Genomic DNA, 60,948 nt, shown 5'->3' with positions numbered 1-60,948 from the left:
TTTTGGTTATTCACTGCTATTTAACAAACCACCCTAAAGCTTAGTAACTTAAAAGAAGAACAAGTTGCTGGGGGTTTTTTTGGTTGGTTCTATTTTTTGTTTGTTTGTTTGTTTGTTTTCATGATTCTGTGGGTTGACTGGGTGGTGGTGTTTTGCTTTTGTTTTATTCTGACTTTATACCTGAATAATGTCTTTTACTATTTCCTCTTGATTTGTGTATTTCTAATACAGAATGTTCAAATGCGGGGACCCAAGCCTAATAAATCTTCAGATAAATATATATTTGTATTCTCCCCCCATGCACCATAAAATTATATGAGTAATGCTTAGGTACTCTTTTATTCACTCACTTTTTTAGTGCCTTGAAATGTTCTCTAATCTGGGGAGGTGGAAGAAGAAAGGGGAGATTAAGTCCAGAATGCAGAAAAGTCTTCATTTCTAGGTAAATTCTCCTGAACCAAACATAGCTCCCAGGATTTTTAAACTGCATTCAAATTTGCAGATACCTGTTTTGAAAATTGCCATGGCTGATGTGATGTGCAAGATCACCCATCAACAGAAAAGGGGAGATGATATATTTATGTTTTCCAGCTTGTACATCTAGTTACTATCAACTCCTATCACGTGACCCCTATAAACCGTGAGATTTATCTCTGTTAGAACTCAAAGTGGAGTGCTTCTGAATTGTTCTGACTCTGAGAAGAGATATTTCATCCACTGGGAGAAGTGCTATATATTTGATGTTTAAGTGTTTATAAAAAAGGTTGAAAGAGCATTCTCTGTCATTTGCATATCCACATTAGATTTTTCAGATATTGAGAGGTTAGGAAAATTGTTTCTGGTTTTTTGTTTTGTTTTGTTTTTGTTAATTTAAGAAAGATTACCATGGGATGTGAATAGAGAAAAGAAGGGAAAGGAGCATTGCCATGCCCATGTGAAAAATCGTTGATTATATAACATTTAAACTTGTCAAAAGGATACAAAAGGTTGTTTTGTGTGTGTATGGAGAGTGAGAGGGGATTCATGATTGTTCTTCAATTGATGTTACAAATCCACCTTTTCCTACACTCCTAAAGAGATTTTTATTCCAGTCACAGGTTTAAGTGTCATGTTTACCACTGGGTGGCGACAACACGCTGTACACATGCTGCTGTGCCCAAGTCCAGCCTTGGAAGGAGGAGCCTTTGGAAGGAGGAAATACTGTGGCCAGTTTCTTAAAGTAATAACCCCCTAGAAGGTAAAAATCAGTGAAGGCTTATGTAGAGCCCTTTCAATAAAATACTCCTTGTAAATTGGAACATCTGCAATAGATTGCTTCCACTACTGGCACTAACGTTCTACATGGCCATTTATGAGCAATGATCTTTACTTTCCATTGAAGTTGGGCTATAAAACTTATAATATTACATACCAGGATAATCAGAGTACACAATTAAAATAATTCTTACAAATATACCTTACAAACTCAAAAGTGCTCGAGAAATATGTGCTACCATTGACGCTTTTTGAATTTATTTTTCAGTTAGAGTTAACATACACTATTATATTAGTTTCAGGCATATGACATAGTGATTAGACATTTATATACCTTATGAAATGATCACCCCAATAAGTCTAGTACTCATCCAACACCATTCACAGTTCTTACAATATTATTGGCTTTATTCCCTATGCTGTACTTTACATCCCTGTGACTGTTTTTATAACTGGCAATTTGTACTTCTTAAACCCTTTCACTTTTTTCACCCATCGCCTTAAACTCCCTCCCATACTTGTTCTCTGTATCTATGAGTTTGTTTCTGCTTTGTTTGTTTATTTATTTTGTTTTTTAGATTTTACATACAAGTAAAATTGTATGGTATTTCTCTTTCACTGTCTGACTTATTTCACTTAGCATAATACCCTCTAGGTCTGTCCATGTTGTTGCAAATGGTAAGATTTCCTCCCTTTAGGGCTGAGTAATATTATGTTGTATATATGTACCACTTCTTCCTTAGTCAGTCATCTTCCTATGGACACTTAGGTAGCTTCCATATCTTGGTTATTATAAATAATGCTGCAATGAACATAGGGGTGAACAAATCTCTTCAAATTAGTGTTTTGGATTTCTTCAGATAAATACCCAGGAGAGGTCATATACTAGTTTTATTTTTAATTTTTTGAGGAATCTCCATATTGTTTTCCATAGTGGCTCTTTATCTCTCCTTTGATTCTAAATGATAGCCTTGCTGTGTAGAGTAATCTTGGTTGTTGGTCCCAGCTGTTCATCAGTTTGAATATTTCATGCTAACCCCTCTGGCCTGTAAAGTTTCTGTTGAGAAATCAGCTGATATTCTTATAGGAGCTCCCTTATATGTAACTAATTCCTTTTCACTTGCTGCTTTTTAGGTTGTCTGTTTGTCTTTAGCCTTTGTTATTTTAATTATGATGTGTCTTGGTGTGGGACTCTGAGTTCATCTTGTTTGGATGAACTGCGCTTCATCTGCGCTTCCTGGACTTGTATGTCTATTTCCCGCAGCAGGTTAGGGAAGTTTTCTGTCATTATCTCTTCAAACAGGTTTTCAATCCCTTGTGCTTTCTCTTTTCCTTCTGGTACCCCTATGATATGAATATTGTTACACTTGAAGTTGTCCCAGAGGTCCCTTAAATTATCCTTGTTTTTATTTTTTTTTCTTTCTGCTGTTCTGATTGTTTTCTGCTACCTGACTTTCTAAATCACTGATTTGATCCTGTGCTTCATCTAATCTACTGTTGATTCCCTCTAATGTGTTCTTCATATTCAGTTATTCTTCATTTCTGACTGGTTCTTTTTAATGCTTCTGTCTCCTTTTGCATGTTTCCTATCTCTCTCTTTTTTTAATTCTCACTTAGATCATCTATCCTTCCCCTAAGTTCACTGAGCATCCTTATAAACTGTGCTTTGAATTCTGCATGTGGTTAGATTGCTTGCCTCCATTTCATTTAGTTCTTTTTCTGGCATTTTCTCCTGTTCCTTCATTTGGGACATGTTTCTTTGGGTCCTCATTTTGGCTGACTCCCTGTGTTTGTTTCTGTATATCAAATAGATCTGTTATGTCTCCCAGTCTTGGCAGGGTGGCCTTATGTAGAAGGTGTCCTATGGGGCCCAGTGGCACAGATTCCATGGTCATCTGAGTCAGGTGCTCCTGGGGTGTCCCCTGTTTGGGTTGCATGTGCTTTCCTGTTGGAGTTGTGCCTTGACTGTTACTGGCACATACGTGGGTGGGGTTAACCCTCAGGCTGACCAGCTAAGAGGGCTGGCTGTGACTATAGTGGATGAGCTGTCGTGCAGGGGCTGGCCCCACAGAATGCGAGTTGCTTTAGTGGGGCTCTGGCGCCAGCTGTCTCTAGTCTTGAGTGTGTCATTTGTGGAGTTGGTTGGGTTGTGCTCTGGTGTGGTCTAAAGCCAGCCACCAGGCTTGTTCGTTCTGGAGACTTTGGGGAGGGGATACTATGTAGGCCAATGTTAGCTGCAGCTTGCGCATGGCGTGGGGCCTCTTGGTAATAGCTACAAAGTGATCTGTGTAGTTGATGGCTGCGTGTTCTGGAAGTGATTGGGAGAGGTTATGCTGTCTGGCTGTCACTTATGCTGCACTTGGGGCCACCTGATGAGAGTATTAATGCAAGTTGAGACAAGTCGCCCCTTGTCCTTGTCTTACGGCCACTTAGTAAGAGCTACAAGTCACACTGAACCTGGCCCTACTTGTTTGTGGTTTGGGGACTTTTGAGAAATTTTGCTAAAGTCTGCAGCTTGACCTGAGGCAGTCAACTTGTGCGGAAGAGCAACAAAGAGGCTTGGCCCAGCGGGTGAGTTGGATGGCATGGATTCTTGGGAAATCACGAAAGCTGGGCACATGGTGTTAGCCAGGTTAATGGAGAGTACAGATTTGGTGCCTGCCTACATTGGCTGGATGGATGGGGAGAGAACTCCACAAAGGAAAAATGGTGGCCGCCAGTGCTTTGATCCCCAAAGAGAGTTGCCCTGATGCCTAACCCTCCAGCCCTCAGCCTAAAGTTAATCAATTTAGTTCCTCCTATATGTCCCCGGCACTTTTCAAGCTGCAGTCCCTGCACTGGAGCTTAAAGAAAATGAGTTTATGAGTGAGTAACTCTGGGTGCAGGCCTTTTAAGAGAAGTACCTTGGTCTCTAGAAGCCCTTTGTCTTTCTTAGATGCAATCCCTGCTGTTTTTCACAGCCAGATGTTATGGGACTCCTTTTTCCAGCACTAATACCCCAGGTTGGACACGCAGTGTGGGGCTGGGACCCCTCACTCCTCAGGGGTACCTGCACACCCATGATATCCCGTCCAATTCTTAATCACTACACCATGGATGTGGGACATGCCCATTCTGCATCTTTACCCTTCCTACCAGTCTCTCCTGGACATGGCTTCTCCTTTATATCCTTAGTTATAGGAATTTTGTTCAGCTAGTCTTCAAATGGTTCTCATTGATGATTGTTCTATCATTTAGTTGTAATTTTGATATGATTGTGGAAGGAGGTGAGCACAGAGTTTACTTACTCCTCTATCTTGTCTGGATGTCTCTGCTGACTCTTAAGTTATAATTCCAGGATGACAGTATTTAGAAGCATGATCTTCAATCCTGGATGTGCCAAAGAATTACTTGCGGATTATTTTCTGGTAGGTGCTCAAGATATGTGGGTAGATTTCCCCCTCTGTGATAACTCAATAAATACTGACTGAATGAATGATTATGCAGACCAAGAATGGAGTTAGTGAGAATGAAGGGTACTGCCCAGAGACAGTCTCTTTTGGCTGGACCATACGCGGGCAGGGAGAAAATAGATGGAATCTTTCATCAGTGACAGCCACTGTGCTTCCAGATAAGTTGCAAGTTGGGCAGTTGCAGTAACCATGAAGGACTTGGACTCTACCAGACTATGTGCAGAAGTCGGCAGAGTGAGGGTTTCCCCTGGTGAATATTAAGTTAATTAATATCTGGCTCCAGGGCTCTATTTTCCAAGTTGAATAGGCAGCTCCTATCTCTAATCTAATCTACATCTAGGGTATATATTATCATCCTAGTTCCAGGATTTTCTAAGTATTTGCTTTCTTTGAAAGCTGATGTGATTATTCCCTGTGGTGTGGCTATGAACCAGAGGAGGGCCACAAGGCATAGCCCAGGGTGACCTCTGCCCAGGATGGTACCAGTGCCCCTTGGCCTAAAAGGGTAAGTGTTCATAGTCCAGGCTTACCATCAGAAGTGCTTCAGGAGCTTTGCAAAAATTATGGCGCTTTAAAACAGGGCTTGTAATTTGTTTTAAAAAGCCTTCCCTAGTAGGTTGATGCAGAGCCAGAATTGAGAAAAACAGCTATGCAGCCAGGCCTCCAGCAAAGACCTGCTCTATACTCAGAGTATGCCAACTGCTCTTCCAGCACCCAGCTGCCCTGCTCCTATTCATACTGGGTTTACACAATGCCTGATTTTTCAGTTCCACTTCCATGGCCTGAAATCCTGTAAGACTGAAGGCAAACTTGACAGCTCGGCTGCTCATTTATGGTCAGCTGGGCATCCTTTTCTTATGCTTGGCATAATAATATTAGCTAGCATTAACTGAATGATTACCATGTTCTAACTGTGCTAAGCAATGTATATGCATGTATTCCAATCAACCTAAGAACTATTATTATCCTTGTTTCACAGATGAGAAAATTGAGGCTTAGAGAGAAGTTTTGGATAGACCACATTGCTTAGAATTGGCAACCATGGCCAGAACCCAGTTGTTTGAAACTAAAGCTTCTTTTCAGCCAAACTTCTTCCAGAACACATATTTCTGTTAGCTGTGATGAAGGGCCTCATGGAAGAAGCTGATTCAATTAAATATAAATATAAGCTGCCATTGAAACAAAATCTAATGAAGTTGGGAAGCAATAATATTGGAAAGTGTAATAATTATTGTGTCATTTCTAGCTCTAGTAAGAAATAGATGGCATCTCCAAGCTGAGTTACTGAGAAGGGTTTCTTAGATTATTTATAAAGTTGTGGATAGAATTTTTAAAAATCAGTAAAAGTGGTTTAGTACCCTGAAGCTAGTATGTGGTGGGGAAGAGGGAGCATTTACTGGAACTTAGAAGGAGTTAGGGCTACACGGAGAGGCATCATGATGGTTGTAGTCTTTGGTAGAGGGACCGCACATGGGAAATAAATAGTCAGCCCGACTCTTTACTTCGTTCTTCTGCCCTCTGATCCCCAGCCTATAACCAGCTTCTCAACACCTGACCCCTTGGCCAAAACCCAGCCAGAGGGCAAGAGGGCCCATTGACTAATGCGGTTAGTCAGCCTCCTCTGGGGACAAATCAGGGTGTAGAGGGGAACTTTGAGAGTAAACAGCTGACATCCAGAAGACTAGTATGAACTTCAAATATGTCTTTAGACATTTGGGTTGAAAAATGAAAAGTATTACACTCCAAAATAATGATCAGCAATCACAGATAAATAAAACTATCCTAGTAAGTACTTATTACAATGTTTTTTAATTACATTATCTTATTTAACCTTTAAAACACATCTTCAAGACATGTCTCATTTACTGAGGCTCTGAAAAATGTAGAAGCTTGTTCAAGATACATGGCAAATACCTGGCCAAACCAGATTCTTTAAGTCCATTTTTTTTTCACTATAAAACACTAAAAATGCACCAAATTGAAAATGATTAAGCAAATCGTTTTATCCAGTAAGACATAGAAGTATGGGAAGAAAAAAATATGGTTAATAACTTTTAGATGAATCATTAATATTTAAGCTTTTATATCATGATCATTCAAATATATAAAACATTTCTGTTTCTCAGTCTTCTCTCGTTTTTCTTTTTAGAAGAAACTATTTCAACCTAATTGTGCACGTGAAAAAGTTAATCATTTGTTTATATGGATGAACTATTTTAGATTCTCCTGACTTTTTTGTTGGCATTCACTGGGGTGGATGGAGAGAAGAGGGGAACAGGATTTGCATTTACACAGTGGCTGTGATTTAGCGTGAAATCAGGTTGGTTTCTTTAAAGCCGGGATCTCAAAAGGAACAGAATAAGCAGAATATGGTGTGACCATGGTGTGACTCAGGCTGCCCCAAAATGACCTGATACCTTTCTAAAGTCCCAACAGTGGAATCAATCTGGAGCCCCACATTTCCTAGACACATTACCATTTTAATCCATGAGTCCAAATTAGTTTGTGAATGGGTTGGTGAGTTTTGTCCTCACATAGAGAAAAACCAGACTGCAAGGAAGGGGACAAGTACGTAGGAATGGTCCAAACCCCAAAACATTTCAAGAAGAGAGCTCTACTTTTGGGCCCCTCAGTTATATAGGGTAATGGGGAAACAAGGAAAAGACTGATGATACAGAGGAGATTCATGGCTAAAGACACAGTTATATCTGGGACTAGCCACAGGCAAGAGTCATTCTGTGTGATTGCTTGTCTCCAAGGCCATGCTGAACTCCAGTGCCATGGCCCTCTTGATTAATTCAACACTCCTATTTCATTTAACATTAGCTGCTTGTATTCTTACTAAACTTTTCATGTGACTGTGTCTTATGGTTTTTACCATACTGTACATGTGTGTTTTATTTTGCATGTAATCTGTTGCTGAGCTAGTGTTATAAGAATGAATATCGAAATGAATGAGTGAAGTGAAAGGATGATGATGAAGAGTCTTTTCAGACAAGGGCAGACATGGGAGAGGTGTGAAGAAGGGGCCGAGACAGTGATCATGTTTCAGTTCCTAGCTCCTTCAGGAATGATTGCTCATTCAGATAGCTCCAATTACTTGTTTTCTTCTTTTGGTTAAAATGCATAGAACTCTTCCTCAGAGACTACTCGCTGGAAGCACCTCATCTTCCTCCATCACTGTCCTTGACTCCCAGGTTGCCCTCTTCCCTAGTTCCTCTGCCATGCCAATATTCTCCAGGTCTCTGATGCTTCATTTTTCTATCTCTAGGGAAAACTATTCTTTATGAATAGTAATAAATAGAAACAAATGGGAAATGGGGGAATAACTGCTTAGGAAATTTCTCAGTGTGTTTATTATTCCCTCTTGCAATTATTTACCAGGTTAGAAACAAAGTAGAACGTATACTTTATTTTCAAGCAAAGGGTTTCACATTGAAATCGTCTAAGAGTAAGAGTCTGTATGGGATCGATGTCTAGATTTGTGACTATTATAGAAAAGAAAGTTACATTCATGGTTTTCAATATTTCTTTAAGCCATGGAATGCTTCCTTCTATACCCCCCGCCCCCCCCCCCCCACACACACACAAACACTTCTCTTTGGTTGTCCCTACGAGGACTTAATAGACAACATTTGAAATCTGTTTCTAGATTATTGGAAAAGGTCGAACTCCACACACAGTGCCATTTAGTGGGGTTGCTGGCTATCAGGCTGAAGGAGATATTTGGAATGACTGGCTGTTAGATTTAAGTAGATTTTATGGTGCACATTGGTGGGGATAATCCACAAACAGTAGAAGTGTTGGTCTGGAGGAAGTTTGCATTCAAATTCCACTGCTCCTAGCTGTGTGACGTCAGGTTACTTATTTAACCTATCAACACCTCAGTTTACTTATTTCTAATATGGAGATAATAATACCAACCACTTCATAAAGTTACTGTATTAGAATAAAATGTTAATGCATATGAAGCCCTTAACACTGTGTCTGGCATGTGATGAACATCCAGTAAATATTAGCTAATATTTTTATAATTATATCTATGAACAGCTTGAATTAATTCCCATGCCTGCCCAGTACAGGAAGTCTGCTGTCCAATACAACTTCAAACTATTGTTGACACTTTTAGTCTAAATCCACCAGGGAGAAACCTGAAATCAAAGTTTGGGTTTACTTGCCTGTTGCCAAAAGAGATAGTGTATCATGAGGAAGCATGAGCCATCTTCTCAATAAGAGGGTATTAGAAAAACTTACGAGTTTTGGGCTTGTGTTAAGTGAGTCTAGGGAGGATTAAAGGAAGTGAGGCTTTGCTCTGGATTGAACACTGTCAGGAAGCAGAGGCAATTCCGATTTTGCATCGTAATCCCATTTGTCAAGATAACATTTATCAAGAAGCCAAGAGAAACGAAACTGTAATTAGTAAAGGAGCAGTAGTTATTCATTTTAACCAGGTGTCTCAGTAATCTTTGCTGTGTAACAAATCATCTCAAAATTTAGCAGCTTAAAACAACAACGATTATTTATCTCACACTGTTTCTGAGGGTCAGGAATCCAGGAAAGGCTCAGGTGGGTGGTTCGGGCTCAGGGTCTCTCTTGAGATCTCATTCAAGCTGTCAGCTGGGGCCACAGTCCCTGAAGACTTGACTGGAACCAAAGTTCAACTTTCAATTTCACTCACATGGCCGTTAGCAGGAGGCTTCAGTTCTTCACCACAGCGCTGTTCATGACGTGGCTTACCTTCGTGTGAGTGATCCGAGAGACAGAGCGTGGAAGGCAGAAGTTCATTGACTTCTGTGTCTCAGAACTACACCTATCACCTCTACCTTATTCTCTTCATTAGAATCAAGTCACTAAATCCCGCCCACTCAAGGAGAGGGGATACTCCACCTCATCAAGGGAGAAGTATCCAAAAATTTATAGACATGGTTTTTTTAACTACCATATTAAGAAAGTAGGATATTTGGTCATTTTTGTGATTTGGACCATGTTCTTGGGGTGTGTGTGTGTGTATGTGTATGTGTGTTGTGTATATGTGTTGTGAGTGTGGGTGCATGCTCAGATGTGATTACGGAGTGGCCATGCTTTGTTGCCCCTATTCTACCTTTACTTTTCTTTAAAAAAAAAAAAACTTAGGGTTATTTGGCTGAGACAAAAGATCATTGCAAATCTGTTGTATTCTAAGATTTTTGTAACAGAAACTACCTCATAATCATTTTAGTACCTGACCTTACCACCAATATCCTAGCACCTACACACTTAGTAGAAACTAATAAAATCTTGTTGAATGAATGGAAGGAAGAATCATTGAGTAATTGAACAAATGAATGGACATTTACACTGGTGACATTTGTGACTTTTCGGAGATGCAATTGAAATGAGTTTCTCAGATTCCAATTTGATTGTTATTTCTTTTCTCATATGCCCAGTCAGGCTATCTTGATCACATTGTGACCTTTGATACTAGAAAACTAGTCAAGTAATTGTTCATATCTTTTGGCTTTTTCTAGCTGCCAGAAGAAAGTTTCATTTTCACCATGACTTAGCTCTTCTCCAATACTTGGCTGACGTGCTATTTATTAAATAGATCTCCTGTTTGGGTTTGGCAAGAAAGGTTTCTCAGGATATTGCCTAAAATGAAGGTGCTAAAATGAAGTCTCGGTATAGCATCTCAGGACAACCCCCATCCTAAGGCCTAGGACATCTAAATCAAAAAATCATCCCATAAAAATTTTTTTTAAGTTACTTAGTTAACAGGCTACCCCTGAATTAAAATTTGTAAGCATTAGATTTAAAACTGATTGATGTAACTTGCTTTAATATAGTAGTTTAACTTTAGGTCTCAGAGTTGTCTTTGCAGTATAAGAAGGTAGTCAGCTTTTGGCTATGTACTTAAAAGCATTGGTGAGTTAATGTTGTGTGGGGTGCCCTAGCCCCTGAATCTGTCTGGTGAGTCACCCTTGAAACACTTGAGCAGCCCAATCTCTGCATATATTGTCCCTTTCAATGTGGATAATGCTTTCTTGCCCATTCATGCCCAGCCACCCACTCCTGATGGTACAGTTGCCCAATGGGCCATGATAGAACATATACCTGCCCCCCTAGCTGAAGGCCCTGTGTTTGTCTAGGTACATATAGGGCTCCATACATGTATCTCCTTCACCCTTCCTTGCTGTCTCTGCGTGGAGAAGAGACATGCTGTAACATTTACTCCCTCTTTTGACTAGAGATCCTTCATGTATTGTTTCCTAGGTCTACCCTAACAAATTACACTAACATGGTGTTTTAAAACAACAGATGTTTGTTCTCTACTAGTTTCTGGAGGCCAGAAGTTTAAAATCAAAGTACTGGTAGGGTTGGGTCCTTCTTGGAGTCTCTGAGGCCAAATCTTTCCCATGCTTCTCCCCTGGCTTTGGTGGCTGCCAGCAATCCCTGGCATTGCTTGGCTGGTAGTTGCATCACTCCAATTTCTGCCTCTGTGGTCACATGGCATTTTCCTCTGTGTGTCTGTCTTCACATGGCCTTCTTATAAGGATGCTAATCATTAGATTTAGGACTCATTCTAATCCTCATATTAACTACTTACATTACATCTGAAAAGACCCTGTTTTCAAATAAGGTCACATTCCAAGGTTGTGTTGGTCATGAATTTTGAGGGGCAATATTCAACCCAATCTTTTCTTCCCAGTTAAATCTTATAAGAGCTTGAGGCAGCATTCAAGCTTGCTTGAGATTTTACCCACACCTTGAACCTATACCTCTGCTTGAAGTCTTATTTATCTAAAGAATATCGAACTAGAAAGCTAGCCTTTCATCATTAAATACACATTTGAATGGCAGCTCAGAGAATGTAATGTGCATATAAATTATTCAAAGTTTGCCTATATCCTAGTAGTTACCATGCATTGGGCAGCTACACTGCCCAGACTTATCACTGATCTTCAGTCATGATAATAAAAGCTAACACTTGTTGATCTGTCATCATTCATCAGGGAATATGTCGAATGTTTAATATATAGTGTCTCATTCAATTCTCATAACAATTCTGTAAAACAAGTGCTATTAGTGTGACCCTTCTGAAACAGATGAAGAAATTAAGGCTCGCGGACATTAATTATTTATCAAAGGTAAAAGCATTCTCAAACGGATGTCGGAGTCCAGAGATTGAACTCTTAAACCTTGTTCAATGTAGTCCCCCTAGAAGAAAGACATTCTCGTCTCCATTTTGCAGATAGAAACATGTGGGTACAAGAAATTAAGTCATCTGCCTGAAGTCTCCTACCTAGTAAATCTGAAATGCAAATCCTAGTCCATTTTCCCTCAATCTAAATTCTTTTTTACAGCACATGACTGCAGTTTGGGCGCTATGGGGACCCAAGTGATGATGGCAATGGGAAAAAGAGCATGGTTGGCTCTTTGAAGATTCAGCTGATCAAAAAAAAGAGGAGGTAGAATCGTGGCTAACAAGCTGGTGTGTTTACCCAAGAGTTTGTTCAATCCATTCTAATAGTGGTTTGTGTTTATCTTCCCTTTCCTCCTCCTTGAGGCTGATTTCACTGTGTTTGCAGGGGAGTGGGGAATGAGGGGGGGAAGGGGTGAGATTAAGATAATTTAAGGTCTCATACTATCTGAGTTCAGGGCCATGGGGACTATCATATAGGCTGCTTCATGCTGTGAGTGATGGCTGCACATACAAGTTTGTTTCAGGACTCAGACCACTTGCTTTGTTTCTAGCTCATTCCCCCTCCCCCTCTTTTTTCTCTTCTTCGCCTTCTTCCTCTTTGTTCAGCCATTTTACAAACACACAACCCACCCATAGGTCTCCTGTCACTCCAGTGACATGTCATTGCCACTTTGGGATTACCTTTGAGGTTAATTTAAATTGTGCCTTAGTCCCTCATCTCTAAAGTGGACTTAATGTCATTTACTTTGTAGGGGCTTTATGAACATCAAATTAGATAATGATTGAATGAGTTAATAATAAATATAGCTACTATTAATTGAAAGAACATTCAGTTATGAAGTGAAAGATTCAGAGCATGATTTGACCAAGGTAATTTCTACCGTGTTTCCCCCAAAATAAGACCGAGTCTTATATTAATTTTTTCTCCAAAAGATACATTAAGGCTTATGTTCAGGGGATGTCATCCTGAAAAATCATGCAACGGCTTATTTTCCGGTTAGGTCTTATTTTCGGGGAAACAAGGTAGCAAATTGAAGTCCATAATTCCAGATGGAAGGAGGCCATCCAGTCTTCTTTCACAGTAGCATAAATTTGGCCATGTCGCTGATTTTCAAGCATATTCTGATATACAATATTCTGTTCCAATTTTTCCATAAAGCATTGAAATATTTCAGAAATATTTGAATGTCCAAATTACATATCCAAGATGAGACCTCAAATGTGAAAGGAAATGACATCAACAATATCAAACCAAACCCTTTATTCAACTATGTGTTGATTTTTAATTAGGAAAATAAATTCACTATATTTTAGACATAATTCAAGCTTTTTTTTAAATTAGAAGTTGTTTGTTTGGAGATAATCCAGGACAAGTAACAGACTTGTTTTCAGTTTAGTCATCTCCTACAGGATTATAGCTCAGACCTCAATTTAGCCACTAGTTTTCCCTCATTATGCCTTCCCAGGTCTTGTCCTCAGTGAGAACTGCCATACAGCTCGATGTTATCACATAACTTCACTCCTAGGACCAGAAAAGAAAAGCAAGTCCACAATTCTGCCTGACCACTGACCTTCAAAATGCCCAGGGCTCTTCCCTCTCAAAGTGTGTTTGGCTGAAGAGCCTCCTATTTACTACGAGTCAGTCACCCACTTCTTCATCTCAAGGTGTAATAGAGCTCTTCCTTTTCCTGTTAATCACTTAGAGATAATTTGTGTTTTATACTCACACATTTCCATTCTCCCCAGATACATTATAGAAGAAGTGAGAGAGTGCTGTAACTATGTCCTCTGAGAAGAACTGGCAAAGATAAGTCAAACCCTTGAAGATGCTATACTTGACCCTGATAATAAAACAAAACAAAACAAAAAATGGTAAAGGATCCAGTGGCAGTCATGGGAGGGCAACACGTATGTGGCATTTCCCACAAAGTGGGATGAAGCAAGGTGATCCCAATCCTGGTGTTGAACTGTGTTTCCCAAACCATCTGTGAAAAAGAGTCCTTCCTCCCCTCCCCTTCTCCATCATGGTCTGATCCTTTTGTAAAATAGAAATGAATTACTAGAAAAATAAAATAAAGAACAAAACCATATAAAATGCTAAACCATATTTTTTTATGTTAGATACAATTGTATCTAACATAAAAAATTGAGCATAGACATATGCTCAACTTGTCAAATTGCTGTAAAAGATTCTTCTCTTTTTTTTTAATGATATGAATAAGTTTATTTTCATTTTCTTTGACATCTGCTGAAGTGTGGAGCCAGGCTCCATTGGTAGGGCTGTGTGGTGCCTTGTATCTGTCTGCCTCCTGAAGTTCTGTTTACCATCTCCAGAAGGCTCAGCTTCTCAAGAAACGGAAAGTATATTTAGAAGGGTATGTTCCCAGGATGAGAGATTTGAAGTCCAGGCTGATGACATCAAACTTATCTCTTGGTCCATTTTGTTCTTACTTCACAGAAATAAGACAGGTGCTAGTGAAATTTGGTGCCATTTGGTGTAATTTGTGTCCCTTAAACTCCCTTGTCTCAGAGATTTTGTTCCTGGTCTTATTTCTGTTCTAAGGGCTCATCAAGTTCTCCTTTTTTTCTGCACATGGAATCTAGATCTTCTATTCTGAAACCAAATTTGGAGTCTAGACTCTTCAGTGTTGATTTCTAAAGCAAGCTTTTCTTTGATAGCATAACCTGGGTAAGGTGTTTGATTGAATGCTTTGATGAGGATATTCAACTGGTCTTCTGTGAATTTGGTGTGGCTTTGTCTGTGATTCCTTGCTGTGGTCTTGTCTGGAGAGTTGTTTTGGGCCATGTTGGAATAGAGTCCTGAAGCTTTCAACCGGGACTGTAAAAGATTCTAAACACAGTCAGTATTAGTACTTAATTCATCATACACCAGTAATTGATGGAGAATTGACATGGGAATGTGTGGACTGCACTTTGAGTGGCACCACTAGACTGGTAGAGTAGTGCTTCCCACAGGCTCCTCACCAGAATCACCTGGCAAGATGTCCCCAAATTGTTTTTAACTGAAGGAGGGAAGCATGGCAATTGGTCTGGTATTGTGTGTTTTAAAAGCTCCTCAGGTCTTCCTAACATGCAACCAAAGTAGAGAAACATTGCTCTGGGATAAAACTCCTCACTTTTATTTCAGCTTCATTCCTGCCAAGCACTGACCAACAGCCCGCTTTACTGTGTGCAAAATAACCCTGAAGGTCCAGAGAACTTAGACATTTAAGCCTAGTCTTGCCAAAATAAAATAAATGTCTAGCTCTTATTTTTTAGTGACAGTCTTGGTATTCATAAGGAAAACTTTAAAAGTTTAAAGAATTCTTTTAGGAAACCATGGCATCCTTTGCTTTTATCATGTTAACACTAGCTGACCATCTGATCTAAATTTGTTTCCTATGTGAATTTACCAGGGTGAATTTACCTTTGCAGTATTGTGCACATGGGCCTGTGTGTAAAACCAGACTCTACATTTTACTACCTATGGGACCAAGAGCAAGTTCTCTGAAGTTTCTAAGGCCTAGTTTCTTAAATGCCTTCCTCATAGGGTCCTTGTATGTTTTCAATGAACAAAATCTACATACATTTATCATATGTCAGTATCTGTCAGGTTTTAGGGTTCCTCAAATATTAACCCTTGCCCCCATTTCCAGGGCTGACATCTCCCTAATATGTCCTGAAATAGCAAACAAGCTGACATTTATTATAAGAGATCATGGATCCGTTCTGATTAACGGGTGCCCATGTCTTTCAACTTGATCAATATTTTGAATATTACATCTGTCCATCATGTTCCAGGTGCAGAATGTGTTCAAAGTTATAGTGCTGGGTATTTACATTAATAAACTATAAATTAACAAATTGGTATCTAGTTTATCAGTTTTCATGTGTGTGATTCATGTGAATCAGAATCTATCAAACTTAGACATACTAATAAAATCAAGTCCTCGAAACTGGGAAGCTGAGGTTTTTAGACTCAAGATAACGTCATCATACCACAGAATCCCATGTAGGTGGGATTGACCATTGTCCTGGATCGACTTTCTAACCATCTTAAAGATAATACAAAATACAAGGAGCGGCAGGGTGGAGTAGCAAATGCAGAAATAGCTGATTCACTATGAGAGCAGCATTTCCTTTGTGCTTTGAAGGCCTGGATGGCACGAAGATTTTGCTGACTGGAAGAAAACAGTTCAGAAGTGGATGAGTGTTGTGTTTTTTAACAATGTGTTTGTTTGCACCTCCTCTTCCTCTCTTTCACCTTCCTCACCCATTCTTGCAAAAGCTCTATGTTTCAAGGTTAATGTTATGCAATTATTTTAGAAGACTTAGACCCCAAGGACTGTGCAGTTTACCTGCTCAGATGTGTTGCTCCAAGCTTGGCTTCCCATTTCCAGCAACAGAAACAGCAGTGCACCTGAGCAAAGGAAGAAAGTCACAGTGACCTCTGTGGGTTCTAGCCTCGCTGTGTAGTGTCTTGATGTCCTTGCATTTCCAACGACCGTCCTTATGCTCCCGTCTTAGCTGATACTAGAGCTAGTCTAACCTCCCCAGCAGTGTAGGAGCTTCTTCCGTATTGTTACTTGCAGGTGGTTCTGCCCGTTTAATGATGAGCAGCTCACAAACTTCAAAAGCTAACCCATTTAATACTGGAATTGTTTTACGTACTGACACCAAATAGCCTCAAGAGTTTCACTTGTTTTTACCTCTATGCTCTTGGAAACACCGGACATTTCTTTACCTCTCCCACATAGGAAACTCCTCTTTTTTCCAAAGTCTTGCGGCTATAAAACAGGTTAAAGCCTTTCTAATAGGTGGGAGGTGGTATCCCATGCCATAAGAAAGAATAGAATACTGCCATTTGCAACAACATGGATGGATTTTGAGAGTATCATGTTGGACGAAATAAGTCAGATGGAAAAGGACCAGACCATATGACTTCATTCATATGTGGCATATAAAACAAAAAGCAACAAAAGAAAACAAACTCATGAACACAGACAACAGAATGGTGGTTACCAAAGGGAAAAGGGAGTTGGAAGAGGGTAAAGAGGATCAGATATATGATGACAGAAGGAGAATAGACTGGATGGTGAGCATACAGATGATGTATTACAGAATTGTACACTTGAAACTTATATAATGTTATTAACCAATGTCACCCCAACAAATTTAATTAAAAAAACAACAGTTTAAAGCAAAACTGCGGGAGTTTAGATGGGGTGGGGGCCAAAGAGCCCACTCACAGGCCCGTCCTGACCCACCACAACTGCTGCAGCCCAGGGGACATCTGAGTTCTGCTGAATATGCAGCAGACCTCTGCAGTGGAGAAGTGGTCTGCAGCACTTGAGGTGCTCACGTTCTGGAACCCTACTCCATGTTTACAAGACAAGCCCGGAGGGGAACTCTGGAGATAGATGCAAAGAGAGAAAAATCACTGAACTTGACTCATGACATGCAGTACCACCCAGAGCCAAGTCTGCCTTCTTCCCAAGGCCTCTGTCTTCCATTTCTTAGCCATGTTTCCTCCACTTCCTGTGAAAGTTTGTGGTCTGTCTTTCTCTGCAAGAAACAGCCTCGTGGCTCCTCTCTGTAATGAAGAATGGCCAGGCCTTGGTGCCTTGAGTTATTTTCCACTTGTCCTCAGCCAGACACATAGCAAAAACGATTTCCTGAGAGTCTTTCTTTTTCTTTTTTTTTCTTTTTTAAAGAGAGACCCTGAGCGGAACAAAACATCTGGGATTTATATTTTCCCACAATTCCTGATCTCCTCGAATGGAGACTCTTATCAGCCCACATACCCAGTTGCTGAGCTGAATGCCATGCAGAGTTCACTTGGAAAAGACATGAAACCCTTGCCTTAGGAAAAATCTGCTTTGGATTCTTTTCGTAGGCAGGGTGTGCGTGCAGAAGAAAAATTTCTGAAACTGCCAAGCACAGTATCACACAGCAAGCAGTTCAGAAAGCTGGCACAGTGTGCCTGGAAAGGATTGGCAACATGTTCACCTGTCAGGACAGAGCTGCAGAAACCCCACCCCCCCCTGCGATCCAGCAGGGCCACATCCCCGTGGGCCTTGGCAGAACTCAAGGATCCAAGAGTGGGGTTCAGCTCGCATCTGGCTGTCCGACTTACCACCCGAGTTGGTGTTGGAGAGAGAAAATTGAAACCTCACTCACCCTCAAGGTTTGGCATTGCCTACGGCAGAACAACAGGCTTCAGTGTTCTTGCTGATTCTGGAGGACTAACAGTTGTAGCCATTCCGTATTAGAATTGTATAACTACTTCTCCTATTAAGAATGGTTCAGAAATAAGCTGCAGTCCATTTTCCTGTGCACACAAAGGCTCCTTCCTTTCTCAACTTTAGGGGTATCACTTACTGTAGTTTTATTTACTGAGTGTAAATAAACAGCTATTTACTGTTTAAGCACTTCCACACACATTATCTCACTTAGGCTTCACAACAAGCCTTGAGGTAGGTACAATTTCCTCTTGTGAAGTTCAGAGCATCCGTGTGTGGTCACGAGCACGTACCAGTCACTGCTGGAGCTGATATTTCCCCGAGTTCTCCCGAGTCCAGGGACTGCTTTCACTTGCCAGCTGTTACTGTGAGACTGGGGCGCTCAGAGTCCTCGGCAGTGTCCACGACCGAAGGCAGCTGGTGCAGGGGAAGGATCAGGGCTGTGAGAGACGAGCGCTGACAGCGAAGCTGACCCGACCCTGTAGACCACACACACTGGTGAACAAGAGGTGACGCAGACTATGCGTAGGGTGACCGACCTGTCCCCATTTGCCTGGGACTCTCCTGGGTGTAGGACTGACACTCGTGCGTCCTGGGATCCGCCTCAATCCAGCACAAACCAGGGCGGTTGGTCACCCCGGGGGATCACATTCTACCTCTTCGATTCCACCTGAATGTCTGGCGGCACTTCCAGGTGCAGAAGATTCTTAGCTCCAAAGTCTTAGGAAATTCTGGAGGCTTCTGGGATCCTACGGTTGATTTCTGCAAGACAGTGTTTACTGAGCCTGGACTCCAGCTCATTTTATTCCATGTGGTTACATTGAAAATACTTAAAAAATCCAAAGTCTTGGTTATCAATGGTGTCACACGGGGGACCCTGCTCACTGCACCATGTGTCGTGTGGGGTGACAGGTGGAGTGTCTGGTCCCGCTCCCCACATAAGAATGCAGGATATGGTGAGGCCAAAAAGGAACACCCACGGAGCCATAAGTAGGGGAGTCACATCACTATATTCTCGCTGGCGGCATCTGCCTCTCTGCAATCTGCTCTTGCCAGCTCAGCTACCATCTTCTTGCTAGCCCCCATTTTCTGCTAGCGTAGCCACAGCAGTTATATTAGTGGCCCATGGCTCACTGGTTACAGCTGACGGCCAACTAGCCACAGCTGATGGCCATCCAATCACAGTTGACGGCCATTTACTACCTGAGCCAGCACCTTTCTATGTGAGGCCGAGAGCCTAGAAACTGCTTTCTGGGGCTTTGTCCCCACAAATGGGAACCAAGTTACTAATAATGATCTTTGCTCCTGATTATGATCCAGGCTGTATGGGAAGTGCTTTATAGTCCTCACCACTGACCTCAGGATATCCATGCAACATGCTAATTATTTTTCCCATTTTACGACTGTGGTAGCTGAGGTCGTGCATGTTCCAGCAAGTCTCCAGGTCCTGAGCCAGTGTGTGTGACTGCAAAGCCTTACTCCTGCAGCACACTTCTCAAAGTCCTTCCAGGTCCCTGTGTCCTGTCCCTAGCAAATTAGAGTGGTTTGGGTGCTCTGATGTTCTCACATTTCTTTAGAGGCTTTTGTAAACTTTTGGAGTGGCACTGGGCTCACAGCACTTAGGAAGTGCAGTACCCAGAGCGATTTGGCCCCAGAATTTCATAGATACACTGAGAAAGGCTTTACGAGAGATTCAGCTGGCTTCTCTGAACCTAAAATTAGTACATATGTGCTATATTATCCAGTGTGACTGTGAACTTTTTTGCTCAATTTTTTTTTTTAGTAGGTTACCTTCCAAGTTGCAGTTTTTAACATTTTATCATCCAATCAAGTCTCCTGGAGAACGGATTAAGATTATAAAGATTTATACAGATACTAAACCTCACTCGATAACACTATGTTTCGCCCAAGTTTGTTTTTTAGGTTAATGTGCTCTAAGGTTGTGCCAAGGCCTTAAGAGTTTACCAAATGAATATTTCTGTATTTGTACTGGCACCACCCACGTTTGTACTCTTTTTCCTGTTCATAGACAAATAACTTTTTGTTGCTGGGATAAAGTTTGGTTTCTTTGGTTTGAGGGTTGAGGCTCACAAAACCTGTTTTGTCCACACCTGCTTGACTTTTGTCTCATAATACCTGCACAGCATGCCTGGTTTCTTCAGTGTTTGCTGCTGAAACAGTGGCGCTCCCTCTCAAGCCTGAGCTGGTAGAACTTTTACCTGGTGGATTTAATTTGGCTAGTGGGTTGAGATTACTAATTCTGAATTAGGAGTAAATATATTTTAAATTGGACCAACAACGCTTACTATATTTCATTGAGAGAGATCTCTGTGGCAAAGCTTATAGCAGTTTTTCAAAAGCAAGTTTTGTTCATAACTGTTGTCTGAAGAATTCTTCACAGTCTGAATAGCTTTGTCTGAACAGTTAGAAAACCTGCCTCATTCATTCATCCCACGAGAAGAAAATCTCCTTCGTGTAGAATGAATTTACTTGGAGGTAATGTGCCAGTGTGCCCCAAATACTGTAATAAATGAAATCTCTCTTGGACGCTCTCCGATCAATACAGTCAGTAAGTTCAGGCGATGGCAGCATCATTGCAGCTTATATAAGAAATACTGGCGTGAAGTGGTGAAACAGCTACTTCAGAAGAGCTAAGCACTTGCTCAAGTCAATGAAGCCCTTGACCTATGAGGGCCAGTACTAGGCTGCCTTTCAGTCCCCTCTGCCCTGCACTGAGCACCCTTGTGCGATGCACAACGCATATGAGACAACTCTGTGCGTATCAGTGATTTGGGTCCAGATCATAATCTGTCCACCGGCAGGAGCAACAGTTTTGGTTTTCTTTCTATTTCCCCAAACTCCTAGAAACCACAGCTGTCTATGATCTAGGTACCCCTGACTCCCCTTTCCCAACCTCGACCTTCTGTTCTATTTTGTTTACGTTTCCTTGGCCCTATTGACACTTATGTTTAATTATATATTTTCCACAAAGTGCATGAAGTCTTTGTGGAATGAAGTAGAGCATAAATACACATGTACACGCACATCCTTACAATCAGCTGCACCGAGCAGAGCAGCTGAAGAAGCACACAATGTATTTTTAATGAATTGTGTTCAATCAACTAACCTGCCCTGTTTCTATATTCCCAAATACAAGGAGGATAAGAATGCATTCAGGCCTTTTCAATAGGATTCATTATCCTGTCTTTGTTAGGTCTCTACCGTTGGTTTGACGGTAATTTGCTGCTTTGCTTCTCATGACTTGACCTGCAAAGGGTGGGGCACATGGACCATTGGAAAGTCTTGAAGGCTGTGACTCATTTCTGAAGGCGGACTTTTGAGCCAGGGTATTTATCTGACAGTACAAGATGCTGTTATTTACAGCAGGGTGAGCTGAACATCACTGAGAAAAAGTTGGTTTACTGAAATTACAGAACCAAAAGAAAGGTGCGATGGGCACTGCTGGAAAAGTAAGCAGAATATTTTTATATCTTCATGACCATTATCTAATAATGTGGGGTTTTAGAGCTTTGAATACATTAAAGTAATCAGGTACTTGGGGATGTTTCTTACGGAATTAAGTGCCTGGGGAGCAAGCATACACGGGGGAGGAGCATTGCAGAAAGTAAAGTGGGGTAAAAAGCATATGGAAGGATTTTTAGTAAGACATTGGAGGAACATGGAGAAATGTGGTTTATACTGACATTATTGATAGTTTAATTTCAGGATAGCTGGGCATTTGCTTTGGCAAGCAAAATGCTTCCGTAAGGAGACTTTCAATAGTCTCATATGCACACGTTGCGTTCACCATTAGTTCAGTGGGAGACCAGGGTCTTATTCTCAGCTATTGGAAAAGATTTATTGCTGTTAGTGGAAAAATACTAATTCTGGAATGCAAAGCAGACAACAAAGTATCATGCTTTTAAGGTTTCTTAAGGATGTAGTTTCCATGAAAATATGTTTTAAAAATCTTAAAAATAAGAATACATTCTAGTGAAATATTTCTATCCTATAAAAACAGAGTTGGCATTAACTTTAGAGAAAGGTTTAGCATTTTTTTCATTTGCAAGTTGGTCAGTATTGTTCCTTTCTTTAAATGGTACCCAATTGTTTATACGGTTAGGTGCTTTTGTTTGTTTTATTTGTTTTTGTTTAAACAACTTTGCATTTAGCTTACTTTAAGGTTTGGAAAAATGAAGACGACATTTAAAGTCTGGGTAATGTGACAAGTGAGGAGGCCCTATAATGTTAGAATGAGAAACGTTGCTCCTGGAATTGAATAGAAGTAGAATAAAAGCATTCTAGTTTGGTCAGGAATCCATCAACACAGATTAATTGGAAATTACTTTTGTAGTATAGAAGCTAGCAACTCTACCTACTGAAGGTAATGAATCTTAGGGTTGGAAGGAATCTTAAAAATGTGCAACCCTATCCAACCAATAGATGCTTGAATTCTAATATTAACACCTCTATACCTTGGATATCTAGCCAGTGTTAGAATATTTCCAATGATGGGCTCAGGATGCTCAAGTCAGCACTTTCCAGTTATAATTAATAATATAGTATATAATTTAAGACTGTGGGAACAAAACCCCAGAGAGCAGTTTCCAGGCTCTCCGCCTCATGTGGAGGGGTACTGGCTCAGGTAGTAGATGGCCTTCAGGTGTAACCGGTGAGCCATTGGCCACTTGTATAACTGCCATGGCTTTGCTAGCAGAAGAATGGGGGCTAGCAAGAAGATGGTGGCTGAGCTAGCAAGCTCGGATTGCAGTTAACACGGCGGAGTGTGGGTTGCGGATTGCAGAGAAGTGGACGGCAGATTGCAGATAGTGTGGCTCCTACTTCCTGTGTCTCCAACCCAGCCGCCAGCGAGACTATAGTGGTATGACTCCCCTGTCTATGGCTCCGTGGGTGTTCCTTTTTGGCCTCACCATATCCTGCGTTCTTGTGTGGGGAGCGGGACCAGAGACCCCGCGTGACTCCCTGCACGACAAAGACATAGCATAAAAGCTATGTTATTTTGATAGAGTGATAGTGATGCAATAGTATGAGTTGCATAAAGGTTATATATATATGTATATATATATATATATATATATCCCAAGTTGCTCTATTGTTTCAGTGTAGCTCATGAAAGGAGGGGCTCACTTTACATTGGGGATTACTTTTTTCACTTTTTATAATAAATATTTTCGTTTTCATTAAAAAGGTTTAGTTTGCTCGGGTTGCCTTAGCAAAGACCCACAGGGTGGGTAGCTTAAACAGCAGAAATTTATTTTCTCACAGTTCTGTAAGCTAGAAGCCTGAGATCAAGCTTTCAGCTGTTTGTTTCTTTTGAGGTCTCTCTCCTTGGCTTCTTTCTGTTTCCAGGTGATCTCCTCTCTCCTCTGCTTACACAGACACCAATCATACTGCATTAAGGCCTACCCTAATGACCTCAGTTTAACTTAATTACCTCTTAAAAAACTCTCCAAATACAGAAACATTCTGAAGTACTGGGGTTTAGGACTTCAATGTATGAATTTGGGGGAACACAATCCAGCCCATAACCGTGATCATTTTAGAAAATTTGAATAATCAGAAAATATGAGGAAAAAATATAGTCTTACATCCTAAAGACTACCATTGATTTCATTTTTGTTTGTACTTCCTTTCTTACATTTTTTCACCCATATTTTATGTTGATGTACTCACTATTTATAAATATTTTATCTTGTTTTTCCTACTTACATTTATAAATGTTTTAAATATATAACTAATTTCTAGATTTACCATAATTTATTTTATAATTTCTCTATGATTGTTTACATATTTATTTACACATATTGGTTTTATATTTCTCTTTATAAGTAGTGTTGTGATGACCTCTAATATATATGATTTTTCTGAATTTAGCATTGTTAAGGTAGATTTTTAAAACGAAATTATAGGGTGAAAGGGTCAAAATACTCTTTATTAGTGTACAAAGTTTCAGTAATGCAAGATGAATGAATGAGTTCTGGAGATCTCAATGTACGGCATGTGATGATAGTTAACAATATTGTGTTGTATACTTGAAATTTGCTAAAAAAGATAGGTCTTAAATCTTTTCCACACACACACACACACACACACACACACACACACACACACCATAGTAACTCTAGAGGTGATCGATAAATTATTTAGCTTGATTGTAGTGATCTTTCACAATGTATACATATAGCATCACATTTTATTTCTTAAATATATTCAATTTTATGTTAAAAATATCTCAGTAAAGTTGCTAAACAATAAAATGGGACCATCTACCAGAAAAAACATTCTTAAGTATCCTGATATATACTGAAAATTATTTTCCAAAGGTGATGACAAATGAATCACCCCTTTGACAATACTTTGTATTCTCATTAACTAAATAGTTATTATGGACTTAAAACAGAATTATAAACAACTTTTTCATAATTGAGGAGAACAAATACTTCACGATATATTTATTAACTTGTTGTATTTTTGTCCTTATGTCCTTTGGATGCACCTCCAGCTGTAAGTACAGTATATGGGAGAGCAGGAGTGGAAGGAGTGGATGTCCTCATGCTTTCCTTATAAATTTGATTAAGCTTTGTATGTATCAAAAATGTTGACTTTTGTCATTTTTGCCTTCAGCATTTAAGACCCAAAGAGACGCAAAAACTAGTCTAGGTGCAAAAAGGGATACAGAGATGCGAAGTCTCAGGTTGAGTCATCTCAACTCAGTCTAAGTACTTCATAACCTTTATGGTTCCCTTCATCTTTAGCCATGCTAATTTTCTAATTTCTTCTCCATTGCTACGTGATTATACAGCAATTAAATACTGGCTGACATTCTTGCAGAAATATAAGCAGCATTTTCTGTTTTATAAATTTGCCCTTGTGGACAAGTGATACTAAGATGACAGTTTTGTTAATTTGAAATTGTAGTACAAGAACCTAGTTTAGTGCAATGTTATGTGACCACAAGCAAAGAGAGCAAAGGGCTGGAAAACATTTAGTACCTGAGATCTAGTCCAGCCCTGCTTCTCATGTGTTATGTGACCATGGGTCAATCATTAGGGCTGCATTTCTCATATATCAAACACGAGTGCACACAAGATGATCTCTAAGGATTACAATTTTAGTTTTTGATGAAAATCATCACGGTTGAATTAGAATGTTATATGAAATCTTCTGTCCATATTTTTATTATTTGGGGAATCCGTATTTGTAATGACACAATATGACCCATTATAACTCTCACATAGGTTATTAAATGCAAAGCAGCTGTGTTATGGGAGCCGAAGAAACCTTTTTCCATTGAAGAAATAGAAGTTGCTCCACCAAAGGCTAAAGAAGTTCGTATTAAGGTAACAAGCCTTAGAATACATAAGCCTAAAATGTTATCATACCTGTATTGAGTATATCATTGTTGGGAGGTTGGGTTCTTAAATAAGGAGATGCTTCCCAAAGTTTTGATATTAATTCTCTTACTGGTCTTGTTGATTGTTGAGAATCCTGTCATAATGGATATGTAATTAATGACTTAGTTATCCATTAAAAACAATGCTACTAATCTATGCTGTTAAAACTTTTATTTGTTGAATTTTTTATTGACATGGTTCTGATTGTTTTTTAAATGGCTAGTAATTATGACTATGACTTCTTTTAAAATCTTCTGGGAGTCAGATAGTATTGCAACTACTTTTCACAAAGAATGAGGAACTCATTTGTGCCTGGAGAAATGACAAATTCCTGGAGTGTTTTGTCCCATTCCTTTGGATAGAGCCTAACTGTTGGTTTGGACACCAGGTTGTTGAGTAGGCGTTGCTGCCAGTATGTCTTTGACCTTCTCCTGTTACCTGAGCACTGTAGTAACAGTAAGATTTTGCTCCTCAGTTACCTTCTTGCACGCCATTCCCTTTACTTTCATTACAAGAGTCCTAGGAGGGCCTGGCTGTAAAAAGTCTACTTTTGTGCCAGCCACATGGTAACATCTGCATTCTGGTACCCTCCCAAGAGCAACAATTTACTCTAGAAAGGCACTGAGATTCAAAGTAGGGCCAGAGGTAGTAATACTGTAAATCTCATGATGAGAGGGATCTTGTCTCATGGTTAATATTAGACTTGGAATCTTCTATGAGTCAACACTATTAGGCAATCATACTGAATAAATAATTATCTTTTCGATATTGAGTTAAATATCCTTCCACTGTGACCAGTATGTTGGTTGGTGCAATGTTCTTGTCTTTGAACACAGGTTTTGGCCACAGGAATCTGTCGCACAGATGACCATGTGATAAAAGGAACAATGGTGGCTAAGTACCCAGTGATTGTGGGACATGAAGCAACTGGGATTGTGGAAAGCATTGGAGAAGGTGTCACTACGGTGAAACCAGGTATGCAGATCTCAAGTCACTAGTTTGAGATAAGTAGGGTTTGATTTTCCTATCAAAGGAAACAGCACAACTAGCATTTGTTGGAGCCTTAATATAATTTAGGAGGATAAAAGGGTACGAGGAGAATGGATGATATAGAGTGAAGTTTAATTTAGCAGTCTCGACCTTTTTCACAAGCAAACCTTATGCTGCTTATAAAATTTAGAATACTTTTAAAAAATTCTTGCATTGGCATGGGCTCAAATCACATTTGGTTTTTTTCATATTTTAATGTTAATGACCAGCATCTTATATCATGATGTTTTCTCTCTAGGTGACAAAGTCATCCCCCTCTTTCTCCCTCAATGTAGAGAATGCAATGCTTGCCGCAACCCAGATGGAAACTTTTGCATTAAGAGCGAGTAGGTTTCAGTCATTTTTACTCTAATGCCATTTAAACTGTTTTTACGTCTAATGCTGATGTTTGAATTGACTTAACTAATATGCGTATTTGATGTATCAAATAGCATTACTGGTCGTGGAGTACTGGCTGAAGGCACTACCAGGTTTGCATGCAAGGGCAAACCAGTCTATCACTTCATGGGCACCAGTACATTTACTGAATACACAGTGGTGGATGAATTTGCCCTTGCTAAGATTGATGCCGCCGCTCCTCCTGAGAAAGTTTGTTTAATTGGATGTGGGTTCTCCACTGGATATGGAGCTGCTATTAAAACTGGCAAGGTAAGAAGCAGGACATGCTAGTTTCTTCCTTTTTTATTTTTCAATGACTTTCTTAGAATCCTAGAGGTTTTTGTAAAACAAAAAAAAATTTGAAAACAAATCTCACATGCATTTCCTCACAATGCCAAATTAACTGGAGGAAACATGAACACTTTTTTTTAGAAACTTTGTTTCTAAATAAGTGAAAATAAAATGTCTACATTTAATTTTGCTTCCTCAACATTTCCTTCAGGTTCATTTCTCAATTTTAGGTTCTAAAATTTAGATCTGAAATTCACCATTTCTCTTTCACAAAATAAGTATCAGTGCTGCCGTGTTAGTTTGCTAGGGCTGTCATAGCAAAGTACCACAAACTGGGTGGCTCAAACAGAAATATATTGTCTCACATTCTGGAGAGTAAAAGCCCCAAATCAAGGTGCTGGCCAAGTTGGTTCCTTCTAGGGCTGTAAGCGAGGGATCTGTTCAGGCATCTCTCCTTGGCTGTCTTCTTCCTGTGTCTCTTTGCATTGTCTTTCATCTATTGCAGTCTTTGTGTCCAAAAGTCCCCTTTTTATAAGGACACCAGTCATACTGTATTAGGGCCCACCTTAATGACCTTAGTTTAACTTCATTACTTCTGCCAAGACACTATTTCCAAATAAAGTCACATTCTGAGATACTGGGGTATAAGACTTCAATGTATGAATTTGGAGGGGACACAATTCAACCCATAATAGCTGACATATAAAACAAAAACACGAATGAGCTTTTAATAATGGTTATTAAAACTCAATTTATGTTATTCTTAATGAGTCAAAGAAGTAAGTAGAATAACATACAATTCATAACAGTATAGCCATCCCTCCAAGCAACTTACTGTGGTGGTCTCATCAACTCCAAAGTTTTTAGTAAAAAGCTATATATTAATTGATTCAAAATTTATAACTCAAACTCTCTTCAAATTCTTTTATCCAACTCCTGCATTTGGATGTCTCACAGGTATTTCAAACTAAATATGTATAAAATTAAGTTCATACAATTAATTTTAGTTTATACAATTGAGTTTATAAAATTAATTTTCTTAATCCCTACCCATCAAACATATTTTACCCACTCTAATTTCCTTCATCTTTGATCTTCCCTCTCCAATACCTTGTATGCAATCCAGCAGCAAGCCCTCTTAACTATACATACAAGGGATATTTTAAATCTCTCAATGTTCTTCAACTTACTACCATCATTATATCTTGGTAGATGCAGTGACCTCCCTTCTGTCATCCTCATTGTTCTTCTTGACCATCTTTAATAATTCTCATTTACAAGCCAAAGTAATTTTATAAAACATATAAGTTGGACTACATTACATTTTCGACCAAAAATCCTTCAATAGTTTTCATCCTTGGAACAGTCTACTGTCTCCCACTCTGATCCAGCCACACCTGCCTCTTTTAGGATCCCCAGACCTCAAGCTGTTCCTGCATAAAGGCATTTTACACATGCTATTCTGATTATCTAGAAACTCATCACCTAAGCCCTTGTGTGATTGGTTCCTTAACGTAGCTCTTAGTTTAAAATCACCTGCTTGCTTAGAGAAGTTATTGTTTTTCTGTCTACTCCATCTAAGCAGAAACTTTTCCCCATTATTCAAGGGAACATGATTGCTTCATGGATAGTGGTGTGTGCCCCAAATTTCAAACTCTCATTATATCTTTAGTCTTCCTCATTAGACTATAAGCTCCAGGGAGGTATATTTATCACAGACATGAATTCAAAACAGGTCTGAGGTTTATGAATGTATAATATTAGCGTGTATACACATGTCAGTGGCATATCTTAGTTATTACTATCTTCTAGATTTCTTTGGAAAGTCTTCGCAATGGAACATCCCTTGCCAAAGGTCTCTCTGAGATTTTCCTTAAGAATTTTCCTCAAGAACTTTCTCAAGAATTTACCAAGATAGAGGTGGAAGAAGGGACATAGGACATAGTTTTACATTAATATCTGTACCTCTTTTTTTCTACTTGATTTGTTAGCATTATATTAGAACTTGGCTAATACACTATTCACGAAAACATTCTCCACTTTTAGGTATAATTTTTTCCTGGAAGTTAAATCTTAAGGAAAATTACTTAAAGGAAACATGCACTCTTTCCTTTGCCTATTTTAAAATAAGTCAAACTTATTACATGAGGGTATGTTGGGAGTCTCTAAAACCCCTTTGGTCCAATGATTCACTAGAAAAAGCACAGAAAGTTATTGTACTCATGGTTACAGGTTATTATAGCAAAAGGATACAGATTAAAACCAGCAAAAAGTTTTTTTTTTAAAGCATGTAGTGTGGAATCCAGGAAAGTCCAGGTACAAACTGCCAGTTGTCCTCTCCCGGTGGTGTCCCATAGACAGAATTTAATTCTCCTAAGAACAATGTGTAACAGCACATGTGTGTCAACCAGGGACATTCACTCAAGTCTTGGTGTCCAGGGTTTCTACTAGGGAACCTACACATACGAAACTTACATGGCTGACCTCAGCTACTTAGACCCCAGCACCACCAGCAGTTAAGCTGATGGCTCAAAGCTCCAGGCATTCAAAAATAGGCATCCACCATAAACCACATTGTTAATATAAATGATTTGACATAACACAAGGTCTCAGGTTTACAAAGACACTCATATCAGGCAGGAAATGCCAAAGATTCCAAAGTTATCTCCCAGGAGCTGATAAAGGGCCAGTGCTGAAGACCTATGGAATGGTGAAACAGATTTTTATTAAAGAACACTAAGGGGGTCAGAACAGTGAAGAAAAACAATAGTAAAAAGTGGAAACTTATTACATTTTAAATTAATAAAATGTTTTTAAATAACCTATATTTGATAGTTTTACTTTAGATTATGGTTTCCTTCCACAATAATGATATGGATAATTCACTATGGATATTAACCTCCAGTTCCCATTCCCTAGAACACGAAGGTTGGGAAAGGGAGAGAAGTTGTTGGTTTGTTGTGGTTGTTGTTGTTGGGTTTTGTTTGTTTGTTTCTTCAGTTAGAGGAAATACCTGAAATTAACAGAGACAGGGACCATGTTCCACTTAAAGATTCAAAGGCAGGGTGACTATCACTATACAGATGGGTGACTGAGACCTGCGGAAAAGTGTTTAGAGGTATAATCCTTGGTGGTTAGAATGACCACACTTCAGGGCCACCAGAGTCTAAGGCTTGCTAGAGATTAAATAAGGAAGGCTGAATGAGGTCCCAGAAGACAGAGCTAGAATCATAAACTTTTGTACCTAAATATAGAACCTGAAATGGAACAATCAACAAAAAGTGCCATCTCACATCTAGACAATGAAGCTGGCAGATAAACTGGAAGAAGAGACAGAGAATGCCCAGTTTAGTTTCTGGTATAAAACTATAAGATGTTAACCACCAAGGAATCCATCAATAAAGTTTATTGAATGGATGAATGAATAACTGAAGGATACTTGAGAGAATGACTGCATTGATTTCAAAGCTCCAGATTCAGGAATGGAACTGAGAGATTAGGATGCCATAGCTGAAATTATAACTCATGGAGAGTGGGTACAATTCTCTGTAGATCTGTGATTACAAGTTGGGACATTTCAAAACACATGCATATGTACACAAACTATTTTTTCAGGTAATTCCCACAAGAGAGAACAAAGTCAGAGAACCAGGAGGTCTGGAAAAAAAAAGAAAGAGAGATAAAGACACACAAAAGAGGGAGGGAGGGAGGGAAGGAGAAAAAGAAAGGGGGAAAGAGGGATGGGGGCAGTGAGAAAGAAGGAGAATGAAAGAGAGAAAGAAAGGGAAGGAAGGAAGGAAAGGAGTGCCATATCCATTTTGTAGGTTTCCCTCAGTTCGGGTGTCCCTGCAACCTGATGGGAAACATGATTAGGGTTCTTCCAGCAAGAAAATCTTTTGGCTAGAACATCCTTTAATATAGAATAGTACATGGTACAAGTCCCAAAATTGATTTAACTACACTTATTTCCTGGAGCTACACATGAATCATTTAATTGCAACATGGAAGTTTGACTCTTGATTTTTTTAAAAATTATTTACAAATGATGCAGAGTTATGGTTACTAAGAAAATGCCAATCGGGCCAAACCTAAAACAGTATAGCTTTGTGGAGAAAAGATAATACAGATCTGCGTGTTTATCTAATCTTGCTTTGGGGTTAGATGAGGTTCTGAGTGGTAGCCAAGAAAGCTGCAAAAACTTCCACAACAAAGGCCTGAATGATCTAACTTTTCAGTAAAGGTTTCATTTATCTGGCAAATACTGTATTTGTTTGTTTTTTCTATTCTCAGACTTTCTGCTGTTTTCAGTCCTCTTTGGAGCATTATCATCAGAACAAGTGATCCGATCCTGAGATCACAGTTGTCCTCTGAATTCTGTATTCCCAATACTGAAGGTACATTACAGGTTTAAATTTTTGACCCTTCCTCTAGATTTTACTGGAACTTCTCTCTCCACAGGTCACCCCTGGTTCCACTTGCGCTGTCTTTGGCCTGGGAGGCGTTGGCCTCTCAGTCATTATGGGCTGTAAATCAGCGGGTGCATCCAGAATCATTGGAATTGACCTCAACAAAAACAAATTTGAGAAGGCCATGGCTGTAGGAGCCACCGAGTGCATCAGCCCCAAGGACTTTCCCAAGCCCATCAGTGAGGTGCTGTCGGAAATGACAGGCAACAATGTGGGCTACAGTTTTGAAGTTATTGGGCGTCTTGACACGATGGTAAGAGCCAAGATTAGGGGAGCCACACGATCCCAAACCTGTTTGGTCGCACAAGGTAAACTCATTCTCCATCGCTCAGTTAACAACCAACTATGGGAATACCCGTTAGGCAAAAACTGGTCACCACAAAGAAATTGTGCCTAAAAAGTCAAAAGCTAATGGTCAGGTCTGCGGGACCAAAGTGAAGTATCACATCACATCACACCTCTCTCAGATGACCGGAGTGCAAGGTAGTCAACCATCTAAACAAGTTTCTGGGTTCTCTTCTTTGTGTATGTGGATTTCTTGGCAAAGGTGATTCCATCTCTTATACCTTACCAAGCCAAACAGCACAAAATGACTCCATGAGGAGAGATGAGAGGACCCATGTAGAAAAGGGACTATTCCAAATTTGGCAGTCTTTTCCCCCAAATCCATGATATATCCAGCTTCTCACTCTTGACACCCGAGCTTTGTTTTCTCTCAGAATTTCCTTAGACTAGGCGCCTTCAGCTTTCTCAAACATGCCTCCATTTTGGCAGCCAGCAGCACCAGACCTCCATGGAGATCTGAGCAACAGGTCCCGAGCTCGGGGGTAAGAAAACCCCGCCTGGGCTAGGGTCAGGAGACTTGGAAGTATGGGACAAAGTCAACCATGCTCATGAGAATAATAGATTCGATTCACTTTAATAGTTTTGGTAATTTATGAATAATTAGTCTTCCATTTACCGTTGTTGTCATACTCCTTTCCTAGTGCCAGTAAGAATTATTCTACACAAACAAATAGCATTCCACGTTGTATGTTTATACAGTCAGCGTGCAATATTTGATATATTTTTACGGCCTGTTGATTTCCAGATGATACATTGATAAATGATCAATGAAAAATGCCAACATTTATTGCTACAACCTAGCAACTATTCAAAAACTATTAATGAAACAATGGATGGGTGAATGACTAGAAAATGTGAGGTTAGCCTCTGAGATGCAACCAAAAAAGAGAGATCCCTGTATCTCAAATATTAGTATTTTATTTAATTTTCAAACTAAACTTGAAAAAAACTAGCTTAAATGATTTAGCATAGTTAATTTAATTTAGTTCAAATGACCTTCGTAAGCTTATCTTTTCAGATATTAATTTGAAAATAACACAGGAATTTCCCCCTGCATTTTGATCCACGGCACACTGAAAATGCCATGAACACTTACTATAGTAATTTCTGTTTTCTGCCTAAAGCGCAAAGGTATCAAAGAGTTAAACTCAGACAAGAGTTGTGTTGAGAATTTTTAAATACAAGTAGAAAACAAAAGGACTAATTTAGTGTCATGAATTAGAAATGTCAAATAACTACTGGAGCTCTGATAGTAATGTAGAGCATTTATAAGCCCAACAAATATTATGAGACCTAAACGAATAGTCACCTTCACTTTAAACTCAGGTTGATGCCCTCTCATCCTGCCATATGAACTATGGGACCAGCGTGGTGGTGGGCGCTCCTCCATCCGCCGATATGCTCACCTACAACCCTATGCTGCTCTTCACTGGACGCACGTGGAAAGGATGCATTTTTGGAGGTAAGGAAGGCAAAGCCCAGGGCTGGTGGCTTTAACTCTGTTCCTTTGACAAGTAAGAGAAGCCTATCGTCTCATACCTCCCTTACGGGTCTTTCTTCCAAGGATGGGTTTGAAGTGATCTAACATGAGACTGAGCGCAATGACACAAAAGATGATTGCCCACTCCTCACCTTGATTTTGGGTCAATAAGTGTGGGCACACATTTAATATCAGCATTTGCAACTCAAGTTCCTCCAAGGCCTGACTGAGAAGTGTCAGCAGTATCTCTGTGGGGATGATTTTATGTTGATTTAATCCATTCTCAATATATGCAAGAACATGTATGAAAAATAGAATTTATTCAACTCACAATAGCATCAGCAGAAGAGTTCTGGACCCAAAGCCAAAATAAACAAACAAAAAGGGATTGTTGCGTTTTATAGGGACAACTGAGACTCACACAAGAATAACTGACGCAGACGATGGTCAATTCTCAGTCCTGGTCTATGTGAAGTATCAGCAGGATTTGATACAGCTGGTGGCTCACTTTTTGTCAAACACTTGTCTTCAGTTGAAGAAAATCGCAAAACATGCAATGGCAGAAGGTCCCATGTGATCCGGCTCTCTGACCCTCGTTACTGCTCTTCTGTTTCACTTCGCCCCAGCCATGCTGGCCTTGCTGGTCTCACTTGCAAACACTCCACCTCAATGCCATCTCAGTTACTCATCCCGTTCCCTGAAATATTCTTTCTCAAGATTCCCGGCTAGTTCATTTCCTTTGTTTTTGCCGAAATGTCACCTTCTCTGGAGGCCTTGCCCTGAGCTTTATAAAATAGCTTCCCTGCCCCTCTCCCCAACGGTCCCCTGGCTCTGCCCTTCGCCCTCAGTCTGCTTTACTTTTTCTCCCTTGTAATGTCACTGGGTGATGTGCTCTACATTTATTTGTTTAGTGTCAGTTTCTCGGCACTAAAATGAGATGTTCATGCTTCCTGAGAGCAGGGAGTTCCTCTGTTTTGCCTCTGCTATATTCCCAGCCTCTTACATGGTGCCTGGTACTGATATATACCCGATAGATATTTACTGAATAATTGAATTTTATTTCTAATATTCCCATATAATCCCCTCACATCACATGAGTATTCTAACGGAGGAGACTCGGTTTATATCTCTTACTGTTCCTCAGTTCAAGTCTTACTTCCTCTGAGGAGCCTGCTCTAAAGAACTGTATTTGGATCCAACCACCTCTTGCTCTTGTGCCCCAGATAATGTTGTAGACGGAGAACAAGCTTTGGCCTTGCATGGAGCATTACCTGTGTCATGGGTGACCTTGACAAGAGCTGTAGCAGCAGAGTCCTGAGTGCGCTCAGGAGAGATTGGCAGGAGAGGAAGTGAAACGGGAAAGAGTAAATTGGAGATGATTTTTTCTGTAAAGAAGTTATTCTGTAAAAGGAAAACAGATACGGGGCAGCTCAATGGACATGTAGAGGTCAAGAAATGCTTTCATAGGGTTTTTTGTTTTTGCCTTTGCTTCTTAAAGTGGGAGAAATATAGCTTATTTGTGTGCTGTTGAGAATAGTCCCACATGGGGCAAAGATAAAAATGCAGGGAGAGAAGGAGCAAATATAACATAAAGATCATTAAGTGAAATCTGAAAAGAAATATATGCTTATTTACAGGTTGGAAAAGCAGAGATGATGTTCCAAAGCTAGTAACTGATTTCCTGGCAAAGAAATTTGACCTGGACCTGTTGATCACCCATGTTTTACCTTTTAGAAATATCCAAGAAGGATTTGAACTGCTCTATTCAGGGCAAAGGTACCTGGTTTTTGTTTTCGTTTTTTATGGTGATGTTGTCTCTTCCCCACAGGTCACTTTTAAAATTTAATATTGATAAATGCACCCACATCTTCTACTTTTATTTCTGATTCTTTAACCTAGTAAGATTGAAATAGCTGATTTCTTTTTCATAGACGTACTATATCACGGTCTTACAGTAACCGACTGTTATAAATCCTTTGTGCTTTGGTTCTCTACACAGGACTGATTTCATTTTGGCTGTTTTTATGTCATCTTAAAGATGCTAGCTAGCTTCCTCATGAAACACCATAAAGTTTCCTTACTTTACAGTTTTCAAAGTGGTTTTTTAAAAGTGCTTTCTTCTGATTCTTGCAGGTCAGGTATTATTATTTTTAGCATTTCCAGTTGAACTCAGATTGTGAAACACAAATAACTTGCCAGGCCCTGTAGGGGCAGCACTGGGATGTTAATTCAGTGCAAAGCCTGAGCTCTTTTCACCACGCCCCAAACTCCTCTGACGGAGCTGCAGGCTCCAGGCAAACATGGGCATTCTTGTTACTATACTCATTGCTGCTGAGGGTTAGGAAAAGTAGAGGTAGAGTATGAAGACTGCACGCAAATGTCAACTTCAACATCTGCCCATGGACGTCTGGAACAGCATCAGAAAGCCTGGTAGAAGACAAAATGAGGTTTCACTCACTATGTGTCAAGGATTTAGGTTTCATTAGCAAAACGACCTAACAGTGTATTAGCCTGACATCCAAATTCCCACAAAGTTTTCCCCTGAGTGCTATTGCAATGTTGTCTCTTGTCTCTACATCTGGTCTAGACTACTGGGTCATTGTATTATGACCATACATTCAAACTCTTTTTAAACGAGAAAACAATGGGTTAAACTGTCAGAACCTCCCATATACCTTCACTTAACTAAGCAGAACTAATAATTTAATGTGGTCAGTTTGAAACATAGTTCCTAATTATTGTCCAAAGAAACATAAATTCTGCTCTCAGGAATTTTCTTTCAAATATCACCTTAATGCAGTGACTTCCAAACTGATCTTTATAAACCTAAGCTCTTCAATTACCATCAACTTCCTGCATAGGTCCATTTGCGTGATTTGCCCTAAATAACTCTTCCATCAGTACATCTTATCTCAGCGAATAATGCATGGGTTCTGCTTTTATAGAGTAGAAAGCAGAGCGTCACGTTTGACTTCGCTCTTGCCCACCACATGCAAACTGATGCTGAGTCCCGATGACGCAGTCTCCAGTGTCTCCACCAGTTTGCCTCCACCTCATTGCCCATGAGCATCACCTACTTCAGTCCGATCGTCTCCCCTGGACACGTTAACACAGTAGTGTGGGAACAGGCCTCCCGCCTTCTGCATTTTACCGTAGGAGTCAGGCCTTCACTACACTGCTAAAGCTCAAGTTGCCCCAAGCGTCAATGCTTTAGCATGGTTTTGAAAGACTTACTGTTCATTTATTAAGGTAGCTAGTCATTCCACAGCTAAGAACTCAGCACCCACTCTACTGCAGCTCCGTGCCAGGCTCTGAGGATAAAGGGATGGTGCAGGTCTCCCCTACTTCTACAATCTCCTAGGCCTCCAGAAGCCTACGCACCCTGGATTACACTCTCCGTGCACACCTTCCTAGCCTTATTCATGCTTTCTCTTCAGCCAGAAAATTCCTTCCCCCTTGTCAATCTGTTGCAACTGTGCTGAGGCTTCAGGAATCAGCTGTGATACCCCTCTCAGAGACCCCAAAGAAAGAAAATGAATTAGTGAGGACCTCAGGTCCAGGAGGATTTCCAACAGCAGAATGTACCTAAGTCTCCTGTAACAGGCAGGAGGGATAATTGCTTAAACTGTTCTTGTTTGGAATGTACGGACAGAAATCCGTAAAACGATCATGTTTACCTTTCAGCATTCGAACTGTCCTGACATTTTGAGATTCTCAGTGGCAGGAGGTCGTGTTGTGTGATGGTGACTTGGAGCTTCCTTTTCCACACTCACCTCTGCTGAGATCCTGGATCTATTTCATAAATACAAGCAGAAGTAGAAGATTTGGTGAAGATATCTAATCTTTATGAAATAAATTCTTAGTCATATGAGTACCTGGGAATTAGCAGGGGGCTTGGGTCAAATATACTAAAATTTTAAATTTACATATACTAAGGCTATAATTATACATTTTGAAAATATGTACTTGAATTTTTATGTTAAAATGGAGATTGATTTAAAAAGAGTTTTAACCAGCTGCCACCACTTAGAGCAGATTTAGCATTAAAGATGTGGTATATGTATTTCCTAAAGTAATATTAATTTGGTGGAAGGTCTTTAACATATTGTATACATGCTTTTTTAGATTCAAATGTGTTTTTTTTTAATTTGTTGTAAATTAAATTCAGTTTTGAAATCAGCTCGTTGCATGGTACAAGTTGATTAGATTAGGAAAGAAATGGGGAAATTTGTGGGAAATTTTATAATGATTAACTTTAAGAATCATCATTATGTAAATAGGTGGACCTCAAAAAGCATACTATCAGGGTTCATGAGATATTGGCCAGTGTGTATTAATATTTCAGTAAATAAGCCTTTTATAATAATACTTAAATATCAAAGTGCAGCTAGTATCACATTGTAATACATATCCTATTAGTCAGTTCAGTAAAGTAGGATTACAAGTCCGTAAGTACATGTTTACTTAGTAATGACTCGATTTTCCAAAAAATGTTTTGAATTTGGTACAATTGCACTGACACATCTACCTAAATAAAATTTAAATATTTTACAAAATGTTTTTGTGGTGATATATTTTGTTTGAAGAGGGAGTTTCATTTTGTTATTGAATTTTTACTGGCTATGGATAAAGTGTTAAAGCACCTGAAAAACACATGAAATACTTTATAAAAACATGAAAAATTGGAGCAGCCGGATGGCTCAGTTGGTTAGAGCTCAAGCTCTCAACAAGGTTGCTGGTTCAATTCCGCATGGGACCGTGGGCTGCACCCCTTGCCACTAAAGATTGAAAATGGCAACTAAACTTGGAGCTGAGCTGTGCCCTCCACAAATAGATTGAAGGACAACAACTTGGAGCTGATAGGCCCTGAAGAAACACACTGTTCCCCTATATTCCCCAATAAAATATTTAAAAAAAAAAAGAAAGAAAGAAGGAAAAGAAAAACAAGTAAGGTGAGCAGAGCCGAAAATGGTGGTTTCAATATAAGAATGTAAAAGAGCTTGGATAGTCCTGCTTCGGTAATTGCAAACTGTCCAGGTATTACAAGTCAATTTTGCACAATTAATATTTCCCAGTGAAAAGTGGCTGGAACCCAAGGGATAAAAGATTTCCCTCTTACCAGTTTGTTGATCTAGGCTCAATGTAAGTTTGGGGGGGTGGGGATTCAAATACCTAAAAAGTACATGGAATTCCTTTGTGAAGTACTTTCAAACAACAGCTAAGTTTAGTTATAGCAATCCTTAAAGCACTTTTAAATAGTAACAGTGTGATAGGAAAGTCATAGGCAATTAGAAACAAGACCCAGACAAACAGTCTCAAAGTGAGATGGAAAAATCGTGGGCAGTCAGGGATGGGTGGCGGAGGGCCTCAAGGCCAAAGATAACAGCAGCTGACAGGAAAAAAAACAAAAATGTAAAAGAGGGAGCTGGACGGGCAGGGCTACCACATCAGACTGCAGAGTCAGCCAAGATACCAGCCCAGGTGCAGAAAGGGGAGAGGGTGGGGCCAAACGACTCCTGGTAAACAGCTTAAAGAATATGGATCCAAGGACACAGTCTCCCGCTCAGTTTAGCCTGTGGGGTATTCTGTTCAGATCCCTGGTCTCCTCGGAGACCTGTAGTCTTTTGCTTTTCGCTTTTACAATAAAACTGTATCCTGCTTCAATTTACCTCTCAGAGTTCACGTTCTCATTCTTCGAGTGCAGGAGGCCATGAACACCTGGCACCAGACGTCAGAATTCTACATCAACAGTTTATAAAAATGTATATTATATATACATAAGAATGCATAATATATATATGTATAATCACCACCTGAGAATTATTTGGAGACATTTCCGTCATCCATTTACAATGCATATAGTTAGAACCCTAGGACCTAATTAATGAAGGAAAAACCTCCCTACAAAAACATTTTTTAATGTTTATGTTTTCTATCTCAAATTTCAAAAAACATGTTACATAAGGATATCTAAACTCATATACAAATATAGTTGCATCAAAAGAAATAAATCCAAGAAAGAATAAACATGTATTTCTCAGATCACAGTTTTTCAAATGAACTCCACTTTTTGCATAGCGTTTCCTATAAATTCTATTTTTATAAATGTTACACATGTCACAATTTTATATATTTAATATTTATTATGAAGCTTCGTGGAATCATTACTCAGTTCAGAGCTTGTCATGGTCAAATAATGAGCAGAAGACCTACCATTTTACCGGAAAACCTGCCTATGAACAGTTTTTCGAATCATCTGAAAACACTGATTCCAAGAGGAGATCGAACATTGATAGTTTTTGTATAGTTTTCATTTCTAGTCCTTGAAGCCAGGAAGTAATGTCAGCTGAGTTCTTGGATGTTAAATCAAAGGATAAATGAGCAAGAAAGAGCTAGAGGAATATTAAACAAGATACCCAACTTTTTGTGTAAAAAGTAACCTAGAATTTCATCACTAAAATGATGCTTGAAGGGTATTCATTCATTTGGCATCCCCGCCCCCCCCATTTCAACCTTGTACCAAACACTGAATCAGGTAAACACCTAGCTCACAGTGGTCAATAAAACAGACGTAGTCTCTGCCCTTATATAGCATATGGTGTGTGGCAAGAGACCAATTATAAGACAGTAATAAACCTATAAATATATCACTTAAATTTGCAATGTGTTAAATAGGGCAGGGACCAGGGTGAGCTGGAGCAGGCCTCGAGAAGAGAGGGGCAAAATCCTCCCAGTTGAAGGAACCAAGTGCCCAGCGGCTAGTATTTTGAAGAAGCTGACCTCCTCTTACTGGGAATTGTAATAAGGGCAGCATAGCTGGCTTTTGCTTCAAAATGTTAATAAAATTGTTCAGGTTCATGAAGCTGAAAATGCTACTTCCCTATGAACATGTATATGATTAATTTATCTCAAAAGTCAGCTTCCTCACACACTTATCCAGGAAAGAACAGGCTTTAGCTGTTACCAAGATTGACATGAAATGATTTTTACTTAGAGGAAGAAAAGGGACGTACAGCACCTTGCCAGGAATGCTCTTGCCCCTATGACATCAGCTCCAGGCATCAAACATTCTTTCTACCAGCATTCCCTTTCTCATTTCTCACTCCTCCTTATAGCTAATTTTTTTTTATAGTCTTCTGTAATAATTAGCTAACTGAGGCCTCATAAAATAGCTTATAGTATTTATCATCTTCATGCACATATATTTGTCCCTCTTTTTGTTTCTCACTCCCTCACACAGTTGAATTCCCTTCATGAAGGAAAGTGAAAATCCCTGGTACCCAAAGCAGGTCCCAGGAGTTCTTTCCAACACTCTCTGACATTACCAGTCGCCCATGAGCTGCAGAGAAGTGACTGATGCCTTCCCTGAGAGTTGAAGCCATTCTACCTGTAAAGTTTTAGAACATTGGGTCTGTGCTCCAAGTTCTTTCTTAAAACAGTACCACATAGGACATCGTGTGCCCAGTAAATACTATACAAACACTTTCGGCTAATTTCGTGATTGAATTAGAGGATTATACTCAGCCACCAAAAGGGTAAGACCCAGGACACTTATACCCTGAAAAGATGGTAACTTATAAACTTTAAAAGCAAATGTGTTGTGGGGTAACACTAACCTTTGACAACCTGATGTCTCAAATGTAGAAAGATTATCTAAAAATCAGAACTTGAATACCTTGTAATTTTTCTCTTCAAAAAAGTCACGTGTAACTCTCTGTATCAATGCCAATAAACGTGTTACTTAATGATTTCAAAAAAAAGGAGGATTATATATTTCTGGCTGTGTCAGGATTCCAGCACGCAAAATACATCATCGTAGTAGCCAACAAATCAAATGAGGCAGTGAGACATGTTCTTAGCAACTGCTCTTTCTGGTTGTCAAACATTTCATTTCAAATTTGTGTTTATTTTTCTCTACAGAGAGTGAATGACTCTCACTTAAAATTCAAGTCAACATTTTAATTAAAAATAATGTTTACTTGAATTTGCAATCACACATTTGGGAAAAAACTGTTTTAAACTTCGAGCATTTTATAACTTTCATTGCAAGTTTTGGCAAAGAATCATATGCTTACAGAACAATCTGACACACCCCAAATGTAGTATTATTCATTCAGCAAAGCCATTGGCAAAACAAATATGTCTACAAAATAATAAAACCAAACATAAAATGTAAATATTGTACTCTGTCTGTGGATTACAACATCAGTCAAAAGCCTGATGTGGTAGATTGATTCGGCACTCCTGGGGTCCTGCTGAAACTCTCAGCACCTGTTTCCTGAAGTCCCGCCTAGCTCTAACTTCCAATGGCTCAAATTAGAAAGAAGACTCTTGAGATACTCATCAACTTGCTTTGTCTTTACTTTGGGAAAGGAGATTGTGGAGTGCCTCCCTAGCAATAAAAGGTGCTAAAACATTTACAATTTATTTTTGCACAATAGAGGACCCATGCTAGTGCTTTCATTCTGGCAAATAAAAATCATGGAAATAGACTCTCCCCAGGAAGCCACCAAGGTTCTGGGAAACACTTGGCTGAATTCATGAGAAACTCTCAAGATAGTCAGCTTGACCAAAGACTAACTCAGAAAAAGAGAGAGAGGACTGACTGGGTTCTAGGACCTTCGCCCTAGCACTATCAGGGGGCCCTATTTCATACCTACATGCTTCTAGGATGCGTGATATGGCAGAATTGAAACGGAATTAGGGCTGTTGTCCATCTGAAACACAAAAAATTATAACATTTGTCATTTTTTAAAAGCTAACTTTCCCATATTTTGAGGTTTACCTTACTTAAAGGATGTGAAGTCTCACATCTTTCCTCCAGTTCCTTTATTAAATGATTAAACCATGGGAAATAGCTCATGTTATCCAAATTGTTTACTCTAATTGCAGTAAATGCAAATTGAAGAAACTGGGCTACTCCCCTACCCTGGAGGTCTATTGCAGAGGCTCAATAACCCCTGGCTTCCACACTAAGGGCTTTCATAGAAAAGGTCAGCCATGGTCCTTTGATGGTGGTACATTAGGCAATGTTTGTGGGAATAGTAAGAGTCCCTAAAGGGGAAACACCTAATCGTTGCCTGACATCTCCCCACCTCACTTAGGAGACATCTAACATGAGGTCTCTCTGCCTTTACCCAAGAATATTTTTTCATTTTCAAAAAGTACACAGTGGAAATCCCCAAGAGTCCATGCCATACTAGTTTGCCCTAAGAATTGCTTGGCATTGGGACCTTACCTTATAGATTAAAGCCCAGCTAGGGGAATAACCACCTGGATGTGCCATGGGTAACTCAAGCTAACATGACCAAACTTAAACCCTTCGTTTTCTTCAAAGTTGTTTCCTTCCTCGCTTCTCCACTTTAGTTTGTGGCAGCACCATCCACTCAAACTGGAGAGCTGAGCATCACGCTGGATTCCTCCCTCTGCACCAGTCCCCACATCCTGTAAATCATAAAGAGCTCTTGATTTTACCTCCTAAATATAAATCAGTCATTTCCTCTCCCTCTTTCCTGCTAGCATGTTCTCCTTGGTCTGTTCCCTCACCTCCTGTCTAAATTCCAGCAATAACCATGGACCACATGTCTCAGCATAGAATGGCTTCGGACAGACCTATCCTAATCCTCCAAGCACAGCCACGGGAATGCCCAAATTCAGAACTCTCAGTTTCTGTTATTGAAATACAAAAATATTTTAAAGAGCCAAAGTGGAAGTGCCACAGACCTTCCTGTACCCCATTCTCTCACTTCAGGCCTGAGAGCAGGATATCTCACGATCCCAGGGCGGATAGGATGTGTAGGATGGAGAGGGATTGAATGCCCTGTGCACTCTGGACCAGCTCTGCTTGGGCCCCTGCTCATGTGGGAGTGAGAGGATGAGCCAGCACCTGAAAGGATGGATTAAGTCCAAGCACAGATGACTCTGGGCCAGGACTCAGGTCTCACCAAGGTGGTCTCGTCATTCCCATTGAATCAGAAACTCTTTCTTAATGTCGCCTTTCCCTCAAGAAGAAGGGGATTTATCTACTGGCTTACTTCCCCTAAAAACCAAGACAGAGGTTGCAGGTCTAAATACCATGGACTTTAGTCCGTTATCTTTCACTAGAGGCAAACTCAGTAAGACTTGGGGAATCACAACATTCTTAGAGTTAGATTTACTGCATTTGTAAAGTTAAGTTGACTTCAGTACTCACCAAACTCATAGTCTGTGTGACTGTCTTAATTTTCCTGTTTTTGGAAAATTTTCAGTACTAAAAGAGAAGTTTTGCTATCCTATTATCTTCCCCCGAGTACTTACAAGAGAATTTTGGCATATTCGATGCACCCTGCTGTTGTCCAATTCCCCTCAGACTTATTTTCCCCACAGTCCCCAGGTGAGGCATCTTGATGGTTAATCTGACCACGTCGCTCCTTTACTAAAAAGTCATTCAAGGGCTGCACTTGACCTTCAGGATATGAACACGAATCAAAGGCCCTTTGTGACCAGCTAGCTGACTTCCCATGGCCTCTGAACCCCACATCCCACTCAGGCAAACTTAAATGCTTGAGTACCCTTGTACCCACTATGCTCAGATTTCTTTTGCTTCCTGGATTTCTCTTGCTATTTGTCTTCCTAGAATATTCTTCCATCATGTCCTCTTGTCCTAGCAAACATCTGCTCATCCTTTCGGTTTCAGTTTAGCCTTTACTCCCCCGAATGTCTCCTTTGAGCTCAGTGCCTCTCTGATCTCTCAGGAACCTGGGTATGATTGTCACTGTGTGCACCACGTTATATTGTAGTGCTCTGCTGAGGTGCTTCTTCCTGCAACAGTTATTCATCTCTATCCAACTGCTGACAAAGAGCCTACGAAGAATAGACGCCCAATAGTGTTTCTGAAATAAATACATATGTGAAAGGTTCTTGATACCATGAGGGTTGGTTTCTTCTGCAGGACTGAGAAAGGGGCTGCAGGTGGCAGTATCTAGCTAGGCCGCAAGTTAGGAGTGAATTCATATTTAGACAGGAGGAGAATCAAAAATAACTGGTTCCTTTCGCATGTTATTCGGGACATTTTCCAGCTACTTTCTTTATTTCTCTTTTCCAGTATAGTTGAGGAAAATGGAAAACCAGCTGAAAATTTTGTGTTTGATGGGGACACCAAATCCTGCAATGCTGGATCAGCTGTGCAACTTACAAATACCACATCCTCCCACTTTTGTTGTTCACAGCCCAGAACTGCTTCAGGAACTCGAGAAAAGGCATGGAAAATCGTCTGTTACTCAGTATGTGAATCATCTTCCAGCTTATTCAACTTAAAAAACATGAATAAGGGTTTATTTCAGAGGTTTAGGTAGGGTTAGTCACTCCGACAAGGAGTGAAGTACCAAAGGTCTCGCTACAGTAGGAAACTGTAATCGCCCTGTGACCTGAAGGACAGGGCAGAGGAGAATGACCAGAATCGAGCAGGAGCTGGAGCCACAGCAGAGGGGCTGCCCGACAGGAGCAATGGCCACAGACAGAAGAAATGGCCAAACCACGGTGGACAATGAGGAAGACAGGGAACAAACACCCCGACCTCTCTCTGCTGCCTCTGATCTCCTCCTGGTGACTTCCTTAATCCAGCCAGCCTGAGGGAGACCTAGTGTCTCAGCTGTCGGGATCACCCCTGAGGGCCGAGAATGAATCTGAAGGGCAGGCAGGGCATCACAAGCACAGGACATAGGCTCATTGCCAGTTTTTGCTCCAATACCAACAAAGTGCTTGTGACTTAGATCCCAACGACATTAGTAACTACACGACTCCTTTGAAGTATTTAGAGACAAACTAGGCTAACGCAAAAGCGACTGAGAATTGCTGGGGAAATTATTCACCAAACAAAGACTGGTTGACCTGACCATTGGCCTCCTTTCTATTGCTAGTGTTTCTTTAATGATTCATAGCCATTCCCCTGTCATTATTATAACCCCTCATGGAATTCAGGTTTTGAGATAATTTGTCTGCCAAGCATAATTTTAAAGCAATTATCGTGAATCAATACCACACATTGTCACTTAGTTTCTGATCATCATAAAATATCTAGAGTTACCACACTGTTTATACAGCCCAACCAAAAGAAAAGCAATGTGACGTTTTAGTTAGCCTCTGCAGCCTTTCAAGAAGAAGACGCATGCTATTTAGTATGCCAACTAGCTCTTTGCTCCTGTCATTCCTTTCTCAAAGCCTCGGGACTCTATAATATTGAGAACAAATGGGGTAAGTCTTGAAATTTGATCAACTAATGTTCTGGAGAAGAATTAAAGCCACCATGAAATTTGCAGTTCACTCTGTGACCTCCATCTCCCCTTTTATAATACAAATATATTATGTCTTTACCTATGAATTTATTTTTTTCAAATGTATAAAAGAATGCACTGTTTAAAATGAGATTTGTGTCTTGAAGAGAGACCATCCTGGGACGTGAAGATTGGCCTTCTCTATAAGGCTAACTTGCCAATTTCTGAGACACACGTGAGTCTCTAAACAGGGCATTTAGCAGCACAGCTTCTCCTACCAGCTCACCACTGGTTTTGTAGCTGGATCTGTCTTCTCATCTCACACAGTTTCTTTCTCTGAAAAATTGGCATAAAAATCTTGCTCTTTGAAAACCAAGGTTGAAATTTTATGTATATATTATGTCACTACGTTGAGTATCAGCTTCAGGATAACTCTTTAATATTAGACACTTTTCTGATTTTGAGAAGATGTAAAAACCACATTCAGTTCTCACAGTTCTGTAGCTATTATAGGTTCAATGTTAGGCAACACATTACATTTATAGCCATTGGCCACTGATGTAACTGCCATGGCTGAGCTAGCAAGCACGGATTGCAGTTAGCCAGTGGGGTTGGTTGCTTGGTTAGTTGGTTGGTTGGTTGGCAGAGAGGCGGTCGGTGGACGGCAGATCATGTGGATCCTACACTCTGTGTCTCGCCAGGCCGCCAGAGAGATTGGAGTGCAGGAAGACCCATTGTTGGGGTACTGGTAGATGTTTGCTTTTGTGTCTAGGCCAGCGGCCTGCGAGAATATAGTGGTATGACTCCCCTATCCATGGCTCTGTTTGTGTTACTTTTTGGCCTCACCATATCCTGCGTTCTTATGTGGGAAGCAAGGAGCAGGAGCTGAGACCCTGTGTGATACCACTCATCTTAAATTACATGGCCTGGAGAATACATACTGAGAGGAAAAGGTTTAGGTATGGTAGGGCATCACCTCCTAACCCCACACCTCTTCTCCCTAGAATCATGAGGTAAACGGGCTTAGAACCTTCCAAATCATAGAAATTCATGCTAGGAGACCTCATAATAACCCTGCCCTCGGCTGCCAGGCCCATGGGGTAACCCCATACCCCCTCTGTGGAGTCTTGGAGGGTCCCTGATCAAAGGCCTGGGGAGACCAGAGTGGGAAGCTGCCATGGCAGCTCAGTGCACCTCCTGTTTTACCTGTTAGTAAGAGCCCGCAGGACTTGCCAGTGGCGTCCTAGGATCCTTTCTTAGGTGATGATCTGGAGTGTGGGTCTCTGCCTGCAATCGTCAAAAGAGTTAATGTCCATGATTAGCAACATTAGCAATTGAGGTGGCTATGCACACAAAATGTATGGGTTGGGTAGGAAAAGGCACATTCATGCACATAGATGCACATTCATGTATTCTATTTGGAGGTTCCAAGAAGAAAAGAGGAAACGTTCAGTTTCCTATCTGTAAAATGGCCAGAACCCCATTCCCCTTCTCTTTGCTGGGGTGACAGTGGGACTCTTTAAACTTAGGGAGGAAAATCAGGGAACAGTGAATTCTGAATCTTCATGGTCAGCTCTAGACAGCAGTTCCATCGAGAGGCTAAAGAGACCCACAGAGCTGTTGTGAAGAGCTGCGAGGAGGAAGAGTGTAGGATGGAGGGTGCTTCCTTCTTTACCTCTTCACCTGTGGAGTCCTGCAGACGTCATAAGCTCTCCTAGCCTCAATCGGATCACAGCCTTAACTTTAACTTGAGTCACTAGTGGTGAAATTGTTTTCACATCTTGTGAGCTTAATTAAAGCATTTGCAGGTGCTGTGCATGGAGAGTGAAACGGAAAGCAATGATTCTGACATGAACGTTTGTTTTCAAGCATTGGTTCTCACTATTGCTTTACACATGGAAGTCTTTGTGAACTTGATTTACATTCAAAGGAAATCGTTTTGTCTGTCTTATTCTCTCATCATTATATTCCCCGACACTCCCAAGACACATTCTACTAGTCCTGAGCCTCCTCTGTGGCATATTTTACTTGCAAAATATGGAACCCTTGAATTTTTATACGACAAGGCTGAGGGATTATCCAAATATCTCAATCTGAAAATAAACCAAACTCAGCAAAACTGGAATACCCAGATTTTTATGTGAAGGAAAACTGAACTGATAGTATCTGCCTTTTCTCACCACATATTATTTAAAACAGGGGTGTCAAAACTTTTTTCAACGTTTTTTACCAAGGGCCATATGCGGTAAAATACACAAACTGCCAGGCCACTCAGTCGAGATGAAGTACGTATTGCCTCACCTGGTTTATTTAACTAAACTAAATATATTTATGGAATTTGCTGCGGGCCAATTAACAATGGATTGCAGACCGTAGTTGGCCCACAGGCTGCAGTTTTGACACCCCTGATTTAAAACAAACAAACGAAAAACCACATGATAGAATTACAGGTTGAGAGCCAGGAATGACCTTAAACTTTTTCAAATTGAACCTCCTTATTTTACATGAGAGGAGAGTAGAGAATAAAGAGGTACAGCTGCTTCGTTTAAAAATACTAGCAACAACAAAAAAAAAATACTAGCAACAGAGAGAGGAATCATGATCTCCTTAGTGCAGTTTCATCTGCTCCTTTCGGTGGGACATCTTACGTTCCAGCAGCAGGCGTGTCTTTTCATTATTAAGCTTTAGAACAGAAGAAACTGTTCTCTTTTGATTGCAGTGAAAAGGTCAGGGAATAATGTTTGTCCACTCACAGTCAGAAGGTTGTAATCTCCAACTGGATAAGCTGTAGAAGTCATCTCTTGAGACCACCCTCCTTTCCAGTGTTGATATTCTCCCCACTGGGATTTGCCTAAGAATTTTCTACTCTGCTGGAATTATGCAGTGTGCAATCCAAGCCTGACCGTAAGTGTGTTTTACTGCTCCACAGCCAGCCTAGGGAAGTTGTTCGTAGGTCAGGCTGGACTGCTGCTCTCTAACTCTTAGCTGTGCCCTTGTCTTCCTCATAGACCCTAGAAAACGGGTCAGATCTTTTTTCCACATGCCAGCCCTATTCGATAGTAGTGCTGGCTGTCAATTGTCTTCCCAACCTGCATCCCAAGCCTTTTCCTCTCCTGAGTAAACACCAGTTCCATCAATGATTTCTTTACTCTGAGCAGGCTGAGCAGGGTGCAAAGATGACAAAGCATTCCAGCACTGTCTTTGGGGTCCAGCAAAGATTATGTTCTGTGAGGACTCCTGCCTTCTCAGATGGAATATACATTGAGAAATGAGCAGAATATTAAGGATTTTCATTTGTAAGATTTAGTATAGGTTTAATTTTTTTTTCTCTCTCTCTTTCTCTCTCTTTTTTTTCCATCAAGAATTATCATGATTTTCTGCCTATAAGGGAATGGAAAAGTCCTCATGTTTTCTTTTTTTTCCCCAGTAACTATTTAACGTTACTCAGTCTGAATTCCCACTTCTATAAAATGGCAGAGATATTAGCTTTGTGGGGATAGTAGAGATTATGTCTGCAAAGTGCTGAGAGGAGGGCCTGCCACAGAGGGGCACCTCCTGGGTGGTAGAGATTGTCACAACCTATTAAAATCATACTTGTGCTCTCTTCCCCTCTCCTGGCTCCTCACACCTCCTCCTTTTCCTCTTTGCAGAGCTCCCTTTGCCTCACAGCCCTCAGGCTGCTTCTATCTGAAGATTCCAGTTAACAATTGCTTCTCCTTCCTCTGGGTTTCCACAAACTTGGCCTCAGAGTTGTCACAGTCTCCCACTCTCTCAAGTGTTTTACCAGCGTGTTCTCCATTCTCAACCAAAAGGCAGAAAAGACCCTGTTAAAACATGTGTCAGATCAGGTCATACCTGTGCTCAGAACCTTCCTGTGGCTTTCTATCTCAATTGAATAAAAGCTGGAATCTTCTCAAAATGTCCTCAGCACCCCCATCACTTCAGCCCTGTGACTCCTCTGACCTGCCTTCTTCACTCCCGTCTTGCTCGCTGTGCCCCATCTATGCGGGTTCCTCACTGAGCCTCGAGCCTTCCATGCGGACTCTCAGGTCTACTGTGCCCTTTGCCTGGCATGGTCTTCCCTCAGACAGCTTTGTGTCTGTCTCCCTCCATTCTGTTAATCTAGGGAAATGGAATATTCTAAAGGAGGCCGTCCCTAATCACCCTATTGAAATTATGCATATCCTCTCCCAGGAAATTCTATGTCCCTTCCCACTTTATTTTTCTTCTCAGCCTGTATCACTAAGTTACTCTGTAACTGGCTTACTTATTTTGTTTTTTCTCTGTAAGCCCTCACTGGATGTAAGTCACATGGGGACACGGCTTTCTTCCAGAACAGTGCTCATTATCTGTTGTGTACTCTATTTGTTCATCGAGTGTGAAGTTGTTGTTGGAAGCATGCTGGTATGATGGGAAAACTGTGGGTTTGATGTTTAAATCCCATCCTGCCACTAACTTTTGACCTTTGGAACAGTACCTTTGTCAGCTTGTTTCCTCGTGTGTGAAAGACAAGTGTATTATTAACTATTTTGTAGGATTTGGTGATGTTCTGCCAAGATTGTGAGGTCTTTCCAGTTGCAAGTGAGAGAATCCCACTGTCAGTGTCCATTTTCCACATTCGCAATCAAGGTAATAAATATCTGGACTCCTTATGTCCTTAAAGACCTTATGTCCCTTAATAATGCCTTCTTTCCACCCACCCCCAATCTCCCCTGTCCCAATACAACCACGGATCTTGTTTTTGTCACTATAGCTTTTCCTCCTGCCCAAAGGATTTCCTTTAACATTTCTTGCACTGTAGGTAGGATGGTATTGAATTCTTTCAGCCTTTATATGCTGAAAATAGTCTTACTTCACCTTCATTTTGGAAATATATTCTCAATGGATATGGAATTTTAGATTGAAAGGTTTGGTTTTTTTTTTCCATTTAAGTTTTAAAGATATTTTTCCACTTTTTTCCCTCATATTTCCAACAAGAAATCTGCTGTCATAGTCTCCTGAACATGACCAACCTCTATTCCCTGGCTGTTTTTAAGATCTCTTTATCATTGGTTTTGGACAGTGTGACTGATTTTCCTTAGTGTAGATTTCTTCATGTTTCTTGTACTTAGGTTTTATTGAACGTCTTGAGTCTGTACGTTATAGTTTTTATAAAATTTGGAAAATTATCATATAATATCTTTGAATATCATATTTCCTCCCAACCTTTTGTTTCTCCTAGGACTATAATTACAAATATATTAGGTCTCTTTTAGTTATCTCATCTCTCAGTAATACTTTCTTCTGTATTTAATTATGGATAGTTTCTACTTTTTTTCAAATTCATTGCTCTTTTCTTCTGAAACATCTAATCTGCTGTTAACCAGATCCAGTGTATTTTTCATCACAGACATTTAAAAGTTTGATTTGTATATATTTTTAATGTGGTAAAAAACACATTTAAAATTTACCATCTTAAAAATTTATAAATGTATAGTTCAACAGTGTTAAGTATATTTAAATTGTTTTAATCAGATCTCCAGATCCTTTTCATCATGCTAACCTGAAATTCTTTTTTCTTTTTTCTTTTTTTACTTTTTAAAAAAATTAGTTTCAGGTGTACAAAACAATGTAATGGTTAGACATTTATCATTTATATCCCTCACACAGTGATAACCCCCCTACCCCCATCTACTACCCATCTGACATCATATACAGCTATTACATTTCCATTGTTTCTATTCCTAATGCTGTACTACACTTCTTGTACATAAACTTGTAGTTGACATTCATTATTGTTCAGCTTCAGCTTCAGGTGGACAGTGCAGTGATCAGGCATCTACACTATCCCTGAGGTGGTCTCCCTAATGAGACAAGTGTCCATTGGATACCCTACAAAACCTTTACAACATTATTCATTACATTCCTCAAATTGACTTTTGTATCCCTGTTGGCAATCTTGTGGTTACTGATTGTGCTTTCTAATCCCCTTACCTTCCCCCTTATCCCAACCCCCCACTCCCATCTAGCAACCCTCAGTTTTTCCTCTATGTCTCTGAGACTGTTTTTGATTAGGTTATTCATTTATTCTTTTCTTTAGATTCCACATATAAGTGAGATCATATGGTATTTGTCTTTCTCTAACTTATTTCACTTAGCATAATGTTCTCTGGGTCCACCCATATTGTTGCAAATGGTAAGATTTCATTCTTCTTTATGGCTGCATAATACTCCATTGTATAAATGTACCACAGTTTCTTAATCCAGTCATCTACCGATGGGCATTTCGGTTGTTTCCATGTCTTGGCTATTGTGTATAGTGCTGCAATAAACATAGGGATGCATAAATTTTTTCAAATTAGAGTTTTGGATTTCTCCAGATAAACACCTAGGAGTGGAATTACTGGATCATAGGGTAGTTCCATTTCCAGATTTTTGAGATACCTCCATACTGTTTTCCATAGTGGCTGCACCAATCTGCAATCCAACCAACAGTGCACAAGGGTTCCCTTTTCTCCACATTTTTGCCAGCACTTGTTGTTTGTTGATTTATTGATCACAGCATTTTGGGGTGAGGTGGTATGTCATTGTATTTTTTATTTGCATTTCTCTAATGATTAGTGAGGTTGAGCATTTTTTATATGTCTGTTTGCCATCTGTATGTCCTTATTTGTATCTTCTTTAATTTCTCTGTTCAGTGTCTGATAATTTTCTGAGTACTGATCTTTTACTTCTTTGGTTAAATTTCTTTCCAGGTATTTTATAGTCTTTGAAGCAATTGTAAATGGGATTGTTTCTTAATTTTTACTTGTGATATTTTATTATTGGTATATAAAAATGCAACTGATTTCTGAATATTAATTTTGTATCCTGCTACTTTACTAAATTCATTTATCTAACCTGAAATTCTATACACAATTAAAAAATAACTTCTTTTTCCTCCCTGGTAACCACTATTCTACTTTCTATTTCTATGATTTTGACTATTTTAGATGCCTCATATAAGTAGAATTGAACAGTATGTGTCCTTTTATGACTGGCTTATTTCACTTAGCATAGTGTCCTTAAGATTCATTATGTTGTTGTATGTGGTAGTTGCCTTCCTTTTTAAGGTGGCATAGTATTCCACTGCATGAATATACCATATTTTGTTTTTCCATTCATCTGTCAATTTACATTTGGGTTGCTTCCCACCTTTTGGCTATTGTAAATAGTGCTGTTATGAACATTGCTGTGCAAATACTTTTTTAAGACACTGCTTTCAGATCTTCTGGATATATACCCAGAAATGAGATTGCTGGATCATAAAGTTTTTAATTTTTTTAAAAAATTGTCACAGACTTTCTGGTCAAGATGGTGGAGTAGGTAAACACTGTGATTGCCTCATCTCATGACCACATCAAAATTACAACTAAACTACACAGAAATCATCATGAAAATTACTTCATGTCTAACTGAACCAAAGCCTTACAACTAAGGACATACAGAAGAAGCCACCTTAAGACTGGTAAGAGAAGCAGTGATGCTGACTGGGTTGGTACCATTCCCATGTGTGACCATTAAAAACTGGGAGGGAAATCTTATTTGTGGAGGTCCCCACCCCCACCCTCCTATGGAAGAAGTGGTCCCAGTCTCACACTAGGCTCCAAAGCCCAGGGTTCTACTACCAGGAGAGAAGTCTTATAACTTCTGGCTGTGAAAAACAGTGGAGATTGTGGCTGAGTGAGATGAGGCTGTCTGCAATCCCCAGCATTCCTCTTAAAGGACTTGCACACAGAATTATTCGCTGTCGATTTACTAGCTCTGAGCTCCAGTGCTGGGGCAGCAGTTCAAAAGACAGCAGGGACACACAGTGGGGAACTGAATTATCTGACTTTAGGGTGAGGGCTGGAGGGGAAGCTTTCTCCCAGACAGAAGTAGTGGCAGAATCCCTTGTTTCTTTATTGAGCTGTCCCCACTCCCATAGTGCAAATGCAGGCAGTCACCATATCTGAGTCTCTGTAAACCTGGCTAACACTTTTCATTGACCCCACACTGTTGATTCCTTGAGACCCCACTGCCCCCAACTTGTGGACTCACCCAAGCCCCTTCTAGGGGCTTTTCTGTATGAACAACCTGTCTTGGCTCATGTGGTGGACTTTCCTAAAATCCCTCAAAGGTTCACAAAACCCAAACAACAAGCATATGGCTTCACTGTGTTCCATAACTCTGGCTGAGCAGCCACTAGCCTAGCACTAAAGACAGCTGGCCTAGGTTCACAGCTTGGCCTCTCAAGTCACCTCCAAGCCCAGTGCAGGTAGTGGTCATCTATGGATCACTTTGTGGCTTATATGAGGTGGCCCAAGGCATGGCACAGGCTGCAGCTGAACTTGGCCTATAGTGAGCCCCTGCCACCCAGGAAGACCTAGGGTTGGCACACCTGCTGGCCAGCTTGGAACTGACCTAAAGCACTACCCAGCTGCCTACAAGGATGATACTCCCAAAGGGAAGACTGGGCAGGCACCAAAGCCGTACTGAAGTGAATCGTGCTCTTTAGCATCAGCCCCTACACAACAGTTCCTCCAATATAGTCACAGTCAGTCCTTAGAACAAATCAGCCTGAGGGTAAATCCCTCCCAGTGGTGTTCAAATGGCAACCAAAGCTCAACGACAACAAGAAAGCACACACAACATACACAAAGGACACACCTGGAGCACCTGGCTCAGATGACCAGAGAGATTAGGCCACTGGGCCCGATAGGACACCTACTATGTAAGACCACTCTACTAATACCAGGAGGCATAGCAACCCTACCTAATACATGGAAATAAACATAGGGAGGAAGTGAAATGGGGGAGACAGAGAAATATGTTTCAAATAAAAGAACAGAATAAAGCTCTAGAAAAAGAACTAAACAAAATGGAGACAAGCAATTTACCAGAGGCACAGTTCAAAACACTGGTTATAATGGTTCTCAAGATCTCAAGGAGGACTTCAACAAAGAGATAGGAAACATAAAAAAGAAGATAGAAAATATAAAAGAAAAACTGTCAGAAATAAATAATACAATAATTGAAATGAAGAATTTACTAGAGGGAATTAACTGTAGATTAGATGAAGCAGAAGATTGAATCAGTGATTTAGAAAGTAAGGTAGCAGAAAACATCTAATTAGAACAGCAAAAAGAAAAATAATACACAAAAATGAGGATAGTTTATGGGACCTCTGGGACAATATCAAGAGTAACAACATTCACATCATAGGGGTACCAGAAGGAAAAAAGAAAGAGCAAGGAAATGAAAACCTATTTAAGGAAATAATGACAGAAAACTTCCCCAACCTGGCAAAGGAAACAAACACACAATCCAAGGAAGAACAGTCCCAAAGAAGATGAACCCGAAGAGGCCCAAACCAAGACACATCATAATTAAAATGCCAAAGGTTAAAGATAGAGAATCTTAAAAGCAGCAAGAGAAAAGCAGTTAGTTACTTTCAAGGGAGCTCCCATAAGACTGTCAGCTGATTTTTTTTTTTAACAGAAATCTTGCAGGCTGGAAGGGACTGGCATGAAATATTCAAGGTGATGGAAAGTCAGGACCTACAACCAAGATTACTCTACCCAGCAAAGTAGTTATTTAGAATCGAAGGACAGATAAAGATCTTCCCAGACAAGAAAAAGCTGAAGGAGTTCATCACCACCAAACCAGTATTACAAGAAATATTAAAGGGCCTTTTATAAGATGAAAAGAAAAAAAGAAAAAAATATGAATAATAAAATAGCAATCACTACATATCTATCAACAATTGCTTTAAATGTAAATGGCTTAAATGCTTCAGTCAAAAGACAGGGTGGCTAAATGGGTAACAAGACCGGTACACATGCTGCCTACAATACAATAGACTCACTTCAGATCAAAAAACACACACGGACTGAAAGTAAAGGGATGGGAAATGACATTTTATGAAAATGGAAACAAACAAACAGCTGGGGTAGCAATACTTATACCAGAGAAAATAGATTTTAAAACAAAGGCTATAACAAGAGATAAAGCTGGACCGAGTAATCCCACTTCTGAGCATTTATTTGAAGAAACCCAAAATGCTATTTCAAGGGGATGTGTACATCTATATATTCATTGCAGCATTGTTTCCAATGGCCAAGATGTGGAGGCAGCCTGGTTGTGTCAATGGATGAATGAATAAAGAGGAGGTGGTACATATATACAATGTAATATTGCTCATCCATGAAAGGGAACGTGTTCTTGCCATCTGCAGAGGCATGGATGGACCTGGCACTGAGTGGAGTATGTCAGAGAGAAAAATACAGATGCAAAGTAATTTCGCTTATATGTGGAATCTAAAGAACAAAAGAAACAAATGAAACAGAAACAAACTCGTAGATACAGAGAACAAACTGATGATTGTCAGAGGGAAGGGGTTTTATGGACCTGGGTGAAAAAGGTGAAGGAATTAAGAAATGCAAATTGTTAGTTATGAAATAGTCACTGTAATGTAAAGTACAGCATAGAGAATATAGCCAGTAATGTTACATCAGCTATGTATAGTGCCAGGTAGGTACTAGACTAATCAGGAGATCACTTTGTAAATTATATAAATGTCTAACGTCTATGCTGTACACCCAAAACTAATATAAAATAATATTGAATGTCAACTGTAACTGAAAAAGCAAATAAAATATAAATTAAAAAAAAAACTGAAAACAACTGACAGATTGTTTTTCATAGCCATTGTGTCATTTTACAGTCCCACTAACAGTGCACAAGGCACACAACATCTCCACATCCCCACTAACACTTTTTAAAAAATAGTAGCTACCCTAATTGATGTGAAGTGATATTTCAATGTGGTTTTGATTTGTATTTTTCTGATGTATTTTTCTTGAGTCATGTCTCCTCCAGGGAAAGAAAAAAAATGTCCCAAATAAAAGAACAGAACAAATGTTAGGGAACATTTCCTAACTCATGGCATGAAGCCAGTATAGCATAATAATACCAAAGTCGTATCAGAACATGACAGGAAAAATATACAAACCAATATTGCTTACAAAAATAGATGCCAATATCTTAATTTAGTAATTAAGAATAATATAAGAAGGATAATGCATCATGACTAAGTAAATTTATTCAAGAATGCAAAATTGGCTTAGCATTTGAAAATTAATGTATTTCATTACATTAACAAAAACAGAAAAAAGTTATATGATGATCTTGATCGATGCAGAAAAAAGCATATGATAAAGTTCAAATTCAATTATGACAAAAACTCTTAGCAAAATATAAATTAAAAGGAACTTCCTTACTCTGATAAAGAATGTCAAACTACATCAAACTACATCAAACTACAATGAACATCATACTTAATAATCAATTCTGAGATTGACAATGAGGCAAGAATACTCATATACACACATCTATTCCACATTTACCAGAAGTCCTGGCCAGTTCAAGCAGGCAAAATGAAGAAATAAAATATTTGAGTTGGAAAGGAAGAAATAAAGCTTTCATTATTCCAAGATGCTGCATATGTTGAAAATCTAAAAGAATTTTGAAATTATTAAAACTAATAAGTGGATTTAAAATGATTACTGATGCATACTCAATGTAAAATTACATTTCTGTATACCAGTGTCAAACAGAAAATGAAATCAAAATAAAACTGCCTTCACAGTTATAGAATGGCTACCCAGCAGAACAAATTTAGGAAGTCCATAAATAGACCCAAACATTTTAATCAATGCAAAAAGGACAGATATTTCAATAATTTATAAGGAGATACTTGGTCATATTTTTACCTCATTCCATAGATCTCAATAAGTACCAGATCAGGTGCTTAAACAATAGACAATTATTTCTCACAGTTCTGGAGACTAGGAAATCCAAGATCAATCTGCTGACTGAATCAATGCCTGTTGGAAGTCCTTTATCTGGCTTGTAGTTGGCCATCTTCTCACTATGTCCTCATATGTCGGGGGTGGTGGGGTGGGGGTGGGTGGAGAGTTGGAGAGAGAGAGAGAGAGAGAGAGAGAGAGAGAGAGAGAGAGAGAGAGAGAGACACTAATTCTATTTGTCAGGGACCATCTGATAATCTCATTTAACCTCAATTACAGTCACATTGGGGGATAGGGATTCAATATAAATGAGGGGCCAGTGGTGGGGACTATTCAGTCTATAGCACTACCTACTAATTCAAAAAAATATTCATTGATTAAGTTTATTACTCAGCAGTGCAAACAAAGCATCCATAGATTAAGGGAAAATATACCTAAGGAAAAGGAGATAGTTTATCATTTGTTTATGAGAGTTGCGTTATCAGAAGGAATTCAAGTAAAACCAAACATCCAACGTAAATGTGTACACTATACGTGATTTCCAGTGAAATCAGTATCAGTGACAGATAGTATTTTCTGCTAATGTCAATGAACTATTGTTGCTAAGGGGAATATTTGAAGCAGATAATTTCCTCAGAAATGTTTATCTTTAGTAGAAATTTGGCACACAGCTTAGTTTCCTTTATCAATATGACATTAAATTTTTTGAAAAATAATACATATTTATTGTAGAAATATTATGAAATACTGATAATAAAAAGAATAAAATCCATCTACCCAGAGATAAATATGAATAACATCTAGATGTATTTCCTTCCAGAATTTGTTGTACACATAATTTTATATGATTTATACTCTTCAATACTTTTGAAATTTATGTCACAACAATTGTGAAAATATTTTCTTGTCAGCAAATGTTCATTTATGACATTTTAAATTGCTGAAGAGTACTTTATTATATGGCTATACGTAACTTATAAGCAATATCTTTGTTTCCCACATTCAAGCCAAAATTGGGTATTCTCAGCCTTTAAAATCTTGTTTTTTATTTGATTTCTTTTGTTTTCATTTCTTTAATTACCGAGGCTTAATTTTTTTGTATTTATTGATCATTTGTTTTTTTTTTCCCTATGGATTGTTAATTCATTTTTTTTTGCCTATTTTTCTTTGAGGTTTTTGCCTTTTCCTTATTGTTGTATATAAAAGAAATCATTGCAGAAAATATATTAAATATATTATATTTTTAGCAGCGCGAGCTAAGATAAGCATTGCAGTATTTGCTTTGATAAGCATTTGGCTGGTTCAACAGCTCCTTCACAAGAAACAGTGTACTACAAAACTCTATTTAATAAATACTGCCCGTGGTGAGAAAGCTAACACTGTATTTGATTATTGAGGAGAAAGTTGACATGACTATAAACTAACACCCACAGGAAACGATTGTAAACCTGGAATTAATTATACTTGCATCTCCCTGTTCTCTTTGGCCATCTCCTAGACCTGTTGCTCAAAAAAAAAAAAACCAAACTTCCTTTTGGAGAGAACTTCATTATTTTTAGCATTATAGTAATAAACTTTCAGTGAGGCAGATGTAGGTTCAACTCTCATCTTTGCTTCTTTACTAGTTGTGTGACTTCAGGAAAGTTATATTAATATAATCTTCCTGAGCTCCAATTTATCTGTAGAAGGAGAAAAATCATAACTACTTTAAAGTGACATTGTGAGAACTCAGTAAGATGGTTGTTTGTTATGTGTGATTGGCACGTGGTAAATTCTCAACAAGAATCACACAGGTTTGACCTATCTGATGACTCATGATCACACTTCTCATAAAAGATTTGTCTAACTTTTCCCTCTATGATCTTCTGGAGTTTAAGTTCCTCAAAAGCAGAAAGAGCATCTAGTTCATCTTGGTATTTTTGTTTATGTCTCCCACTGAGTAACGTGTGGGCTGAACTGAATTTATTAAAGAAAAAATGACACTTTCCTCTATGTTTTATCCATTTCCAACCATTCAGGATTTTTTTACAAGCTTTACTGAAAAACAGAACCACAATTTCCAACCTACCTGTCCTACATAGATCACTGCGTGCCCCCACACAGGCATGCCCCCACACAGACACGTCCCCACACAGACACACCCTCTGACAGGACCTGGCTCTCCTACTTACCAGCTCTGCTTAACCATTTCCCTCCCCTCCTGCCCTCCAGTCTCACCCCCATAAACCCAGAAGGAAGATGGGGTGGGTTGGTTAGTGACAAACTGAAAGTAAAAGGAAATGTCACTGTACAAGTACATGAGCTTTAACCAACAAGGTTTTAAGGAAATCGCAGAGGCCAGGTGAGGTGCGGAGGACAGCAGATGAAGAGACAGCAGTCTCAGTGTTGACTGTAGAGCTTTGAATCTCAGCTCCAACAAGAGTCACTCAGATTCAAGAACCCACAAATTCTATCACATCGTGACTCCTGCACTATTCTTGGAGACTACTCAATTTTGGGGACTTACAGGAGGAAACCTCCAATCTGCCCCACAAACACTTCACTATTGCCTCTAGAGTTGACATCCTGTTGCTTTATAGCTCTTCAGGAAATTTTTGCTACACTTTAGATGTCAATCTTAGATTTGTCCTACAACCTGACTCTCTCCCATTGTTTTAATTTAAAAATATGATTTTAATATTGCTCATAAATATCCTTTTGTCATTAGCCCTCCCTGTTGGTGCTTTTATTCACTCTCTGGTTTCAGATGTGATGTGCTAATGCCTCTCAGGTCTGCATCTCCAGCCCAGACTTCTCTATGGAGCTCCAGACATTAGGTATATTTGCACTTCCATTTGGATGTGCATGAGGTACTTCAAAATCCACATGTCCAAAGTGGAGCCATTATCTCCTCCTCCAACCTATTCTTACTTCTGTGATCCCTCTGTAAATGGCAAGGACCAGAGAATCGATGTGCTTCTCTGTCTCTACCTCCAGCATCCATGCGATCCCTAACACCTTCCAATTTCATCTCCTAAACATCTCTTGATACCCTTATACCCTATTTATTTAGCCTAAATAAATAAAGGCTTCATCCATACTGTCATGCTGTCTCCTCTGTGCTCCCTGCTCCTTTGGTCTCCAACTTCATCCTGTCTGATCCATTCTTCACCACACAGACAGATACGGTGATCATTCTAAATGCCCGAATGATCATAAGCCTCTCTTCCCCACTGAAAAGAATCCAAAGCTTCTCAATCTCTCTTACAGAAGAAATCTCTTTAATTCCTTAAATGTTGTTCTTGGAATTGCTTAGGAAAATCCCCTAAATGGAGTCTAAGACTTCCTCTCACAACTA

At 39.6% G+C, this 60,948-nt stretch overlaps 1 protein-coding gene and 1 long non-coding RNA gene across 3 annotated transcripts; one reads left to right on the top strand and one right to left on the bottom strand.

Annotated features, from left to right (window-relative positions):
- The first annotated feature begins 338 nt into the window (after positions 1 to 338).
- Positions 339 to 38,105, top strand: ADH7 (alcohol dehydrogenase 7 (class IV), mu or sigma polypeptide). 2 transcript variants are annotated; one of them, XM_081077611.1, is made up of 10 exons: positions 339 to 442; positions 1,092 to 1,237; positions 25,388 to 25,489; positions 26,380 to 26,518; positions 26,832 to 26,919; positions 27,025 to 27,241; positions 31,721 to 31,981; positions 33,400 to 33,535; positions 35,191 to 35,329; positions 37,238 to 38,105. In XM_081077611.1, the coding sequence occupies exons 4-10, from the start codon at positions 26,431 to 26,433 to the stop codon at positions 37,260 to 37,262; spliced, it is 954 nt and encodes a 317-aa protein (XP_080933737.1). In that variant the 5' UTR covers positions 339 to 442; positions 1,092 to 1,237; positions 25,388 to 25,489; positions 26,380 to 26,430; the 3' UTR covers positions 37,263 to 38,105. The 2 variants fall into 2 exon arrangements, with proteins under 2 accessions (XP_080933737.1, XP_080933736.1); XM_081077610.1 differs by lacking the exons at positions 339 to 442; positions 1,092 to 1,237 and adding an exon at positions 21,283 to 21,598.
- On the bottom strand, positions 32,630 to 48,895 carry LOC308492298. The gene is made up of 6 exons (XR_013992497.1): positions 48,558 to 48,895; positions 47,011 to 47,091; positions 42,214 to 42,270; positions 39,223 to 39,292; positions 37,231 to 37,345; positions 32,630 to 35,980 (listed from the first exon to the last, which is right to left on the bottom strand). It is a non-coding gene; the product is annotated as an uncharacterized lncRNA (long non-coding RNA).
- Positions 48,896 to 60,948: the final 12,053 nt, after the last annotated feature.

The sequence above is a fragment of the Rhinolophus hipposideros genome, assembly GCF_964194185.1.
Source record: "Rhinolophus hipposideros genome assembly, chromosome: 1".
In the NCBI taxonomy this organism is placed as follows: Eukaryota; Metazoa; Chordata; class Mammalia; order Chiroptera; family Rhinolophidae; genus Rhinolophus; species Rhinolophus hipposideros.
This window is presented reverse-complemented; position numbering and strand designations above follow the sequence as displayed.

What these genes read in the sequence shown, in the direction of transcription:
- ADH7 (XM_081077610.1), top strand. An exon ending in AACTTTTGCATTAAGAGCGA is followed by an intron (nt 26,920 to 27,024) that starts GTAGGTTTCAGT and finishes TGTATCAAATAG; the next exon opens with CATTACTGGTCGTGGAGTAC. An exon ending in CTGCTCTATTCAGGGCAAAG is followed by an intron (nt 35,330 to 37,237) that starts GTACCTGGTTTT and finishes TTTACCTTTCAG; the next exon opens with CATTCGAACTGTCCTGACAT.